This window comes from Rhodamnia argentea, chromosome 8 (assembly GCF_020921035.1).
Source record: "Rhodamnia argentea isolate NSW1041297 chromosome 8, ASM2092103v1, whole genome shotgun sequence".
Taxonomy (NCBI): domain Eukaryota; kingdom Viridiplantae; phylum Streptophyta; class Magnoliopsida; order Myrtales; family Myrtaceae; genus Rhodamnia; species Rhodamnia argentea.
Window position 1 is genome coordinate 26,252,399 of NC_063157.1, and position 72,089 is coordinate 26,324,487.

Consider the following 72,089-nt stretch of genomic DNA (forward strand, 5'->3'; position numbering starts at 1 on the left):
TTTTACAAGCAATCGTTTTTAGGAAAATATTTTCAAATTATTCATTTTCTGTGAAATAAATGAAGCCTAAATTAGGAAAGTTTAGTAGATGTAATGCAACTCATGAATTAGGAAACAACCCGTCGAGATGATTACTCAAAATCACGTTATTTCGGAATGCAACTCATGATACCACGACAGAAAGAAGTCATTTTGTTGGGCTTTTAGGCCTTGTTAATTACCAGCGTACAACTTCCAATATCTTGATAGTTTTATTTCCTTACTCAAGGTTTCAGAGTAGAAACCCTGAACACTTTCAGGCGTTCAGGGAAGGGTTAAATCAAAGAAAATGAGATTCGAGATGCAATACAATTTACTTATTCATCTATTTGGCATGGCATCATCCATATTGCTGGCATATGGCCGAGCGGCAAGGCGAGGCACTGCAAATCCTATTTTCCCAGGTTCAATTCGGGTGTCGCCCAATCAAGAAAAAAACCTCGAAATTTCTAATCCCGTTCGGCTGATATAAAATGCCGGACTTCCTAGCAGAAGCACACAAAGTGAAAGGACTCTTGAGGAAACGATGGCGCAGGTGAAGGAGGATCTTCTTCACCTCGCTTAGCTCCCAACGAGACATCTAAAGGATGAAGACCCATGGCCCGTGTGCTTTCTGGCATTGCCCTTCGTCTGAAACGGGGCACAATGCCCTAATTTCACATTGGATTCCTCATTTACATCGTGGGTTGGATGTGCGTGGTCCGAAAGAACTTTGCGCAAAAATGGTCCCGACATTGCAGTCCTTTCGAAGAAACTTACAAATGGTGTGTCTTGTCGTTTTTGTAGCTCTTCTACATCGTTAGGGACGTCTTTCTTTGGCTCGAAATTGGGGTTCATCTGACCATTGATGAAGCTATTCCGTTTATCTTTTCATTTAAATTTTATTTTTGCTTTTTGGAATTTCCACTGGAAAATGAGATGATGGTGAAGATTCCCCACGTCGCTTTTGAAAAATTTTGGGCTCTTTCGAGACTTTTTCCCGAGCACGCAATTTCTCCGATCAAACATGTGAAAAGTAGAGCGAATCGATGGCAAATGTCCTTTTTTTTCATCGAAACCAAATTAAGTTTAATGCATCCCCACTTGACCTCGCATTCCGAATCAAGCAATGGGACATGTGTCGAAAATTTCGCTGAATATTTTGTTTATTAAGTGATGCGACGGTTCTTTATTTGTGAGTTTGAATAAGCCTTTGAATTTTGCTACATCAAATAGTAAGTGAATTTTAGTATAACTTGAGAGACCCTCTAGCATTTTCCGTTTCGCTTTAACGGAAATTATTGAGATGCATATATGAGTTGTGTTAACAAAAATATTGCATCGAAAAATTGGTATGATGCTGAATAGTTAACATATCCAATTAGCCCATGACTTATTGACTTAAACTTTTGAGTGAAGAAGAGTCTAACCGTATATGTTGACATGCTAGAACTTGGGCTTTCTCTTGGCGATCTCCTCGGGTGAAGGCACTTTTAATAAATGATATTAGAATTGATGGTTGATTGGTGGCCCACAATTTGTTTCGTTGTTTTGCGAATATCTCAAAAAAGAAATTTGATGGCCATTGCAGTGGGCGTTGACGAAGATTCAAGTTAATATATTGGTGCAGAAGGGTACTTGAATTAAGATGGAGCATACCTAACACTGAGCTCACACGTGAGGGAAATGTTATTGAGATGAACAAATGAGTTGTATTAAAAATTATCCCACATCGAATAATTGATGTGGTGTGGAGCGGTTAATATATCAAAGTTAGCTCGAACTTATTAACTTAAGTTTTTAAGTGAATGCGGACTCAACCGGATATTTTGACGGGCTTCGACTTGGGCTTCCTCTTGGCAATATCGTTGGTGAAGCTATCAAACTTCTACTGTGCAATCCCAACATAAATGATGTACAATACCCCTTACCGTCCCTACACCGGATGGACAACGTGTTTTTATCTCGCAGACATGATCCGACGGCCATGAGGTCTCTCCCTACTTCCCCTCTAGTGCTGTTGATAAGCTGACGACGGAGGACAAGGTGCCACCAAGTCGAGATCTGAATTTCGGATTGAGCCCGAGCCTCAGATCAAGGGTCGACCTCGGATCCAGGTCGATCCGAGATCGAGCAGGCTCGACCGTGCAACTTGTACAGGACTCGTTACATCGCACGTTTACATTGCAGATCTCTTGTCCGTCCACCAATTACCACAACCGGGCCACACTCACGTGCCAACACGCGAAATTGAACCCCTATCGCTGCGAAAACCATACGTTTGATGGTCCCCATGCATGCATGAATTGTCCTCCCGAGCATTGTGATGCGACATTTCACTCCGTAAATGCATGAAGGAGTATGTACGTGCAAAGATAAAAGTAGTCCAGACCTCGGCATGGTTTTGATCATTTCTAGACCACACGCATCGACTTTTCTTTAAGCTTTTCGATGAGTTTGCTTATCGTCCGCACGTGGTTTGTCTCATATTGAAAATATCCCAAAACATTTCTAATGCATTCTAGGACCAGAGCTGGTAGAGGTTGAAAATATGCGCTCATTTTTTGTTTGTACTCACAATCCGCACGCAGGATTGAAACGTGATAGAAAGTTTAATTGAAAGGGTCTGCGATGTGTTCTTCTTTCGATTGTGGATTTTCGCTCTCTAATTCTCTTTGGAAGCAGCTAGTATAACCGTCCATTGCTCAATAATAGTGCAACGTTACTATGCCAGCCACAAATCCATAAAGGAGTGGGAAAAAAAAAAGAACTATGAAAATGTTTTTGTCACTTGCAGGACACAATCGCATTATTATTGAGCTGTGGACGGTTATGCAAGCATTTCTCATTATCTTTTTCCTATTTACAGCAAGGATAAAGTTCACCACCATTAAGCTCACACTGATGGAGTATAACTTGATCAGAATTCTTGTGCAACGATTTAAGGTTTAAAAGCATTGTTCTATAGTATTTCATTTTCAACCTTTCAAAATGGTGTGTGCTATAAACTTTGTACAATTCGACGTGAATCTCACAATTTTCTTTGAGTCATACAAGATCTTAGGCTCCATATGGAAGACGTTTTTATTATTGACAAGAATTTGTATGTCTAAATATTTTCATGGACAATGTTAAAAAATTACCAAAAAAGTTCTATGCAATTGTGTCAAGTCAGTCCTAAAATTTTTGTATATGTACCAATTCAGTTTTTCTAGCTAACTTTGGTCGGAATCCATTGATGTGGACACCAGGCGGCCCTCACATGGCCAATTTTTAATAATCACTTATTTTGTATTTTTTTCTCTATTTTTTCCCCTCCCTTCTTCTTCCTCCAACCGGTCGACGTATCAGCAAGCGGCTAGAGGCCAAAGCCGCCGAGCTCGAGGTTGGCCTCGCTGGAGCTAGGTGAGGCCGACCTTGCCATGGCTATACGAGGTCACCACACGACGTTAAGGGTGAGCCCGAGACTCTCCATTGTTGGGTGAGCTCGGCCTCGCCCGCAACATCGATGTCCGGCCTTGCCATGCAACGGCGAGGCTAGCCTCATCCAGATCTGGCGAGGTCAACCTCGTCCTCACCGGCTTTGTCCTTTGGTGGGTTGTCGATCCAGCGATTGGCTAGAGGAAGAAGAAGAAGGAAAGGAGAGAGAGAGAGAGAGAGAGAGAGAGAGAGAGAGAGAGAGAGAGAGAGAGAGAGAGAGAGAGAGAGAGAGAGAGAGAGAGAGAGTAAACAAAAATAAAACCATTCGAGAAAACAATAAGATATTAATAAAAATTGGCTATGTTAATGCATGAGTCTACATTAGCGTTGCCCGGCATCCACGTTAGCTTTGGCCAGCCAAAGTTGATTGGAAGGACTGAATTGGCACAAATGCAAAAGATTTAGGATTGAATTGACGTAATTACAATAGGTTTAAGGCTTTTTTGATAATTTTTCCGCCAATGAAAGAATTTTTCGTTCACTCATATATATAAAGTGAATATAACTGATCGTTTTTGGGAGAAAATTTATGAAATAATTTATTTTCGGCAAACTTGTTTCCTCTCTCTTTCGGAACGCTTTGACTAACTTTTAGGGGCGTTATTACATTTGTCGATCCGTATTTGTATGTTTCGTGGAATGTAGACCATGTCAATCGAGCTATCTTAACCTTTGCAAGTGGGCCTCTGATGAATCCTGTGTAATTAAGGAAATGATATGGTCCACAAAGTCTATTAAACCTCTAACTACTTGTCTTATTATGGGAAAAGTGTTAAAAAATCCTAAATCTATTGCATTAGTGTCAATTAAGTCCTAAATCTTTTTTTTGTGTCAATTTAGTCCTAAACCTTTTACATTAGTGCCAATTAAATCCTAAACCTTTTATTAGTGCCAATTCGGTCCTAAAACTTTTGCATTAGTGTCAATTTAGCCATAAATTTTTTGTATTTATGCCAATTGAGTCAAGTCGATCAATTTTGACCGAAAATAGTTGATATGGACGTTGATTGTCCTACGTGGCACGGTTGGTGCTGACGTGGATGTTTTTTTAAAATATTTTAAAATAATATTTTTAAAATATTTTCTGCAATAACCAAAAAATACTTAAAAATTATCTAAAATATTAGAATAATATGAAAAAATGTCCAAGTCGGCGCCGACCACACCATATAGGACAATCGGCGTCCACGTTAGCGATTTTCGGCCAAAATTAGCCGGATTAAAGCAATTGGCATAAATGCAAAAGATTTATGATTAAATTTGCACAAATGAAAAAGGTTTATGACTGAATTGACACCAATAAAAACTTTAGGACTTAATTGACACGAATACAAAAGGTTTAGGACTTAATTGGCACGAGTAAAAAAGGTTTAGGACTTAATTGACACTAATAAAATAGGTTTATGACTTTTTTGACGCTTCTCCTGTCTTATTATCCATGTGCAACTTGCGCATTTATAAAGCCAACCATTTCCCAATGATACTTTTAGGCTTTGTTTATTTGTAAAAAATGAATTATTTAGAAAATATATGTTTTTTGAAACAATCGCTTGTATCGCGTTGTTTCGCATAAAATAATTAATTAATGAACAAATTTTCCTCATCGACAAAAATACATGTCTAAACACTATCTCCGACAGTGGAATTATTTTTATTTATTCATTTTTATGAGTGATCGAAGCAATTTTTTAAAGATAAATATTCATTTTTCGCGAAGCAAACGGAGCTTTAGATTTTAGCTAGCTACTTTTTATCTAAATTTGGCCAGCATTCAATCATTTTAAGGCCAAGACCTCCTCCTTTCAAATTTGTCCCTTTAGTACAAGAATTATCACCTTTCCAACAGAGGAGTTAAAAAAAAAAAAAACAGAGAAGTTTAATCTTCTCTTCAGTGAGGTTCATAACCTTCTTAGGAAGGAAAAAAAAAAAAATAAAAAAATCAAACCAGTAGTTCTCCATTTAATACATGTCGTAAATACATAGAAGAGTAGAAAGAAGTTTCTCACAAATTTATTGTGGTTGGACCCGAAAAATTTACCCTTCTTCGTAATGCATCAATATATTATGTGGTTGTCTCGATACTTAATGATAATGGTTGTTTCGTGTCAATTCGTGTCGGCCTAAAGCATAATGATTTCGATTTTATATGTCAGATAATTAAATTACGATGAAAACACGTCAACTCATATCAGTTCGTGTCAACGTAACTTTGGGCGTACGACGTTTAGTCTTTCCCTTTGTAATTTTGTGTTTTATCATGCGGCATGATCGAATAGTGTCAACAGGTTGTGGCCGATATTCTTAGCCCCGATTGGACCGGAGAGTGCAGGTCCTATCATAATCATATCAAGACAAATTAAAGATAAGATGAGGAGGAAGAAATAAAAGTTGCGCCATGTGTCGATTTTCCATTGGCAGGTCCCCCACAGAGGCTCCATTATGAAGTAAATAGTTCCAAATATCGAAGGTGATTGATTTTCCGTTTGCATTGTTCACATTTGCATCGGAAGCACGTGATTCATAGTCCGAAATTCGAAAATATCCCTGATCTAAAGACGTAAGTTATTAAATGAAATAACTCTACATGAACATAAGTACCCTCAGAATTTGATACTTGAGCGACCGCGATAACTCTCCTTATCATTCTTGCGAGCTACTAATAAAAAAGTCATAAATTTATTACAATTGTGTCATATTCAATCCTAAATATTTTTTTTCTAATTGAATCATAAACTTTTTGCATTTATTCATTTTTAATCGAAAATCACAAACGTGGCTCAACTGATGTGAACATGGATAAGTTTTTAATAATATTTTAATATTTTCAAATTATGCATTTATTTATTTATTATTCTCTTTTTTTTCCTTTCTCTTTCTTGTATTTTCTTCCTTCTACATCCAGCCAGTTCTCGAGCCTAGTTAAAAAAGTATTAAAATATTATAAAAAGTATCGAGGTTAGTGCTGGCCACGTCACTGTTACGATTTTCGACCAAAATTAGCTCGATGGATTGAATTGGCACAAATACAAAATATTTATGATTGCAATTGTATTTATGATTGCAATTGCAAAACATTTAGACTTTTTTGGTAAATTTCCATCTTTCTTACTTATTAAATCGCATTTTTCTTATAACCTTTCTCTATTTTGCGCATTCTAAATGCAATCGTTTGATTTCTTTATCAATCAAAAGAGATTCCATCTGTAATTTCAGTGCGAGAGTGCTTATAAAAGTTCTCGCCCACTTGTCTTTTTGATGGGAAGGTGTGCAGGTCACACGCCGAGACAGTCAATTATTTTGTCCCTCGTACGAGAGCATATAGACGGAAACCCTCATCTTATCTCGACCCAAAGAAGGGGGCAAGGATGGTCTAGATTCAAGCAGCGGCGCTCCAGAAACTCATGGTAAATTTACTTCGGTGAAAACTGAATAATTTTAAAAATATATTTCTAAACTATAAAAAATTTCATCATACGCAAAAATATTTAAAAAATATTTAGACACAAATTATCGTCAATAATGCATCATTTTCATTAACTATTATTTCGAGCGATACAAGTAACTATTTTAGAAGAATATTGTCTTGAGGTGTAGTTTATACTTCCCGTCGACATGAAAGTACAAGGATCCCATTCATCGGTGAGCGGACGAGGTATAGGGGAGCCGTCCCGGCGGGGGTCTCAAGGGAGCATGGATACCAGAGAGTTTTTATAATTTAAGCCCATATTGTAATTGAGTCATGAAACAAGAAGTGTGATGTGCCAATTATGGTAGAGTCCTCTGTTGGATGTAATCCTAATTTAAGGATGAACCAAGATTAAATCTTGTGTCTCGATTTCTCTTTCTTGCTTTTACGCTTTTCTTCGTTGTGATTGTCTCCCGAATCCTAATATTTTTCCAAATCATTTATTTTCTACGAAAGAAAGAGAGCCTTATTTGAAGAAAGACACAATACAACAATTCGTGCGAAAAAAAAAAAAAACCTAGTTTCGGGAGAGTGAGATGACGCGGCAGTTCACAATTTGTAATGCATTATACCACGTTTAATAAGCTTAAGAACACATTGTATCAAGATCACTAGTTGAGGAAGACAATCGAGCAACAATTCAAGAACCAAAGCGTGCCCACATCAAAGATCCACATCTAGCAAAACACAAGCCTGGTCCCCCGTCTTATGTCCTCCCCTCTTCCAATTTCCTACTTCATTTTCACGTTCCATGTACATACATCTAGGGCAAAATAAAGCCCAGAAAAAAAAAAGAATAATAATAATAAAGCACGTGCCATCAAGACAAAAAAAAATGAAATAAAAAATAAAGCACGTGCCATGTTTTCCTTCCTCCTCTCCCTCTATAAAGAACCACTAGACCAACTCTCCAAAACCCCATCATCCCGAAGTCTCGATAACCATTGTGTTCACCGATTGTTGTCTACACCAGAAACGATCATAGCTGCCATCATCATGTTGAAGCCACAGCTTCATCAATCCCAATCTGCCTCCCCAACCCTGTTCTCATTAGCTAAGCCATTTAGCCAAGGCAATGGCGGGATCGCACTTTTACCGGTACGGTCCGCGCCTGCGCTCCAAAAGAGCCGTAGAAGCGGCCGAGTGGGGCTTGCCTCAAGAAAGATCAGAGCGGTAGCAAGCCCGAGCTTTACTGAGAAGTCGCTGTCAGTAAAAGCTGTAGTGTCCGTGAAACCGAGCACCGGTGGGCTGTTCACGGAGATTGGGATAAAGGGAGGGCTCGATGAGATTACTGACTTGGTGGGGAAAACGCTCCTCTTGGAGCTTGTTAGTTCTGAGCTCGACCCCAGTAAGTATTGAGAACAGTCAGTTTTTTAACCTTGAATTTGTTAACACAACTTGTAACAGAATGTAGGGGTAGAAACAGGCTAAATTTGATTGAGATGTTACTCTTTTTACTTTTTAACATGTTTTACGATGTTCATAATCCGACTTTTATCTGAAGTGAGACGTATGATATTTTTTGAAGCACAAAACTTGTCATATTTAGAATCATATATGAATTTATCACAATTTTTCTTAGACTATAATACATCTTTTAGGTTTGGAGAAAAAGTCACAGAAGTACATAAGTTGTTTATAAATTCTCCGTGGACGTAGTTTTTCATGGCCTAATTTCAGCTTCCTAACACCCAATCCCAGCTCTAACATGGTGTGCGAGAGCCGACTATGATTTCGATCCTCTTATGATATTCAAAGAATCAGCCTCTTGTATCCACGATGTCGAACATCTAACACGGTCCTGATTTTCTGAACTCTGATAACAGAGACGGGACAAGAGAAGGGGACAATCAAAGGGTTCGCACACAAGAAGAGCCAGAACAAGGAGGAGGTGACGTACGAGTGCAAGTTCGATGTCGGAGCGGAGTTCGGGGAGGTCGGGGCGATTTTCGTGGAGAATGAGCACCACAAGGAGATGTACCTCAGGGACATCGTCCTCGAAGGGTTCATAAGCGGTCCTGTTAACATCACATGCAACTCGTGGGTTCACTCCAAGTTCGATAACCCACAGAAGAGGGTCTTCTTCACCAGTAAGGTTAGATCACACCCACAGCTACAGAGCTCCCTATCTAGGGTTTTTCTCATTTTTCATGAGGTTATCACATAATAAGAAAAGGTCAAGACCATCTAGGATTGAGACATGAATAGATAGCATAAATATGGGATACTTGAAAATTAGGGTTTTTTTTTTCCCCAAGACTGCTTAGTATTAAGTATGAAATTGTTTTGACGCACTTGAAGGCACTTAAGGAGGAGAGGATTGTCAAAGAAAGAGAGTATTTGGTCGCAGTCAGTTCAAACACATAAAACCATTAAATTAGCTATAACTGCTAAACAATACTGAAGAGGTAATATCAAAGTTATCTCAAGGCATAAGAGGTAAAATTCTTAGGGTGAGCATGGTTCCACTGGTGGAACTTGTCCGATTTCAGGGTATGCAGAATAGATTCCAGATTTTATTTCAACGGGTAGGTTTCATGCTTTAGGTATGTGAAACCTAAAATCTAGAACAATTTTATATGTTTTTCTTGGTCCATGTCTTCGCGTGATCCTATGGTCTTTCATGATATCTGATGATGAGTGCATAATCCGGAACCGCAAATCTAACATTCCGTTTCCGGTGATTTTTATAACTAAAACTTTTGCTTTGTTAATGTTTGTTATTTTTTGTGTGTCTAAATATAGATTGTGATTAATGGATTGCAGCAGCTAATAGTAGTCATTATATGTGATCATTCATTGTATTCGTTCAATTGAGAATACATATAGAACCTAGGTAGACCCTAGATTCGACCTCAGAAACCTACGATATGGTATGTTTCAGATTACAAGGTATGTAGGATAGGTTTTCAAGTTCTAAAAAATAAGAAATCTGTTTTAACGGGTAGATTCTAATTGAAATCTGTACGGAATTTGAAATCGCTTGTCCTCTAAACATCCTAACTCACGCAAGAAAAAAGATGGGGTGCAAATAAAAACCAACATTAATTTTAAGGACAAAAAGCTGGCGTCACTTCTTTCGGTCGAAACCACCTAGTACAACTCTTGGAGGACCTTAGATAATTGAGATGTTGAGATGACCCTGCAGCAAGAAATGGTGAAACTATCGTACTATGCACGTGAATGAAAAGCGTCTACATTCATGAAAGTCTTTTGACTCTCTCAGCCACACAGTGTCCTTTCTAAGAAAAAAGAATCAAGGACAGCTTGTGTGGCAGGTGCCCGCTACCCAAAACTTGACAAAGAAATTCAATCAACTAAGAAAATTAATTAGAGAGAGAGAGAGTCAATGATTACTATCTAAATTATGGGCATTGCTTAGATAGATTCAGCTTGGAGCTTGATGGTTTTCTGAATTATGGGGATTGCTTAGATAGATTCTAACTTGAAGCTTGACGGTTTTCATTTTCAATTGTTGCGCCCGCTTTTGGGGGGCAGTGCTATTTACCGACGGAAACGCCGAGTGGGCTTAGGAGGCTGAGAGAGGAGGAGCTGGTGATCTTGCGAGGGAATGGCCAAGGCGAGAGGAAGTCTTACGAGAGGATATACGATTATGATGTGTACGACGACCTCGGGGATCCGGACAGCAGCGCGGACAAGAAGAGACCGGTGCTCGGAGGCAAAGAGTTTCCGTACCCGAGACGATGCCGGACCGGGCGCCCTCGGTGCAAAACCGGTGAGTCGAGAAATCATTGTTGTCATTTCATAATAATGACCAACCCAGCATAACTTTAGTTTTGAACAAGGTCCATTCGTACGATTTTTTTCGTTTGCGGCCGACAGGCCATATGTATGATTTGAATAAAGTTCTTCTTTTTGGACGGGAAATGCACTCCATAATAATCTGTCCTAAGGTAAAATTCCTTTGTCTCTTCCTACTCCATAAAAATGGAAAATGGAACTTTTGTATTTTTTTCTCTCGAAAAACCATAGTCACCAAAACGTCAGCCATTCGTAATTTCATATCCTTTTTGCGTGCTTCTGGCTATGATCATATCTTTGTCAATGTAATGTAATGAAGGACCTTGCAGTAAATCAGCAATTGATTATAACTAATGTCAAGCAGATCCACAATCGGAATCGAGGAGCGCAAGCATATACGTGCCTCGAGACGAAGAGTTCTCGACAATAAAGGAATTGACATTCTCGGCGAAGACAGTGTACTCGGTGGTGCACGCGCTGGTGCCGTCGCTCGAGACGGCAATAGTCGACACCGACCTGGGGTTCCCCTACTTCACCGCCATTGACGAGCTCTTCAACGAAGGCGTCAACTTGCCCCCGTTGCATAAGCAAGGCTTCTTCAAGGACCTCCTTCCTCGGCTCATCAAGGCTGTCACCGATGCCACGGAAAATGTCTTGCGCTTCGAAACCCCCGAAACCATGAATCGTAAGCTAACTCTTTTCCTCTCCCTCTCTCTTTAGTTAGGTTCTATGTTTGAGAGCGGTCTCACATAAAATTTTATGGTATCTTCCATTCGATGCGCTCAATGAAAGGAACTAACAGGTGGTCCAGTTGATGTAATTCTTTGGAGAAGGTTACATGATAATCAAACCATTCTGTCTTTAGGAGAATACATTATTGGTCAATCATAGACCATAAGTTAAATGAGTTTTTTTTATTATTTATGATAGAGACTATTATATATATATATATTCGAGATTTCTGATGTATAATAATGAGCTCCATTGTTACACCATGTAGGAAACAGTTTCTTTTGGTTTGGTGACGACGAGTTCTCTCGTCAAACCCTAGCAGGAATCAACCCTTACACGATTCAGTTGGTGACGGTAATAATGATATACATCACGTGCACAACTATATAACTTTCTTGCATACAATTAATTTGGTTCCATGTTCCCAGAAAACTAATACATAAGTGGTGTTAAAATGTGTGCTTAGGAGTGGCCCTTAAAGAGCAAGCTTGACCCTAAAATCTATGGCCCGCCTGAATCGGCAATCACGACAAAGACCATTGAAGAGCAAATTAAAGGCTTTATGACCGTCGGTGAGGTACGAGGAAACTACCTCGACGAAGTATCATCTAGTTCGATCCACACTCGAGGATCGAGTTTAAATGTAAATCAAACCAACCCAATTGATGAAGTTCCACCCGAATCGTTATGCAGGCCGTAAAGCAAAAGAAGCTGTTCATGCTGGACTACCATGACCTTTTCCTACCATATGTGAACAAAGTGAGGCAGCTCAAGGGGACGACCCTGTACGGGTCGAGGACCCTCTTCTTCTTGACCCCCGATGGCACGTTGAAGCCCCTCGCCATCGAGCTCACTCGGCCACCGACCGATGATGGGAAGCCGCAATGGAAGCAGGTGTTCACCCCGTCATGGTACTCCACCGGCATGTGGCTCTGGCGGCTCGCCAAGGCCCATGTCCTCGCCCACGACTCTGGATACCACCAGCTCGTCAGCCACTGGTAACAAAACAAGCCGGTCACTATTTGCCTAGGCGCTGATGGTGCGATTGATGTTTCTCTTGTTTCGGTTGTCACAGGCTACGAACTCATTGTGCCACGGAACCCTACATAATAGCGGCTAACCGGCAACTTAGCACGATGCACCCGATCTACAAGTTGTTGCACCCGCACTTCCGGTACACGATGGAGATCAATGCGCTGGCTCGCGGGTATCTCATCAACGGCGACGGCATCATCGAGACCTCCTTCTCTCCCGGCAAGTACTCCATGGAGCTCAGCTCCGTCGCTTATGATAAGCAGTGGCAATTCAACTTACAAAGCTTGCCCAATGACTTGATTAGCAGGTATTGTATATCAATTGATTAGTTGCATACCTCTTATTTAGAATAAATTAGTCACGCTTTTGTAATCATCTCAATTCCTACCAGGGGGTTGGCAGTGGAGGACCGGACGGCACCCCATGGCCTCAAGCTAGCGATCGAGGACTTCCCCTTCGCCAACGACGGCCTCCTCTTGTGGGACACTATCAAGGAGTGGGTCACCGACTATGTCAACCACTACTACCCCGACCCAAGCTGCATAGCGTCAGACAAGGAGCTCCAATCCTGGTGGACCGAGATCCGGACCGTTGGCCATGGCGACAAGAAAGACTCCCCTGGGTGGCCCGACCTCAAGACCCCGTCTGACCTCATCCACATTATCACCACCATTGTCTGGGTCGCCTCCGGCCACCATGCTGCCGTCAACTTCGGCCAGTACACCTATGCCGGCTATTTCCCAAATCGGCCCACTATCGCCCGAACCAAGATGCCTGTCGAGGATCCAACAGAAGAAGAGCTCAAGATCTTCAGGAACAAGCCCGAGGTCTCGCTCCTTATGTGCTATCCTTCACAGATACAGGCGACGAAGGTGATGGCAATCCTTGATGTGTTATCGAACCACTCGCCGGATGAGGAGTACCTAGGACAAGATCCGGAATCGGCGTGGAAGGAGGAGCCGGTGATAAATGCGGCGTTCGAGAGGTTCAACGGGAGGCTGATGGAGCTTGAGGGCATCATCGATGCGAGGAACTCTGACCCAAGGTTTAAGAACCGGAACGGGGCTGGGGTCTTGCCGTATGAGCTGTTGAAGCCGTTCTCCGAGCCTGGCGTGACTGGGAAGGGAGTTCCATACAGCATTTCCATTTGAGAAAACGAGACTCTTGTCCAAGGCAGCCGCGATGGTGGCTGCAGAGAAAATGCTTTTCTATATACTTTGCTAGTATATGCCGACGATAATGTGATCATCCTAGTTTGTGGACAATATTTTCTAATTTCATTGTCCAGTTTGTCATGAGTTACCATTACCTCCGTGATTGTGATTAGATTGAGCTATTATTGCCAGCACCCGGAATATGTGAGTTTAGCTCATATGCTCTACTAGGTAGGATTAGATGAGGCGCACGTTTGCCTCATCCTTGTTTGGTCTAGAGGTACAAGAGGTCTGGTCTTTTTAGGAGATTTAAGTAAGAGGTACAATCGTCACCTGTCCGCGAACGCCCCGACGAATCTTTGCTTCTGTTCCACCTTCACGACATCGCCGGAATGGAAGCTTTCCAGCCCTGCAACAACAACGCTGCTGTGTCGCCAATCTGCCCGACGACGAGTTGGATCTTCACACTTGAGCTTCCCTATGTTGCAGGTTACGTAGGGCTAGGTTCTACCCAAGTCCGGTTGAGCCTTGTGGGTCAACTTGGCCGCTGCCGCACCTCCCTGTTGTCGCCGGTCCTTCCCGTTCGCCAGTCCCGTGTTGGAAACAAATTTTCAGATGATTTGATTATTCCATTGCTAATTTGGATATATCGAAATCTAAATTGATTTCTTTGGAATTGTTAGGCATATACAAGTTAGGAGATTTTCCCGTTTTAAGATGTGCGTATAATTGACAGTTTGATCTTTAGGCATTAAGATCGGGTTGTGGTTTGCACTTGTTTCCTATTTTGATTTGAGTGGAACATTTGATTGTGTGGTTTAGTTATGTTACACATTATAATTTTAGTAAATATACTTATAAAAAATATACAAAAATTGCATTGCATATCAGGATAGATTGCTTTCCTATTTAAAATTGCAAAATGGGGAAAATATGTAGTAATCTAAGAAAATTTCTAATTTTGAAAAGGATTTAACTTTAATTATTTGCTAATTTAAATTATTGTAATCTAACATTTTAGATAGTTTTATATTTTGATTTTAGAAGAACATCACTAAAAAAGATATGAGTATATCGTATAGAATAAGATGCACCTCATGTTGCGTCATCTTGCCACATCATCATTCTTGCCATGTCATTGTATGCCGCTTCATCGTCCCTTGCCATGTCACAATTTCCATGTTATTTAGTGATTGCATGTTAGGTTCACATAGTTTAAATTGAATGTCATGTTAGAATAGTTCATATTAATTTTATTTGTCATTAGAATAGGTTATATAGATCGTATGTTACATCTCATGTTAAAATTGGCATCACGTAGACATGATTTGTAATTAAAATTGCATCTCATGAAGTGCATATTAAGAAGTTGTAGAATATTTGGTAATTAATCTTAGTAAGATTTTGCTTTGCTTGCATGAGGTACATAAGTACTTACCCTAGTCTAGGCATTTACTTATATGCTTTGATTGTCTATATGACTCTGCCACTCCAAATATCACATGTTTTGTCATTACCTTGCCTCTGCCTATTGATCAGGATTATTGTTTGTTAAATTCTTGGTTGCGCACCAACATGGCCCCTCTTGCATGTTAGTGATTTAGGCTTAAAATCGACCAACATTGATTGTGGAATATTTTTGAAAATAAAGAGAAAATGTATCGAGATGATGTTAGATTAATTTAGCATAGTCAAGTCCCCAAATCCATAGAATATTTGGTTTACAGAAGTTAGTCACTCTCCCGTACTTCACTTAGGTGTCTAATCGACCTACCAATAATTGATTACTGGCGATTCCTAATTGAAATAAATTGCACATTTTACTGTTAAACCGAGTACCAAGTTGCGATTGGTAGGGCTTGAGAAAGTCCGCGCTAAGTTTTTGGGCATAACAATCTGCTGGTCTTCCTTTTTGATGGTTCACTTCCGGAAAGGTCGCAACAAGCTTATATGCAATCGTGGGTAAGATTAGGCGAGCATGTCGGTCCACCTCATTGCGAGCCGAGCTCACATGTTCCGAATTCATCTATACTTTTCGACTAGATGGTCAGAAAAGAACAACTTTACATGGGTCAAAAAGCCCAAATCAGTCGGAAGCCTGAGTATGACCGAATTGAAACTGGACCGTCTATTGAGCTGTGACTCATTTCTCACATACCAGCTGCGCGTGGCAGGTTAAATATCAATTCCCGCTCTATAACTTATGATTGTAAACACCATTATTTATCATGTCACGTAGAGGTCAAAGGTCGTTGGCTAGAGTTTGATGACCATGAATAAAAAAAAAAAATTCTCTCGTTTTTCTCGAACCGTTATTCAGTCAAGCATCGGAGGGTCCTCCTGAGAAAATCCCAAGATCAATCTAGTTCGACGCTCATTTTGAACTAGCACAACAACACATATATATTCTTTGTACTTTTACATGAACATTCTTGATTTAAAAAAAAAAAGTTCTTTCCATACGTAGACATGAGTGAAATTAATAAGGCTCCGTTTGTTCGGCCGAATTTTTCTTTTGTTGAAAACCATTTTTGAACGTTTGGACCGCTTAGGAAAATGAGTCAATGGAAGATATTTTCATAGTCGATAAAGCACCTATGTTTAGATTCAAGAAAATATTTTTTTTTGGAGAATTTATTTTCCAAAAATATGACTATACATTGGGGCGCCTGTGTTAGAGACCTTCGAGCTTGGCCAAGGAATCCCCGACTTGAGTTACATATAAAGTAAAATTAACTATAAAGATAGGACATATTTATGTTCATCGGAATCAAGAGAATATTCTCTGATGGCACATTAAGTTTTATGACACATAAAGGAGAGAGAATAGTGACTAACAAACATAGAGGTGAACTTTATTAGAGCAAAGATCGAAAACCTTAATTTGGCAAGTCAGGCCCTATTTATAGAGCTTTCAGCTAGGCCCTCTCATGACAAGCCGGGCTGAACTCCGCTCACATTAGTCAAGCCCATATTAGGCTAGTTAATAATCCTTATATTTTATCTTATTAGATAAACCCCGTAAACGGTAAATTAATCCCGTAAAATAGTCAATTACAAGCTCAATTAATATAAGCCCACATTAGCAAAACTCTAACATTCTCCCACTTGGGCAAATATTAATTAAAACTATATTGTAAGTACGCATCTCTATGTTGATCTAAAGATTATTTTTAAAGCGGCCATGCCCAAGTAGCCTATTCCCACTCCCAAGTCACTACCGCTCATGACTGGGCCAATCAAGGCAGCGCTTGGGCCCTTGGCAGTCACCCCCGAGTACATTAAGGTTGGGCCCAAGTCGGTCGAGGCTGGGCCCAAGATCCCAATGCCTGTGCTAAGGTACTCGACTCTCGCACGCATGTGACCAATGCCAGGGCCCAGTCCATTGAGGCCAAACTCCAGTCTAAAGAAGCTGGGCCTAGGTCTCTTGAGAACAGGCTTGAGACCTTGGTGCCCGGGTCTTCTACGGTCATGTTAGGATATTTGACTTTCGTGACCAAGTCATTAGCACCCGACCCAAGTCCACAAAAGTTGTGCCTAGGTCCCTTTAGGCCAGACCCAAGACTTTGCTACTCATTTTGGCCGTGCCCAAGTACTTGGCTCTCACACCAAAGTCATTAATGCATAGACTCGAGTTTATTGATGCTAGGCATTAGGGGTGATCGGTTTTCGATCCGGTCCGATTCCCCTCAAGTACCGAGAACCGGACTGATGGTCCTAGTTATCAATTTTACGGAATCGAAAACCGGACCATCGGTCCGGTTCGGTTCCCGGATGGTTCCATTGGATTGGACACATGCAAAAAAAAAAAAAAAAGCACCATTCTTGGACGATCCCGGTCCAACAAATATAGAGGTTGGACATAAAAAAAATTTCGAGTTCATTTATCGAAACAGGTCTTTCAAGGAAAGGTTGCGAACTTTTTGCAAGATTATTTCCAAAATGCACATGAGATTCAAGCAGAAACGATCTTCCCTCCGGTAAAAATGGTCTAGAAACCAATTGAGACAAGATCGAGATGGGAATTTTATTTGGGGACTAAAAATGCAAGATCAAGAAATTCCATGCGCATGGAGTTTTCTTGATCAAAATAAAAAAAAAAATTTCGACTGGTCCGGTCTTGGAGGACCATAGAACCGGGAATCGGACTTCTCCCTCTAGAACCGGAAACAGGACCACCAGTCCCGTGACGGAGAGCTTTGGTTATATTTTGAGCCCACAAGTAGTGTTGGTAAGTGTCAATAATCTGTCGGTGCAAAAAAAAGTGAGCAGCGCCTTTTTTACGAACAACACCCTGGTTACATACCAACGCTTCTATGAAATTACCAACTTTTCCTGTAGTTAGTAAATTGGTAATTTTTGTGCTAACTTACCAACATTTTATCGTCTGACTTGCTGACGCTTTTATACTTGTAATTTGTATGAAATTACCAACTTAAAACAGAGTAGTATACCAACTCTTGCCTAACACGTAGTTTGAGGTGACCCGTTTTTTTTTTTTTTTTTTAAGTTACCTGATTATTCTGCTATGTTACCAACTTTCAATTGTCTTTATTAGCAATTCCTTACATTTACTAACCTTTTTCATAGACTCCCAACCTAAATTAGGATACTCCCGCCAAGTTTTCGGCCATTAAATTACCACTTACTACTGGATTAATTACCAACTCTCATTTTAGTTATTTACCTTTATTTACTTATTTATCTATTCAATTGTTTCGATATTTCTTATTGTTTACAAACTTCAATTTTCATCTCTTTACAACGCCTTAAATTTACCAGGTTTTTTTTAACTGATGTACAACATTCAGAAAAAACAAAGGTATATGTGCTGAAAACAAACCGTGGAAGTTAAGAAAGAGAATGAAGTGTAACGAAGTTCTTATAATTAGTTTGCGAGACACCATTCGTCGAATCTCTCCTTTTATAGGCAGTATAATTTGTTTCTAGATTGTAGGAGAAATTTCAAGAGATGATATTGACAATTTGACCTTGACCTGAGAACCTAATTCCCTTAAACAAAAACACCAACATTCTTGTTGTGTGGAATAAGGGATCGAACAATAAACAGAAAGAGCAAGAAAATAAATTGGACATCGGATGTACGTGGTTCGGTCGTAGAGACCTACGTTCATGGAACGAATTCCACTATAGAACGAGCGATACACGGAGATTACAGATCAAAATCGAGTAATTCAAACACTCTCGGTGTTTCCCAGCCCCAATTACATTCAAGAACGCATGCGGTGTTTAGCCCATAATTCCTAGCGAAATAATCTCTCAATCTCGCAAAGGAGATAAATCTAACCTCAAGATTTAATCGGCTTCGACACTTGAATTCTTAATGTAATTCCACGGAATAAACTTTACTCGTCAGATGAACGGTGCGAAAACCCAAGCACAAGCATTCACATAAGTGGCGCTTCTTCAAGACTTGAATATCTCAACAACGGCGTCCTTTTATTTATTTATTTATTTATTTATTAAGCACACCCACGGCCAAGTTCGGGAAGCATATATATATATAGGGAACCCAAGCTTGACCGAAATATTATCTTCAAGTCTACATGGCAATTTTCAAATCTTGATCGTCACCTCCATAGGAACTAGGTATTCTTTCTTTGGCCCAAGCTTTCCTTTTTTTTGTATTCTGCTCAGTAATTAAACTTCAAGAAACGTCCTAGTTGATAACGATCCAAGATAGACTTCGCAAATTTATGCACATCCGAGTATATCCAAGAAAGAATATAACTAATCTTTCAAAATCTTATCCTCTTGCCAAAAGATATCCAAAACACGCATAATATATTTTGCTCGATTTAGTCCGTAAAATATTCGATTTGGAATATTCACAGTTTCACTTCGGGCTCAAACTCGAGACATATTTTAACAATTCTGGCTCGAATTTTTTGTTTCTTGAAAACATCAACTTTATCTCGGGTCTCAATTTTGGCCTAAATTTTTTTCTTTTGTCTCATAAGAAATCCCCAACTTTCTTTTTTCATTCCACGTGTACTCCTCGACGATATACTTAGCGGAAGCAATGAAGATCGTCAAGGAAAAGCCAAAGTTCGAGTTTCTCAATATATCCAATTAACCTCATCTTCACTTAATAGCTTAAGCCAATGAATTATATGAAAACTAAGACATATTAGCTGATCAGAGTCATATCAATCATTTAATGTGGGACTTTTTCTAACTAACTCACACTTGTAATGAGTGTTATGTGCATTCCCCCTTATTTTTGGCGTCTTTTATGTATCAACACATCTAAATTGAATCTCCGTTTTGTTGCCTTGCTAAGACCGCAGCAACAACACCCAAACTAATCCCTGGTCACTTTCTTCATGTCGAACCATGAAGGCTGCCGTCGAAACCGTGGTGGTCACAGATTCATGCATTAAGACATTCATCATCATCGATACGCATTCAAAGAGGGCCGCCAATCAATCATTGGCTCTGCTACCAATTGTTGGTTTATAATATAAAGAGATGTGAACTAGATAATGGATGTTTTAACAAGTCAAGAAGATTGAAATTTCCATTTTGTCTTAGAAACTTCTTATAAGACAAATAAAAATGAAATGATATTAAAACAAAAACATTTCTAACGAATTTCATGAACGCGAATCACGTTCACGTGGGCGATGCCTTTCTCCGCTATGAGTTCCTTCTTATCAAATAAAAGATAACGAGAGAAGGTGAGCATCTTTGAAAGCACCAAGAAATAATCAATTCAGTTTTAATTTATTGTACGAATTTTAACGTAGTTTTTAATTTTTGAGTAAAATTTCAATATAATCATTTTAGCCAATTTTTGCCTAACGTGGAGATCGAATCATCGACGACTGTCTTATTTGGCATGATCTATGACCTGACTTGGACAAACGGAATCGCAACAATGTGGTTTTGCAAAAATTTATAAATTTTCTGATTTTTTTATTTTATTCATTTTCTTCCTTTTTCTTTTCTTTCCCTTGATTCTAATAAGATTTCTCTTTTTCTCATGTAAAAGGGACATCTAAGGGCGCGAATGATAATCATTTCATTTCTCTGTTTTCCTATTTTTTTGTTCTCGGGAATAGGTTTGGAACAGAAATTCATTTGGTAAAATGATTTCATTTTTCTCTTTTCCAGGCAAATTTTTAGCCTATAAATAGGTTTTGAACAGAAATAAGAACGAGAATTTTTCTCCTTTTCTATTTCTAGAATAGAAACAAAAATAAAAGTTTTTCTCATTGCTCAATCCCTCTTTCTCACGTCCCTATCATCGGCCATTGGTATCTGTCTATTGGTATATGTCCGCCAGTCACCCTCCGCCGTTCGCCGGTCGCCGTTTGCCCGCTGGTTGCCGGTTGGCAACTATAGAAATTTTATGATATCAAATGAATTTCTTTTTCGGGAGCAAAAATTTTGTGTTGTTGTCAAACTCGTTTCTCTGCTCATAAACACGTCTAGGGAATGGAAATAAAAAAATTTATTTTTGGCCGGAAATAGCTCCTGGAAATAGAATGATTATCATTCGTTCTTTAAGGCTGCGTATGGTAACGTTCCAGAAAAAATATTTTTATTCTCAAAGTGTTCCCAGAACACTTTAGGAACATAAATGCGTATGGTAAAAAAGCGTTCCCAAAGTGTTCTAGGAACACTTTTGAGAAACAGAAACACTTTTAAAGTAGAAACAAGAAATAAAAAAAAAAACTTGCTTCTGTGTTCCTAGAACACTTTTTAGAAACACATTTGGAACATTTTTCAGAAACAATTGGGAACAATTTTGTTTTTGAACACACTTTTTTCTCTTTTGTTCTTGCATGATGTTAACACTTGATTTTTGATCATTTTATTTTAAAAAATTAATTAAAAATACCAAAAAATTCATAAAATTACAAAATCAACCTTTGGAAGCTTTGACCTAGCCTTAGAAACCAATTTTGAACAAAAAATATTTTTCATAATTTTTGACATTTTGCAGATTTATTTTAATTATAAAAATAGCCAAAAATAAGGAAAAATAGTATTTGTGGTCAGAAAAATGTGAAAAAATAGTCCATATTCTTATTTTAATTCCCTTTTCATTTTGGTCTCTTAAATTTTAAAAAAATCAGTTTGGGACCACATGCCTCTTCATTGACATAATCCTAAATTGACTAAAAAATTTCATTTTAAATTATTTTAGCTAAAATTTGTACTTTTAGAGTCATGACATGAGATTTTGATACCTTGCATCTCATTTCAGTCCTCATATTTGGAAAAATTGCACAATTGGACTAAAAGGACCTAAATGCATAAATATTTTTCATTTTAGTCCCCGATTTCACTCAAAGTGCAATTAATATTTTTCTAGGGTCTCGTTTAAAGGTAATCATATTTTTAACTACTTGGGAACATTTACGTATAACTCATAATTGTAATTTTTCCTATATATAGAAAACATATTTGATGTTCTCGTTGTCTAATTCCAATTCGTCTTCTCTTTCGGTTTTTTTTTTTATAGTTGATCTCGTCCATATCATCATTTGATAAATCGTGCATAAATTACTTATACATATATTGGTCCAATTTGATTTAGTAAATTGAACAAATGCAATTTAATTTGTAGTAAGTTAAAAAAATAAAGACATTTTAATTTTAATATATATAGTCCCCTTAACTAAATGAAAAAAAATTAGCACCATTTTTTTTGCAGTTACTAAACGCGTTTCTTTTCTTCTTCCTTTTTGTTCAAGAACAGAAATTTTATGCGCTTACCAAACGTGTTTCTGTTCTTTTTTTGTTCCATGAACAGATTTTTTTTGTAGTTACCAAACGCGTTTTTGTTCCCAAAAATCGTTCTTTGGGAACAGAAACAAAAAAAAACATTTTTGTTCTAAAAGTTGTTCCGGGAACAGAAACGTTACCATATGCAACCTAAATATCCAGATTATCGAAGAAACTTCAGCCATAGCGGCCAAAACACAAGTTCCTCATATCAGCCTAATTGAAAGCCTCCATTTTGTCTATTGCAAGCCCTGCACTCCCTATACATCAGGAATAAAAGTCTTCAGCTACCTCGAACAACAGCTAAAACACAGACAAATACACCTAAGACAAAAGGAAAAGTCACATACTATCATAACATAGACAAACACTTGATTCAATCTTTCAGACACGTGCTGGTGGCTCCGATGAAAGCGAGCAAGAAGTAGAATCCAACCGGAGGCCGGCTCGGAGTGGACTTTGATTACATGATGACGTACAAGTGAACAGCTGAGACGCGACGCTCTCTGAATCGACAATCAGAGTCGCCGGATCTAGGGTTGAGCTTGACATCGTGATGTAGCTTGAGCCCTCCAAACCTGGGGACTCGAGCTCCACAAAACGAGAGAGGTCAAGCACGCCTGATCTGGGGCTCAAGCTCAATGCAAGGCGGAGCTCGAGGTCGTCTGGCGCAGCATCGAGCTTGGTCGAGATCCGAGTGCCACCGAGCTCGACTATAACATAGCGAGAGGAGGGGGACGTGTGGCGATGATGGTGGATAATAAATACATCCTAGGCATTGAGATCGGAAATTTGAGGAAAAAAAAAATTAAGAAGAAGATTAACAGTAAAGATTGTAAGAAGAAGAAGACGATGAACGATACAGAAAAAAGTAAATAAAAAATAGAAAAAGAAAGAAAAGAATAAACAATCGAGAATACATAAATTACTCAAAACGATGCCATTTTGAGTAAAATCATCTATGTTAGATCATCAATGCATGTCACACAAGATGACCATCAATAACTGGACTGTATCGTTGGTGATTTTAGGCAAAAATTAATTGAAAAGACTGCATTAAAACAATTGAAATGTTTAGCACTGTATTTAAATCTATAGACTATGGGATTGAATTGATAACTTTCCCTTCGAAGTACACACCTATCTAAAGCCAAATAAGACGGTCCATGCAGAGCTAACAACGAGCCATTTAAAGGATGTAGATGGCATCTGTGCACGTATGGCATTGTCCTTCATCTAAAGTGTGACTGCATTGAGTGGGTGGTACAAAAAGAACTTACGCAAATGATCTGAGCAGAAATTTCATACCTTCGTCCGAACGGATCGTTAAGAGAGAGTTCAATTATGAACCCATCAATATATCTGATTGGACTCACATTTACTCAAAAGTTTAATTTATAATATATTAATCGCTTCATCATCTTCACAATAATTATCCGATAAGTAATTTTTCTAGCGTGTGTAACTCAACAAATGTCTCGATCATTTTAATTTTTCTACTTCATCTTTGCAGGTGTTCCTTCTTGGGTCGAAATTAGGGTAAATTTGACCGTTCCATGAAGGCATTCGATTTATCTTTTCATTTATTAGTTTTTTGTTTTTTGGGGATTGTCACTAGAAAACGAGTAGATGGTGGCGAAGGACTAGCACGTCCCATTCAAGAACGAGAAGGGCGTGGGTCTGAATTAGAAACATCGTACGGAGAAGATTTCATGAACAGTGCTGTGAATTGATGGTCATTGTCTTTCCTCAGCGTTCGTGCATGCACACGAAGCATCGTATTTCGCATCGAGCAATGCCGCGTGAATTGAAAATTCCCCTAAAGAGAAAAACGCGTACCACTTCCCAAGTGCTTCCCATGTTTTCATCGTCTCTGTTTGAAAGTTCAATCTAAAAATTTAAATTATTAGATAGATGAAAACTACATAAATAGAAAAAAATATATAGCACTCGTTGTCGGGTGATGTAGGACAACAACTTCAAAACCCTCTCGCGCATATGAAATTTGACTAATGGAGGGTGAGCCTACATACGCGGACAACATTGGCTTTGATATAATCTTAGAAAGTCCAATCAAAAAACTTAAATTGTTAGGTGAAGGGAGATCACAAGAATATAAATAGTATGTAAGACTCGTTATCGGGCGATGTGGGATAACGACAACTTCAACAGTTTCTAATTATTGACGGTGTTAGGACGTCATACATCTTATCCACACTCATGACATTATCCGCGAAATCGACTAATGTTGTCGCCAGAGCCATACGACAAAGTTTTGGCCTCGTGGTCCATGCAGGCATGAAAGTGTTTGCTTTGTGTTGTGATAATGAATATTACAGGTATATAAAATCCGATAAAATCCGTTACTCAAGTGATGTGAAAATGAACCTTTAATTGGTACGGCATATGCCATTAACTTAAGAGCATACACCTGGAAAACCTTAACGCTATCTACGAGAGCCTCTGCCCAAGACGAGTGTTTCATTAGAGACATGGCGTCTTTAATATCATCTCTTACATGTACACCGAAGTTAAAACATTAATGATCTCGACCCACGTTGATCATCATATAAGGTGCAGTTACGGGGTGGATCTTGACTTATGAATCGTTCAAGAAGACCTCTTTCGCTTTGATGTGGGTTTTTGCGATGTCACAAAACTCCTCCAATTGATGTACAGACAGAAATCATATATATATGATGGACTTGAAATTGAAGAATGGGGAGCATTTTTGCAACTATCATAGGTGAAATTAATGCGGGCCATGGAAACTGTGAAATCCTAACCTAAAATAGGTAAACAATTAAATGAAATGTCACTACATGAACATAAGAACTATTAGCAAATTTGCTACTCAAGCGATTTGGGATAACATTTTGCCAACTAAATGATGTCTCTGAGTCTCTCTCTCTCCATCGCTCGATATGTACATTTATGCATGAATGTATGTATGTACCTACCTAAATATATTTTGGCAACGATTTCTTCAACGATTTTTGCTTTTTACTTTCCTTTTGTCATCTTTGTTATTTCTAAAATCGCATTTTTGAATAACTTCTCACTTTTGTACGCATTTTTAATATCAAAATGTTGTCATGTCAGTAATCTCGCCCGCATGATTAATTATGTTAATTATGTTCATTTTTTATTTAGTATTTTTTATATTATTTTTTCTCTCTTTTCTTTTCTTTTTTATTCCTTTCCATCGTTCCTTAATAAGTACTTATTGAACAATAAGTCTTACTAATATACCTAGAATACTAATATACCTAATATATGAAATAAATATAATATATAACAAATAATATAGAGGAGAAAGAAATTCAAAAATATAAATAATAGTACGAATAAATATAAACAAAAACTATTTTTTTTGTTATTTTGATTTTTCTGTTTTAATAGGATTCAAATATTATTTATCTTTAATTATTATTGTGCTTTTATTAATTTAAGAAGTTTGTTATTCGACCAAAGTAGCTTTTATAACATAGAAATAAGAAATCATATCTATCTTTGTTCCACCTCTCTCGTGAGATATTTTATACAGCATATATCCCGCTTATATCCGATTTATCTTATCTTGGGTCGGAATTAAACACTAGATATGACAATTTTATTTTATTCTGACTACCAAACGTAGCCTAAGTGCTCCTATCAATTTTGATTATTGAGAGAGAGAGAAAAGGAGGGGGGGTTGTAGGTGGCCATGCTGTCATGGCTATAGTTGTGGCAAAAGCATAGTCGCGATGTTAGTGTTGAGCAGCGGTAGAAGAAGTAACAGATGAGATGGAGAAAAAGAGATCCATGACCACGAATGTAGAGATTCGACCATCTGAAGGCTCATGAAATATCTTGCAAACTCTACAAATTAGCTAAGTTCGAGCGTTTGACATCTCTAGGTAGCCCTCATCTAGAGTAGTTTGCTCGCATTAATTGGAGTCTAATGGATGACTTTTAGACGCGGAGAAAATAAAAACAGCCCCAAATATCCAAAAATTGCGTCAATTACAAGTTGCTAAGGCTTGTGCAAATTGGGATTAGGGTTATAATCTTTTTACCGTGTGTGATAAGATAACCCTTGACTAAGCCCAACGCCAATCCAACTTGTATAGGACTCGTTTTATTGAGTTCATACTGTTCGAATCATGTCTTATACGTGTACCACTTTCCTCCATGTTTTCATCGTTTCTAATTATGGATAATGCTAGGACGTCATACTTCTTAACCCCAGCTCACGTTTCGATGTTATCTATAAAATCGACCAATACGACTTTTCTTCTTTTTCTTTTCGTTACTTGGTAAATCGTAGCTTTGGACAACATTTCTCTTTTGTACACATTTTTAATATAAACAAGTTGTCATGTCAGTAATCACGCGTGCATGATTAATTATGTTAATGATGAGGTTACACGATTCCACAAAATCAGAAAGCTAAAGGACATGATTGCACAGATTAGTTTGAGTTGCTTAAGTCGGAAAAGTCTTCAACTTCCTTCAAAGATTGTCCACTTCGATATTGCAAGTGGCTGCGTACTGCGATCAATTTCGTGCGACCTTTCGATTCCTTTCTCTATCAAAAGAGAATTCATCTGAGGTTTCATCGTGAGACCGCTTCTAAAATTCTCAACCACTAGTCTTGTTAATTGGAAGGCTTGCAGGTCACGTGCAGAGCCGGTCAACTATTTGGACTTTTCTATATGAGTCCTTAGATGGAAACCCTATCAATATCGTGACCCGAAAATTGCGCAAAAGCGGTCCAGATTCAGAAACTTAGTCGAAGAAAGACGATAAAGAGATATTTGTGCGGAAAAACCTAACTTATCTGTGTGAGACGGCAAAACCAAAGTGAAAATTCGTAAAATATAACGTGTCTGTGAAAATTATACCGAGCAACCCAAAAAGCAACAGACCCTCTCTAACTTGGCCCCTAGTCCGGCAATGAATGATTGACACGTCTATATGAGCTTATGAACCTAATAGTCTGAAGACTATCAAGCGATAATTCAAGATCCTAATAGCTCTCACGGTCAAAGATCCACAACTTGCGAAACACGAGGTACGACCTCCACTAAGATGATATTCCAAACGTAAGGACAAGACATATGCCTCGAATGATTTTGAGTGGTGGAAAAGCACGCGGGTGGTAAGGGTCGGGTTATAAATTTTCCAAGGCGGGTCCTAAAACAAACTCCCGTCACATTCGTTCTTGAATTTTCCCGAGCCTTTGAAATATCTTTGCAGGCAGATCGATACGGCCATGCAAAGTCAAATTCGATGAGAGTTTGCTTAGTAAGGTACACGAGGACAAGTCTAATCCACCGTCTTCGTTGCTCCTCTCTTCGCTATTTCCTACTTCATTTTCACGTGCCATGCACGTGCACTTAGGGCAAAATAAAGCCCAGGAAAAGAATAATAATGATAAAGCACGTGCCATACTTTCCTTCTTCGTCTCACTCTATAAAAACCACTAGACCAACTCTCCAAAACCCAATCATACCTATGTCTCAATAACCATTGTTTTCAGCAATTGTTGTCTACCCCATTCTCTCTTTCAAGAGCACACCAGAAACGATCATCACCACCATCACCATGTTGAAGCCACAGCTTCATCAATCCCAATCTGCCTCCCCAACCTTGTTCCCATTAAGCAAGCCATTTAGTCAAGGCAATGACGGGATCGTGGTTTTCCCGGTACAGTCCACGCCTGCTCTTCGAAAGAGCCATAGAAGCGCTCAAGTAGGGCTTGCCTCGAGAAAGATCAAAGCGATGGCGAGCCCCAGCACTACCGAGACGTTGTTGTCGGTCAAAGCGGTAGTGACCGTGAAACAGAGCGCCAGTGGATTGTTCTCGGAAATCGGGATAAAGGGAGGGCTCGATAAGATCATTGATCTGGTGGTGAGGAAAACGTTCCTCTTGGAGCTTGTTAGTGCAGAGCTTGACCCTAGTAAGTATTGAGCATTCGATTTTAGCCTTGAACTTGTTGACACAACTTGTAACAGAAAGTTGGGGCAGAAATAGGATGAATTTGATTGAAACGTGCTCTTTATCTTTTTAACATACTTTACAATACATTTTTTAGGTCTGGAGAAAAAATCATAGAAGTACAAAATTGTTTATAACTTGCAGCAGACAAGAATGTTTGATAGTTTAATGAACAATGATTCCACTAATATATTCTCTGTGGACATCCGTTTGCATTAAAAGATCTTATGCATGTTATCCAAAATAATATGATGAGCGGATAAACTACTCGATCAATGGGTTCCGAAGAGGCCACTTCCACTTATCTTCACATTTATGCTAGTGAATCAACTGAAATTGCCTTCAGCTCCGCCCCAGCAACTATAGGATCTGTAAATGGACAAAGGAAAGCTGAAACGAGCAATGGCTTTCCAACTTCTTCTTCACTATGTATAGTTCCAAGCTATGAGAAACTCTTGATCTACCCTTAGTCTATAACTTAAATCCAAGATTCTAAGATGTGACATAGAAAATATGGTATTCAATCGTTATCCTTGCCATGTGAGAGAGAGAGAGAGAGAGAGAGAGAGAGAGATGGTCCTACCCTGCATTGATTAGAGAGCATCTTGGACAAGAAGGGAACAACATTGCCTGGATGTAATTTCGCAAAATCAATCGAATAACATTGTACATGTTCGAAGTAACACCTCTAGAATGGTCCCACAGAGATGAAATAAATCCAAAAACAGCAGCCCAATGTCAATAGTCAAGCCGAAAGCGATTTCTCGAAAGCGAACATCATCTCTTCGAAGTAATATTCAGCTCCAAGCCCCAAATTCGGTGACCTTTTGCTGTATTCGCCCCATTTACTGTCATGGCTTAATTTCAGCTTCCTAACACGAAACCCTAGCCCTCCCATAGTGGGCGAGAGCCAACTGTAATTTCGTTACAGTTATGATATTAAAACAATCATTCTCTTGAATCCGCTATGCTGAAGATTCAGATACAGTCCTTATCTTTTGAACTACATTGACAGAGACAGGACAAGAGAAGAAGACGATCAAAGGGTATGTGCGCAAGACGAGCCAGAACGAGGAGGACGTGACGTACGAGTGCAAGTTAGAGGTCGGAGAGCAGTTTGGGGAGGTCGGGGCGATTTTCGTGGAGAATGAGCACCACAAGGAGATGTACCTCAAGGACATCGTCCTCGACGGATTCGTGGGCGGTCCTGTTAGCATCACATGCAACTCATGGGTTCACTCCAAGTACGATAACCCACAGAAGAGGGTCTTCTTCACCAATAAGGTTAGGTCATCTCCATAGCAACATAGTTTCCTACCTAGGGTTTTTCTCATACATATATATTTTGGTATTTAGTGGTTCGTTTTCATGAGGTTATTACATATGTATAAATAGATCAAAACCAATTTGGGAACATGGCTTGAATATATAATGTATATTGGTAACCTTAGGGTTTTTGTTTACAAGACTGGGGGGCATATAAAGACCACTATAATACAGCTCTTTGATGATTAGATTCTTGAAATGACACAACATCAATCGGTGAGACAAACGTACAATTCATATGAATCTTTTAACTCTCTCACCCTCACAATGTCATTTTCAATGTTGAGTCCTCCTGTCAAAAGGAAAAGAATCAAAGACAGTATGTGTAACAAGTACCGTATTGATGTAGAACAATTGGCACGTGATTTTTTGGAAAAACGTAATCGTCGGAAATCAGGCAGATTTCACCGATTTGGGGTTGGTGAGCTCGGATTGCGCTCAAATTCGGTCGACTGAAGCAAAATGGCATTTTGATCAATAATCACGGCTTTGCCGTGATATACAATGGATTTTCGCATTTTCAAGTCGTTTAGATAGGTTTTCAGGCAAATTTTAATTTTAGGAAACTTAACGATATAGATAATCACAATATTTGATTTGGATTCCGTTTGATTAGATTAGATTTGATTCGTTTAATGTTATATTTGAGTAATTTTAATTCCTAAAAGAGTCTTATCTATATAATGGATGTACGCCCTATGTAATTTTTACGTTATCATTCTATTAAATTTAGTTTATCCTTTTGAAAGAATTTCCTGTTATCTCTTCCATTGCGTCACGTATCGTCCATGATAATTACTAATGGTGCATTTGCTCACAGAAAGTACATAATGTAAGAAATATTTTTCAAAAAATGATGACTTATACTGTTTAAAACAATTGGTTAATGCATTCTTTTGATTATCAATGGAAATTTATGTCTAAATATTTTTGTAAATGATAAAAATATTTTAATTTCATTCATATTTGTAAGCGATAAAGCAATTATTTTTAGAAAAATATTTTCTAAATCACTCATTTTACGCGAAATAAACACACTCTAACATAATGTTATTCCTTTTGTAGAACATAGTAGATCAAAGCTGGTCACCATCGTATGTGCCCTCATTCAATCGTCTTTGGATCGTTTGTTGTATTTAATAGCACGGGTCTTGATTTTCACCCCAAAAATTGAGAACGAAGATCTGTTTAATCGGAAGATTAATTACAGAGTCAGTTATCACTACCTGAATTTTGAGTATTATTTGGAGCTTTATGGTTATCCTTTTCGATGTCGTGCGCACGCTTGTGGGGGGCAGTGCTATCTACCGGAGGAAACTCCGAGCGGGCTGAGGAGGCTGAGAGAGGGGGAGCTGGCGATCTTGCGAGGGAATGGCCAAGGCCAGAGAAAATCGTACGACAGGATATACGATTACGATGTGTACAACGACCTCGGGAATCCAGACAGCGGCGCTGATAAGAAGAGACCGGTGCTCGGTGGCAAAGAGCTTCCATACCCCAGACGGTGCCGGACCGGGCGCCCTCGGTGCAAGACCGGTGAGTTGAGAGATTATTTGTTCTAATTATGACTAACGAAATATCCTTAAAACTCTTGGTGGTGCAAAACGAGCGTGCTTGTGAAAGAGCATAAAAAGAGGGACCACGAGCGTGAGTGCACAACCCTTTTAGCAATTGGAAAATGAAACTTTTGTATTCTTCTCTCGTAAAATCATAGTCACAGAAACGCCAGCCATTCATAATTTCATGTCCTTTTTGCATGCTTCTGGCTGTCATAATCTCTCTGTTAATGTAATGTGGACATTAAACTTGCCAGTATTACTTTAGCTACAGTTCAATGCAGCAACTCGTTGATTTTTGTTTTTCATCTTGACGAACGAATTGAACTTTCACATGTAATATCAAGCAGATCCACAGTCGGAATCAAGGAGCGGGAGCATATACGTGCCTCGAGACGAACAGTTCTCGACGATAAAGAACTTGACGTTCTCGGCGAAGACGGTGTACTCGGTGGTGCACGCACTGGTGCCATCCCTAGAGACGGCACTGGTCGATGCCGACCTAGGGTTCCCCTACTTCACCGCCATCGACGAGCTCTTCAATGAAGGTGTCAACTTGCCCCCGTTGCAGAAGCAGGGCTTCCTCAAGGACCTCTTCCCTCGGCTCATCAAAACCGTCGCCGATACCTCCGAAGATGTCTTGCGCTTCGAAACCCCTGAAACCATGAACCGTAAGCAAACTCTCTCTCCCTCTCCCTCTCCCACTCTCTTTACTTAGATTCTATGTACTTGTTTAGGTACGCTTGGACAGCTGTCTCACATAACTTTCCACTGGTTTTTTTTGTTTTTTTGGAGAAACTTACGTGATAATCCTTCATTCTCTCTATTGAAAATTACATTATTCCTCAACAATCAAACAAAATTTAATGTATTATTCATCTCCGAGTTCCTCCTGCACAGTAATTAGTTGTATTGTTGCACCCTACAGGAGATAGATTCTTTTGGTTAAGTGATGAAGAGTTTGCTCGTCAAACCCTAGCTGGAATCAACCCATATGCAATCCAGTTGGTCACGGTAAAGATTATATGTGTCTATACACAATTCAACAATATGATTTGCTCACATACAACTAATTAGCTTCCGCGATGATTATTCCCTTAAAAGACTAAAAAAATTTCAGATCACCATGGTGGGTGTTTGCTTTCTATAAACAAGTGGTATTAAAATGTACTCGGGAATGGCCCTTGAAGAGCAAGCTCGACCCTAAGATCTACGGTCTGCCTGAATCAGCCATCACGACAGAGATCATCGAAAGGGAAATCAAAGGCTTCATGACAGTCGATGAGGTATAAGGATACTCTCTTGACTAAGTATTGTTTTGTACAACCTCTTCGCACTCTAGGGTTGAGCATAAACCTAAATCCCACCGCCCCATTTACTGAAATTTGACTTGAACCTGACCTTTCCGGTTCGGTTCAATTTGATTTTGTGCAGGCCATAAAGCAAAAGAAGCTGTTCATGTTGGACTACCACGACCTGCTCCTCCCGTATGTGAACAAAGTGAGGCAGCTCAAGGGGACAACCTTGTATGGGTCGAGGACGCTCTTCTTCTTGACCCCAGATGAGACGTTGAAACCACTTGCCATCGAGCTCACACGGCCGCCGACCGTCGATGGGAAGCCACAATGGAAGCAGGTGTTCACCCCGTCATCCCATTCCACTAGTATGTGGCTCTGGCGGCTCGCCAAGTCCCATGTCCTTGCCCACGACTCTGGATACCACGAGCTCGTTAGCCACTGGTAATAAAATAAGTCAATCATTACTTTCGACAGGCAACAAAACAAAAAAAAATTGTAGATAAAATACATAGAAGTATACTAGTAGCGAAGCAGGCTAATGGCTCCTCGTGAGATTTGAGTACGTAGGTAATGTCGTAATTGTTCCTTACAATAGAATGATTTGCATGTAAAACGTGGTATTATTTCAAGAAGTACCCATTTGCATAAACGCTGATAGGGTGACTGATGTTTCTCCGGCTTTGATCCTTGTAGGTTGCGGACTCATTGTGCCACGGAACCCTACATAATAGCGGCAAACCGGCAACTGAGCGAGATGCACCCGATCTACAAGTTGTTGCAACCCCACTTCAGGTACACAATGGAGATCAATGCGCTGGCTCGCGGGTTTCTCATCAACGGCGACGGCATCATTGAGAGCTCCTTCTCTCCCGGTAAGTATTCCATGGAGCTCAGCGCTGTCGCCTATGACAAGCAGTGGCAATTCGACTTACAAGGCTTGCCCAATGACTTGATTAGCAGGTATTGCACATCAATTAATTAGTTGCGCACCTCTTTTTTCCTTTTACAAAATTAAGGAGAGCAAAAAATATGAAAATGATTGCCACATGGAGTGTTCAGAAAAAATTACTTTGTGAAAATTGCTTTCCTGATCGTGTCAATACTTGCCAGGGGGTTGGCAGTGGAGGACCCGACGGCACCCCATGGCCTCAAGCTAGCGATCGATGACTACCCCTTCGCCAACGACGGCCTCCTCTTGTGGGACACCATCAAGGAGTGGGTCACCGACTACGTCAACCACTACTACCCCGACCCGACCCGTATTGCATCAGACAAGGAACTCCAGTCATGGTGGACCGAGATCCGGACCGTTGGCCATGGCGACAAGAAAGACTCCCCCGGGTGGCCTGACCTCAAGACCCCGTCCGACCTCATCCACATTACCACCACCATGGTCTGGGTCACCTCCGCCCACCATGCTGCCGTCAACTTCGGCCAGTACACCTACGCCGGCTACTTCCCAAACCGGCCCACCATCGCCCGAACCAAGATGCCCGTTGAGGACTCGACTGAAGAAGAGCTCAAGATATTTTGGGACAAGCCCGAGGTCACGCTGCTCACATGCTTCCCATCGCAGATACAGGCAACGAAGGTGATGGCGGTCCTCGATGTGTTGTCGAACCACTCGCCAGATGAGGAGTACCTGGGACAAGATCCGGAACCGGCGTGGCAGGAGGAGCCGGTGATAAAGGCAGCGTTTGAGAGGTTCAACGGGAGGCTGAAGGAGCTAGAGGCCATCATTGATGCGAGGAACAATGACCAAAGGTCTAAGAACCGGAACGGAGCCGGGATTGTACCGTACGAGCTCTTGAAGCCGTTCTCCGAGCCCGGCGTGACAGGGAAGGGAGTTCCATACAGCATTTCCATCTGAGCAAATGACATTCTTGTTCGTGGAGGCGGCCACAGTGGTTGCAGAGAAAAAAACGTACTTTTTCTATTTTGGGGAAGAAGAGGAGTGTGGTATAATGGGATAATCCTAATTTGTGGACAACTTTTTTTTTTTTTAATTTCACGATCTATTTTGTCGTGTTACTAGTATCTAGGGAATTATGATTAAACGATTAATTTTAGTTCTAGTCCTCTATAAATTGCAAAAATAAAAATGAAAATAAAAATAAAAATAAAAAGTGACGATGTGCATAAGACGTTATTTCCACTACATCTATCTTCTTCATAAATACCATATTCCACTACTGTTACATAATAATGCAGAGCCCAAAAAACTTGGGTAAATGGCAAGCTCAATAGATTTGCTAAACATGCTTCTCAGCCACAAGTGAGAGAGAAGGGCATGCACCTGCAAGCAAATTGATGGGGGTAAAAATTAAATGGATTAGATGGAGTTAGAGAAGTGATTAAACAAACTGTAGGTCTTACAATCATCTAAAAACTGTTATGCTAGCAAAGCCCTTGGAGTTATTATTGCCGGCATCATGCAAGTCTAGTTCCTAGCACTCTTATATTGGGCCATGTGACCGACACTAGGGCCCAGGTCTCTTAAGGCCAAGCTCCCGACCCTAGTGCCCATGCCTGGGTTATCGACATCCATGTGACACTCTAAAACGTCATGCGACATGATACTTATTTTTTATTTTGTTTAAACACGTGGAAATACAGTGAAACAATCACATAGATTGGTAATAGGAATTAACAAATTCAAATAATATACATATGTATCTTTTATTTTTAATGTTGTTGCGCGGAACCAAGTGATCGAACGATAAAATAGACAGAACATGAAAATAAATCGGACATCATATGTTCGTGGTTCGATCATAGAGACCTACGTCTATGGTGAGAGCAACATCGAATTTCACTATAGATCAAGCGATACACGGAGATTACAAACCACACTCGAGTTACTCAAACACTCTCAGTATTTCCCAAGCCCCAATTACATCCAACAACGCACATAGTGTTTAGCTTTCAATTCCTAACGAAATAATCTCTCAATCTCGCAAAAGAATTACACAAATCTAACCTCAAGATTTAATCGGTTTCGACACTTGAATTCTTGATGCAATTTTGCGATCAAAACCCATGAAGAAAACCCTTGCCAAGCACTCGATCATAAACCGACGCTTCAAGACTTCGTACAATCAACAACGGCGTACAACTCACGGAGAATTCTCTGCACGGCCAAAATCATCCTCCAACCACGAGCATATATATGTCAATTCTTGGACCACATGAAACTAGAAAAGAAAACTTCAAGTAATATTCGGTCAATCACTTCAAGGCTTCGACTTATCCGTTTCCTTCTTTGACCAAGTCCACACTGGACTTTTCAAAATTGCCCAACTCTCCAACGTAGATTCCCTTTTGTTTTTCCTTTCTTTTTCACGGTCAAACCATGGATTTCAATGTGCAATAGGTTTAGTAGATTTCAAACTTTATCCAATCTTGCCAAAAGATATTCAACACAAGATATTATAGTTTGCTTGATTTTGGATGTTCGTAAAATATTCAATTTGAAATATTCACAGTTTCATGTTGGGCTCAAACTCGAAACATATTTCTAACAAATATCCATCTTTCGAATATTAATGCAAGCACCCAAAATGTAGTAATAGCGCATTAATCCCTAGAAGAAGGTCAAGTCGACTAGCATCGCTATGTTGACACCTAAATTTTGATGGCCTAGTTAGTCATTTATTGTATAGAAAATTAGGGATGACTTAGCTCCTAAACAAAAATAGTAATTAAATAAGATATAAATATTGCGATTATTTGCATTAGTAGTTAATTAAGCCAATATAATTTGCATGTTAATTGGATTGGCGATGAATGGTTCAAGTGAATGGTTTTGAACTTAATTGATAAAATGAATTTAGCCCATGGAAGCATGTAATTTCGGTCAAGCCCCTTTAAAATCTTAATGACCGAAAATTGCACAATAATAAAGCAAAGTTGGAAGAATGAAATTATTAAATGGTAAACTTGGAAGATAATTCAAATATTTTGGATATCCAACTAGAGAAAATAATCAGAACATTGCCTAGGGAAAAGTATAACAAAGTCCTAAACCTATTGCTTTGGTACCAATTCAGTCCTTAACCTTTCAGTTGGACAAATTTAATCCTAAACCATTTTACATTGGTACAAATTTAGTTCATCCAGCCAATTTTGGTCAAACTCACTAACGTGGACACCAACGGTGTCGGGTAGGATGATCGACGTTGACGTGGATATGTTTTAATAATATTTTTTTAAAAAGAATTATTTTTCCTTTTTCCTTTTTTCCTTTTTTTTTCTTTAACGAAGACGCACCATCTCCTTGTCGTTGAGTCATCATCTTCGTCTTCTTTTTCACCTCATTATACCTGACCCGATCTCTCCACCCCCCCCTCTCTCTCTCTCTCTCTCTCTCTCTCTCTCTCTCTCTCGATCACCTCTGTGCATAAAACCGTGTGTGGTCTGGTCTAGTTCAGGCCGGAATGACATCAATTGTCCATCGCGCTGGGGATCGGAGAGGTGGACGACGTGCTGGTCAGCATCTTGGTCCGCCTCCCGCCGAAGACGCTACTAAGGTGCAAGCTCGTGCACGGGCGATGGCACCACCTCATCTCCGACCCTGTCTTCATCTTCGATTACTCTCGATGTCGTGCCTTCCTCCACTCCTCTTAGTTTCTATCTCCAGTATGTTTCATGCAACCCACAAAAGAAAACCCTAATCGGTTCTAGTCCCAACTCTGATATTGACCTTAATAGGGCTAATTTGATCAAAGACAAGAATGGCGTATGTATTAAGCATTCGTGCAATCGCCTGCTCCTTTGAATAGCTAATGTGCGATTGGCGAAGCAGCCTTCACCTAGATCTTGCTAGGCTGGCTGCCCTCGCCGCCGGCCAAAGAGGGCTAGCCGACCCTCTTCGGGGCCGGCGAGGGATGTCGACGACCCCTCACCGGTCAAAACTAACGTTCAAGGAAGAAGACAGACAACTTCTTGAAAAGGAGATTAATGAAAATAAAAAAAGAACAAATAATTAAAAATATTATTAAAATATGTCAATGTCAGCATTGATCATCCTACACGGCACCGTTGGTGTCCACGCCAACGATTTCACGCCAAAATTAGCCGGATGGACTGAATTGGTGTCAATGCAAAATGTTTATGATTAAATTGGTCCAATTGAAATATTTAGGGCTATATTGGTACTAATATAATAGATTTAGAACTTTTATAGTGCTTTTTCCCATTGCCTAAGTTGAATATCAAAAGAACATCGACTAAGTCGAATATCATAATTAGGAAATAAGATATATTGGCTCTTGTAAAATAACCCTAGGGTTAGATCTTATAAATAGCGACTTTAGGGTGAAAAAGAGAAAAGGGAAATCGTGAGAGTCCGGCCACGGTTCAAGAAGAGAGATAGAGGGGCTCACATATCATACATAGTGAGAAGTCAAGCGATCCCGTGTGGTGATTTCCCAGCAAGCGGTTTCCTAGTCTTAACGTCCTTCCCGTTGATAGCGGTCATGCTCACCGAGCCAAATCAGCTTCTTACCAAGCCATCTAGCACCGACGCCACCGCCCTCAATATCTCGATGAGGTCCTTGTAGTCTTGATGAACTCCTTGAGCTCTTGGTCTATTTGTTTTGGAGGTTTTCCTAGTGAACCATGAAAGGGTTTTCACCCTAGCGGATGGGTCCATCAATCATCAATTCTAGTGACACCATCGCACCAGACCAGTACTTGCCGTGAGCTTCCTTGTCTGACATGCGATCACCTCTTTGCTATGCTGATATTGCTTTGCTTTTTTACATGTCGAGCTTGCGGCTGTTTCCAATCCCTACCAAGCAACCCTCCCTACGGCGAGCCCTACGGTCTCATCTAGAGTCTCATCATTTAGAATTCTCTAAATGTACAATGCACGCACAAGCGGAGAGGGAAAAAAGATCAAACTAGGCACTCAATGAATGAATAATAGTGAAGCGGCGAGATTTGTCAACAATAGCATACGATGTTGGGGAATTTGGATAGTTCAAGCTAGTGAGTGGGATTACTTGGTCAAATATCTTACAGTATTTGGATCAAGAAAATGTGAAGGATGTGAAGCTCTCTTGATCTTTGAAATTTTTTATTTTGGATTCTTGTACTCTCTCTTTAGCCTTGAGGTCTCATTTTATACTCATTTACCTTCAAATTAGCCATAGCGAGGTCGCCAAAGGATCACTCTCCAAATTTCCCGTTTGGATGAGATTGTATATAAAGGATTTCATAGCCGTTAAGAATGCCAAAGAAAGAATCTCCCATTTAATCGGATCGTTCATACAAAATTGATCAGGGTTTTTCAAGGCGGAGTTGTTCATATGGTAAGCCATCATCATCTTCCTTAATCCATGCCCTTGGATGATCCTCATGATTGATAATCTTCAAGAATGAATCCATCTTGATTTGCTAGCTATTGTGATAATATAATATAATCTCAAATGTATCTCATGATGGTATGATCATTGCCCATAAAATACTCCCTCAGAGCTTGAGTTTTGCGACAATGTCCGGGCTCCTCAATCAGCGTCAGAGCTCCTTAAAAAAATTCAATCTTGTGTAACTATTCTTTAATAATATAATGTACTTTAGGGTAATCTGCAAAATAATATTTTATTGCATTAACTCAGATTTTAGAGAATAATGATTGTTTTGTCAAGTTCAAAATTGATTAGGGATTTTTGTCAACAATCTCCTCTCTTTTTAATAATGACAAAACTATCTATACAAAAATAATAATTTTGGATAAGAGTTGTAAATAATCACAGTCAATTACTTCTCAATGATATATCATTTAGTATGTTAGCAAAAGAAAGTTTTGAGTTATAGATTAGTAAATTCGAAGTTTGAATTCATTCTCGGAATCTGATTCAGTTTCTCTTTCAAAATATGTAGACCTTGTATAAGAGTTTGAACAAGTTTCGTTTGTTCTTTGCACTAGGTTTGGCTTCGAACTTTAGAACCTGTCGAGTATTTGTTAGACATGAAAAAATTTCATTTAGTCTCATTGGTAGGTTCAGTTCCGAACTTCGAAACCTATATTTTCTAGCCAACTTAAAACCTATACTTCGACAATAGTTTTAAATAGTATTTGAATCTATAAGAAGTGCAAGTTTAGCAATATTAATCTATATGTCTATATATTTCACTCTCTCCTTTTTGTCGCTAGCACAAAAGACATAATCAATCCAGCATATTTATTGAATCGAAATATTTCAATCAAAGTAATTCAATCAAACCATCATTTGTGTAGAACAAACATCTAAACATTCAACTCAAAAACATCTAACTTCAAGAAAGAGAACCAGATTTGATAAAATAAGCGAATGAAAATAGTTCTATTTGGTATGGGTGTCAACGGTTCGGTTCGATTCGGTTTTTCGAAAAAACCGAACCGAGCCGAACCATTCAGATGAGCAGATAAACCGAATTGAATCGCAAACCAAACCAAATACGAATCAAACCGAAAATCTAATTCGGTTTGGTTTGGTTCGGTTCGGTTTTTCGATTTTCCTTTTTTTTTCCCCTTCTTCGTTTCGGATCGGGCGTTGTCACTCGTGGAGGACCAAGTTGCATATGCTAGATTCTTTGAAAAGCCCTTCGTCGGCCCCAAGTCCAATTCATGGCCCATGAGTGGACCACCCGAGCTGAGGAGGGGCCCAAAATTAAAGAAATCTTGATAGTGTGTGAGGGTTGATGAATTTCCTTGTACATGTACATTACTGCCAACCCTAGTCCCGACTCTCTCAATCTTGTTGCCGTTTACGCTTCATCCTCGTCTTCATCAACTCAACTCACACATGCCGAGAAGCTCTACACCATCACCTTCCGATCCGAGTCTCTACCCGGAAGCCATGACATGAGATCCGTTCGCCCAACACTTCCTCGTCGGCTCCCTCCTAAGCTGGTTCATCTACGCCATCTCCAACGCCAAATCTGGGGAGGCGAAGGCCCCAATGCCCTTGCTTCGCTATGGCCGGTGAGAGTTCGGGACGGCCTCGCCGCCTTCGGTGAGGGGCCGCGATCCCTCGTCCATGGCCGGCGAGGGTCACCGGCTGCCGGCCCTTAGCCGGTGTGGCCGGCGGCCCCTAACCATTTGCAGCTTGCAATAAAGAGGGGAAAAAAAGGAAAAATGAAAAAAATGATTATTTCTTCCAAATAGCTAATCTTAACTGTTAAAAAGAAAGAACACATTTCGATTCCCGGCTCGGTTAACCGAACCAACCAAAATAACCCGAATTAAAAAAGAAAGGATGGTTATTTTTCATTATATGTATCAAAAACCGAACCGAACTGAAATGTGCGAGATTTTCGGTTCGGTTCGGTTCGGTTTTTCGGTTCGGTATTGACACCCCTACTATTTGGGAGGGTTTGGAGTTGAAATTGATAGGGATGGAGCTTGAGTTGATGTGGGAGGTTAAATGTTGGAAGGGAGTTGAACTAAAGCTAATTTTGAGAATTGTTCTAACTTCTAATCGAGTTCATCTCTCATCCATTTGTTTCATCTCTAGAAAAGTTAAACTAGCATTAGAGTTCATATCTCTCCTCAGCTTCTAAAATTCGAATGCCATTTGCTCTTTCATCCCATTAGTCTCGACATAAAATGCTTTCCACATGTCTTGAATATTCTTTTTCAATTCAACCTATCTATATAGAGTTTCGTTGAGCAGTTCAAAGTTTGTAGCTTCATGCCATTCTTCATCCCGAGTCCGAGTTCCGGCATGAGATAACTCCTCCCGAGTCTTAGCTTGCTTCTTAATTAAGAACATTGGAGAGCCCTTTAGAGTAGCATTTAAGGCGGTCTTCGGTTGGTTTTTTTGTACATCAACATCATCCATATTCATTTGTTCAAGACGGCCATCCTCAAACCGAGCTTCCTTCTAAGCATCCTTCTTAGCTTCCTTTTGTTGAGTAAGCTTGGGAACATTAGCATATTCACCCGTACCATCTTCCTCGTTCTCATTAATGACAACCTGGTACTTATCTTCCTTGTCTTCATCGAGGGCGATCTGGTATCCTTCCACCTCTTGTGGAATCTCCTATTCTTTCTCTTCTTGCTCAAACCGAGCTACAATAGTGTCTTCAAAAACTATTTTCATAATAGTCTGGATGTCCTGCTCTAGCTCTTTGTCTTCCATCTCCATTCTTTCTTACTCGGCTCTTGCAGTAGCTACCCTTTGTTCATGATATTTCCATTTGAATTTATCATAGCTAAGTTACTCATCATTTGGATTTCTCTATCTCAAATTTATTGAGGATTCTTTCAAGTAACCTATGAGCAAGTAGCCTTCTCCTTTATCCCGAGTTGGTAGATTTGTAGGCTATCTTTTTCAGTCTCCTTTTTCGCATGGACAGAGATGATTGTCCAAGTAAAGTTTCGATGACCTGTTCAGCCTCTACAGTTGCTAATGCGGGAAGATCAACTATCACCACAAAGTTCTTCCTATCTTTCCACTATGCATCCGAGAATTTGTATTCCATCTTGTTCATCATTTTCTCGTTGGTGACAATTTGAGATAGTTGAAGAGTTCTGAGCTTGGCTAGAATATCAATCTTCAAATACTCGAAGATTCTGGTTATCACAAAGCCATAAGGAAGCAAACCTTATTTTTTCTAAAAAATTTGAACGTATGAAGGAATATAATGTGAGGCGGGGAAAAGGATTTGCCATTTAATATGGCCCGGATGATTGTGGCTTCATAACAAGAGATATTTGTTTTGGATGAGCCTTTGGGTCCGAGGCGGTTAATGTCTACCTTGTGCATAGCAATACATTTTAGAAGGAAATGATTGTAAATAACATGAGGTTTATTTGCCATAGTGAAATGAGGATTACCAGATAGAGCTTTGTAGGCATTTTCATCTGATAGAGGGATAGGAGCGAAAGTGTAATTCTTAGAATTTAGAATTTCAACAAGTTCTGAAATACTCGGAATGTAATTTTCATCAAAGAGAGAGAACTAAATAGCATTTGGACTGGGCTTATAAAAGTTTAAAAGAAATATGCAGTCGGTTCGGGATAATAAGGAAAGTTTAAAGTGCAGAGTTCTTGCAAATGCAATTTAGAGAGCAGGGTAGGATATGAAAGCCAACCTTCTTAAAAGACTCAATATCAACCGGTGTGTTATTCAAGACAGTTTTAGCAAGCATGGATTTATAATACTCATGACGACCATTAGATCTGAACAACTTGTCCTTCCGGCCCTATTCAGCCATAAACTTCATCTTCATTTCCTTGAACATAAGGAAAATCTTCTCTCACATTATCAACAAGAGGATCAACCTTTTCTCATTCATATCTTTCCTTTATTTTAACTTCTCGAACCTCCTTAGACATGGCGGGTTCCCCAACCTTTCCTTTTCCTTTTCTAGATGATCTAGATTTTGCCATCTCTGCCTCAGCTTTTTTAGCCAATTCTCTAGCAACCTAATTTCCATCCCAATCAATATTGAGTCAAAACTTTGTAACTCTCCTTCATCCAGGAATCCATTTTGTTTAATCAAGAAACCAATAGTTTCTTCACTACTAACTTTCATTTTCATACTACGAATCGTTTGTGTGATTCTCCTAGTGAACTTAATTTTTCTTCCTAAAGGACCAAGTAGCCTATTTAGCGGTATAGGCACATTATTTGCGAGTTGATCAATCATCTGTGGCATCTTACGAGCCTTGGTCTTAGCAAAGTATGGAGTTGTTGTAGCAAACTCTATTTGAGGAGCGTTGCTGGAATCCTCATATCTTTGTTCTTCCCGACCTTTATCCGATGATCCGGTAAGATTGTAGTGAGAAGGAGCATCGATTGGAGCCTTAAGTCGTTGGAGTAGAATCTAATGCTACAATCGATACTCCTTCTCACCGCGATTTTATTGGATCGTCAGACGAAGGTCGGGAAGAACAAAGACCTAAGGATTCCAGTAATGCTCCACAAATAGAGTGTGCTACTACAACTTTATCCTCTATCTTGACCAAAGCCAAAAAGATACAATAGCTAATTGATCGATTCGTGAGTCAGGTACCTACACCTGTTGAATAGGCTGCTCTTCCTTTAGAAAGAAGAATTTGGTTGGCTAGGAAAATCACAAGAACGATTCGGACTATGAGAATGCAAGGTGGAAGAGAAGAGACTATTAATTTCTCAATTAAACAAAATAGCTTTATAAATGAAAGAGACTTGTAGAGAAGCTAGAAATGCTAAAGGATTGGTCGATAAAGCCGATGCCAAGATGGCTAAGTATGTGACTTCTAGAAAAATAAAAAATAAAAAAAAAGGTAGGGAATCTTCCATGGCTAAGGAAGTTTCAGAAGTTGAAACAAAGGAAAGATCTAAAGGAGAAAATATTGACTCTCATGCTGATAATGTGAGAGAAGATAACGATGAAATTTTTTTGTCTCGGTTCAAGGAAATGAGCATCATGTTGTGGCTGAACAGGGTCAAAAGGACAAGTTGTTCTGATCTAAGGCTCATTATGAGTATTATAAATCTCTGCTTGCTAGAACTGTCATGAATAATAGACCAATTGATCTTGAGTATTTTGAGAAGGCTGGCTTTCAAATTCAAGCGCTGCTTTCTAATATGCATTTGCTTGAATTCTTCACTTTAAACGCCCCTTGTTATCTTGAACCGATCGCATATTTCTATTCAAACTTTTCTATGCTCAGCCCAAATGCTTTTCAGTTATCTCTCTTTGATGATCAAAACAACATTTGAGTGTTTGAGAACTTGCTGAAATTCTAAGTTCTGAAAAGCGCACTTTCACTCATATCCCTATCTTAGATGAAATGCCTATTTTGAGAAGGCTGGCTTTCAAATTCAAGCGCTGCTTTCTAATATGCATTTGCTTGAATTCTTCACTTTAAATGCCCCTTGTTATCTTGAACTGACTGCATATTTCTATTCAAACTTTTCTATGCTCAGCCCAAATGCTTTTCAGTTATCTCTCTTTGATGATCAAAACAACATTTGAGTGTTTGAGAACTTGCTGAAATTCTAAGTTCCGAAAAGCGCACTTTCACTCATATCCCTATCTTAGATGAAATGCCTATTTTGAGAAGGCTGGCTTTCAAATTCAAGCGTTGCTTTCTAATATGCATTTGCTTGAATTCTTCACTTTAAACGCCCCTTGTTATCTTGAACTGACTGCATATTTCTATTCAAACTTTTCTATGCTCAGTCCAAATGCTTTTCGGTTATCTCTCTTTGATGATCAAAACAACACTTGAGTGTTTGAGAACTTGCTGAAATTCTAAGTTCTGAAAAGCGCACTTTCACTCATATCCCTATCTTAGATGAAATGCCTATAAAGCTCTATCGGGTAATCCTCATTTCACCAAAGCAAATAAGCCTCATGTTATTCACAATCATTTCCCTTTGAAATGTATTGTTCTGCACAATGTAGTCATTAAGCGCCTCGGACCCAAAGGCTCATCCGGAACGGATGTCTCTCATTATGAAAGCCAAGATCATCTTGGCCATATTAAATGGCAAACCCTTTTCTTTGCCTCGCATTATAATCCTTCATATGTTTAGAATAGTAAGGAAAAATAAGGGTTAGTTGCCTTATGGTTATGAAATCACTAGAATCTTCAAGTACTTGAAAATTGACATTCCCGCCAAGCTCAGAACTCTTCCAACTACCTCAACTTGTCACTGGTGGGCAAATGATGAACAAGATGGGATACAAATTCTTAGATAGATAGTGGAAAGAAAGGCAAAAATTTGCCGCGCTATTTGATCTTCCTACATTAGCAGCTGCAAATGCTGAACAATCGACTAAACCTTCTCAAGGACATTCATCTCAATCCACAAGAAAGAGAAGACTAAAAATGATTACCCACAAATACACCAAACCAGGACAAAGTAGAAGGCTACTTGCTTAGAGGCTACTTGGAATAATCCTCAATGAGTCCGACATGGACATTTCAAAGAATTCGGGCAAGCACACTAAGAATGATATAGAGTGTGAAGGGAATCTCAGTGTTGAGGAATTTAGATAGAAAATTCATCAAGAAAGGGTTACTACTACAAGGGTTAAGTTAGAAAGGATGATGGTAGCGGATGAAGAGATAGAGCGGGATATCCAAACTTTTGTGAGAATAGTTTCTGAAAAGGCTACCGTAGCTCGGTTTGAACAAGAAGAGAAAGAAATATAAGAGAGGGAAAAGGAAGAAGAGGAGAATCCACAGGAGATTGCCCTCAATGATGACAAGGAAGATAGGTATCGGGCTATCCTTGATGAGAACAAGGAAGATGGTATAGATGAATAGGCTAACGTCCCAAAGCTTACTCACCGGAAGGAAGTTTAGTTTGAGGGGGAGCATACTGAATAAATGAACATGGATACTACTGATGCACAAGATACCTTACTCAAGACCAATTTGGATGCTACTCTAAAGGACACTCCAATGTCCTCAATCAAGAAGCAAGCTAAGACTTAGGGGAAGTCATCTCATGCTGGAACTTAGACTCAAGATGAAGAACGAAATGAAGCTATAGACTCTAAATTGGTCAAATAAATTCTGTATAGATAGGGTGAATTGAAAGAGCATATCCGAGGTATGTGGAAGACAGTTTGTATGGAAATTGATGAGATGAAAGACAACATGGCATTCCAGTTTCAGAAGCTAAGAAAGGAAATGTCTTCCAATGCCAATTTAGTTGTTTTGGAGATGTCTCAAATGGGAAAGAAGATGGATAGAATAGGAGATGCACTCGATCAGAAGTTGGAATAGTTTACAAAATTTGCCTTAGTTCAACTCCCTTCCAACATTGCACCTTCCACATAAACTCAAGTCCATCGACATCAATTGTAGCTCCAAATCCTCCTAAATAGAACTATTTTCAATCGCTTATTTTATGAAATTTGGTTCTATTATTTAAAGTTGGATGTTTTGAGTTCAATGTTTAGATGTTTAGTTGCTTTACTGCACAAGTACTATGGTGGTTTGATTGAACTACTTTGATTGAAGTATTTTGGTTTAATAAATATGTTGGTTTGATCTTTTCTTTTGTGCTGATGACATAAGAGAAGAGTGAAATACTCTCATATACAGACTAATATTGCTAACCTTGCACTTCTTGCAAATTCAAATACTATCTAAGAAGACTATGCAAGTAAAGGTTTTGAGTGTGCTATGAAAATATAGGTTCTAAATGACGTAGAGATTATATAGGTTTTGTAGGTTGAAATTAAACCTACCATTGAGAACAAATGGAATTTGTTCATGCTCTTATAAATACTTGACATGTTTTAAAGTTCATAGTCAAACCTAATGCTAAGAACAAATGAAACTTATTCAACTCCAATACGAGTTCTATAGGCTCTAAAGGAGAAACTGAACTAGATTCTAAGAAGGAATTCAAACCTTGAATTCACCATTCTATAACTCATAACTTTCTCTTGCTAATGTACTAAATGATATATCATTGAGAAGCAATTGACTGTCATTATTTACAACTCTTATCCAAAATATTTATATTTGTGTGGATAGTTTTGTCATCATAAAAAATTGAGAGATTGTTGGAAAAAACCCTAATTGTTTTGAAATTGACAAAACAATCCTATATTCTCTAATGTCTGAGTTAATGCAATGAAATATTATTTTGTAGAATATCCTAAAATATATTCTATTGTTGATAGAATAATTACACGAGATTGAATCTGCTTAAGGAGCTCAAACTCTGTTGTAAAGCTTAAGTTCTGAGAGAATATTTCATGTGCAACGATCATATTATCATACAATACAATTAAGATGATATAATTGAGATATTATACCATCACAACGGCGAGCAAATCAAGCTAGATTCATTCTTGAAGATTATTAATCACGAAGATCATTCAAGGGTGTGGATTAAGGAAGATCGGGATTGCTTACCACGGGAAGAACTCCATCTTGGGAAACTTTGACCACGATTGTATGAGTGATCCGATCAAATAGGGGATTATTTCTTTTAATATTCAACGGCTACGAAATCCTTTGTATACAATTTCATCCAAACGAGAACTCTAGAAACTTTGCAACGGCTAGTTTGAAGGTGAACCATAAAAGAATATCTCAAGGCTGAAGAGGGTACGAGAGTCCAAAATCTTAAATTCCAAAGTTCAAGAGAGTTTCACATCCTTCAATTTTTTATCCAAACATTGTAAAATTTAGAGGATTTCATTCAAGTGTTTCTGTAATAGATGGGAAGTCTATTGACTTGAAAATCATCAAGATGTTATAACCTTTAAGCTATTCACTAGTGGAATCCAAGAGATTGGCTACCAGCGTGAAGAAATGGACGTAAACTTGAACAAAGCTGAACCACTATAAATTTTATGTGCAAATTCTCCATTTCTTGAACTCCTTGTCATTTTAATTTGATAGTTGAATTATGCATGTTACTAACTCTAAAACATCTCAGATCTTGCTCTCACTCGGATTCTAAATTAAACTCTGAGTTTACTTGCTTAAATTTCGTATTGATTTCTAAAGTTCATTGTAATCACCTATTCACTCCCTTCTAGGTGATAAAACTAGCCCCCAACAAAACAAAGCTTGGATATTAACTTAGATACCAAATGAGAAGAACGTGTTGCAGAATAAGTAGGTGTACTAGGTCAAAAAAGAACCTCATGGCTAAAAGAGGTACAAAGCAAGGTTAGTAGTAAAAAATTTTTAGCAAAAGAAAGTGATTGGCTATAGAGAGATTTTCTCTCTAGTTGCGAAATTGACAACTATCAGCCTAGTGTTAAGTATGTTGTTGTTGAGGATTTACATCTGGAGCAATTAGATATTAACCTGCATTCTTCCATGGTAAGTTAGACGAGGCTATCTACATGGTACAACCAAAATTTTTTCCCGTTGTTAGGAAAGAAAATTATGTCTACAAGCTAAAGAAGAGTCTGTATGGCTTGAAATAGGCTCCTAAACAATGATACAAGAAATTTGACACATTTATGTGTGCTAACGAGCTCACCAAAAGTGAAATACATCACTACTGTTACTTCAAGAAATTTGATGACCGTTATATTATTTTACTATTATATATGGATGATACGCTCATTGTAGGATCTAGCATGAGGGATATCAACATATTGAAGCAATAATTGTCAAAAGAGCTTGAGATGAAGGACTTGGGAGTAGCGAATCGGTTTCTTGGGTTGAGGATCACCTACGATAGATCCGAAGGAATTCTAAAGTTACCTCGAGAAAAGTGCATCAAAAAGGTGCTGGAAAGATTCAAAATTCACAATGCAAAAACCATAACTTCTTTAGGAAGTCACTTCAAGCTCTCAAAGAAGTAGTCACCAAAGGCAAATGAAGAGCTGGAGTACATGGCTAAGGTGCCTTATGCATTCGCTATTGGCAGTTTAATATACGCTATGGTATGTACCAAACTAGACATAGCTCATGTGGTAGGAGTTGTGAGTAGATACATGGCTAATCTAGAAAAAAATATTGTGAAGCTATAAAGTGGCTATTAAGATACGTGAGAGGCACTTCAGATATGTTATTATGTTTCATGAAAAAGGGTGTAACTTTATAAGGTTTTGTTGATGCAGATCTTGGTGGTGACTTAGACAACGGGAAAAGCAAATTAGGCTATGTTTTTACCTTAGGTGACACAGCAATAAGTTGGATGTCTAGATTTAGATATGTGTCTCTCTCTCAACCACCGAGATAGAGTATGTTGCAATATATGAAGCAAGTAAGGAGATGATTTGGTTGCAAATTTTTCTAAAGGAGTTAAGCAAAGAGAGGAATAGAAGTGTTCTTTTCAGCGATAGTCAGATTGCTATTTGTGTTGCAAAGAATTCGATATTTCATTCAAAGAAAAAACACATTGAATTAAAGTATCATCATATCTGTCAGCAGATAGATAATAGGACATTGTCATTGAAAAAGATTCTTGGTGTAGAAAATCCAACAGATATGTTAACAAATGTTATCACCACCGAGAAACCGAGGTTGTGCATTGCCTCGGTTGGCCTCCATGGTTAGTGATGAGGGGGACCACGGCACTAGAACAATTTGGGCTATAAAGACGAGCAAAGTATATGATAGATTATTGTTGTTTTGAAGATCGGTCTCCAAGTAGGAGATTAATGGAGCTGTAGAGTCTGATAGAGAAAAGTAATGTTAAACCATAGATCTTTTACTGCTAATATATACTTGTAATTTCCATTATAATTGTGTATGCCCCGGACTCTTGTTATATATTGAGACGACATCTTTTGTAATTGTAATGTTGAGGTTTAAAAAAAAAAACGCTGAAGCTTGTAATGGTGAAGCTTAAAAAAAAAACATTGAAGCTTGTAACTCTAATATTGTTATAGATAGTGAAGAGATTTCCAAGTGCGGCACCGTAATTTTCCCTTTCTAATTTGGAAAATGATTTGTCATGTAAAAATTAGATTGCCTTCTTATTTATTTTTTCTTTTCAAAGATTCGCATTCTTGACACTATGATATCTCTCAATGTGTACATATATGTATATTCATTTATATACCTAAATATATTGTGCAAGTATTTCTTATACAATTTTTTTTGCTTCCGTATTTTCGAATAACTTCTCTCTTTTGTACACATTTTTAATATAAAAAAGTTGTCGTACCAATCACGTCCGCATGATTAATTATGTTGATGAGGAAGTTACATGATTCCACAAAATCAAAAAGCTAAAAGACATGATTGTAGAGATTAGTTTAAATTGCATAAGTTGGAAGTCTTCTAACTCCCTTCAAATTGTCCACTATGAGGTTGGGAGTCGCTGCGTCGTGCGATGAGCATTTAAGCCAATTTTTTAGTTTCTTCCCCAAGCGAAAGAGAATTCATCTGAAGCTTCCGTGCGAGACCGCTTATGTAATTCTCAACCACTAGTCTTGTTAATTGGAACGCATACAGGTCTCACGTAGAGCCGGTCAACTTTTTTGACCGTTATACAAGAGTCCCTTGATGGAAACCCTATCAATATCGTGTGCCACGAAATTGTGCAAAAGTGGTCTAGATTCGTGTACTGGCGCTCAAAAACTCAGTTGAAGGAAGTCGAGATATAGAATTTTGTGCCAAAAAACCTGACTTCGGAAGGGTGAGACTGCAAAAATTTCGTGGAAATTTCGTAAATTACAACGTATGTCTACAGATTATATCGAGCGACCCGAGAGCGACGACTCTTACTAACCTGGCATCAAGTCCAACATTAAATGCATAATGACTTTAATAAGCTTAAGAACACATGTTATGTCAAGATAACTAACGGGCGAAGACAACCAAGCAATAATTCTAGAACCTAATGACTCTCACATCGACAATTCCAGAACCTAATAGCTCTTGACATGGAGATCTAGAAGTTCTTCAAGAATCAGTGATTCAAAAACTAACCGCGGATTGTCATCTCTCACCAAATTCCATATCCAATAACATTCGCTAAATCCTTGCTCGGAGGCAGCAAAATATCCTCTATAACTTGTAATTTTAGGTATTATAGTAATCAGGAAGTCAATAGAAGATATAGCATGAGCCACTCATCAGCGTTGAGTTCTCCTTATGGCAGAAGGACACTCTAAGATTAGGTCTAGTCGTCTGAATTTTTAGTTAAGATAAGATTAAATATGATATGATATGACATATAATCATTTTGTTATATCCTATTCACAATTCGGTGAATCCCAATTATAAAGCCGAATATTTTTATATCCTATTATGTCCACCATTTGGGATGAATGGCATGCCAATGTAAATTAACCTAAAAATGTACAAGAGGAGATTGTAAATATCTCTCACAATTCACTACAAAAAAAAAAAAGCACAAATGCATAAACAGAGACAACCTCCATTAATTAATTGGTGACTATCATACGATTCAAATTTTAAACAGCAAAGAAGCTCCTTACAGTAGTCGAGCAACAAGTTCGAATATGACAAGAAATATCAATGGGCTAGAGCAACATGTCTAATACGTATACATCTCAATATTGTATAAAATTTATTAAAATATGTCTCAAGTTTCAGGCCGAAACGAAAATCCAAATTTTGAATAAAAATATGTCTTGATCATGAAAGATAACACATTATTTCTACATTGAAGAAGCGATCAAGATTTGAACAAACTCTGTTTTGTTATCCACGGATGTTTATCCCTTTGAGCTATTAGAGTCGTCCAAGGAAAAAAAAAAGATTCTGAATGATATCCACTGAACCAAAAGGCGTGAATATCCGTGTATGGGTTTGAGTTGACTTCAACATTTCCTTGTTCAAGTCAGGTTGGTTTCCTTCATGCATATATATAGAGTATATATCAGGAGACATTTCTTACGGAGACTTGGACTAGTGCAACCAACGAAGTCTTGAAGCGCTGTCCTTGAACGAGTGCTTGGCGTGGGTTTATCCGTGAAATTGCATCAATAATTTTGTGTTCTAGTCGAGAAATTCTTGTGGTAAGAATTTATGTTTAACTCATTTGCGAGGTTGAGACATTATTTGGCTAGGAGTTGGGAGCTAAACAACTGTGTGCACTATTGAATGTAATTGGGGCTTGGGAAACACCGAGAGTGCTTGAGCGACGAGAGTGTGGTTTGTAATCTCCGAATTGTATCGCTTGTTTTATAGTGGAATTCAGTTCTTGGTCGCCCATGGACGTAGGTCTCTACGACCAACCCACGTATATCCGGTATCTGATTTATTTTTTTGTTCTGTTTATTTATTGTTCGATCGCTTGGTTCCGCGCAATAAAATTTACATATGAAAAACCAAGAACTAACTTTTTGGTGAAGGATTTTTCACCATTTTGGTAAAATCTCACTTCTTGGTGAAGCAATAGCAAAGACTGTAAGAAGAAGAAAATGAATATTAAAGGTTAAAAAAGAAAGGGAAAGACTTAAACAAAACAAAAAAAAAAAAGCTTCCCCTATGCTTGATGGCCAATAAAGAATCAGAAGATAATGAGGTAGAACCTTCTACACTCATTATGATGAAATGGATGATATGCTGATAGAAATGTCCCATGCGTTAAGGAATTTATGGAGAATCCCCTTCTCCTTGGTTGACTTGAAAATGAAACTGAGCAAACAAAAAAAAAAAAAATCGATCCTTCAATATTACAAATGTTAAATTACTAGTGCATAATCTATTTGTAAGACATGTCATCCATCTAACAGAGATCGAACCGACCCATCAAACGACTCAATCAATCCACTACTCTCATTAGCATTACCTGATGTAATGCGACACTTTTTATTAAGCCGTCTTATAGGTACATGCCATTTACTTTGTATCAAGCGGTTAGAAATAATATTTCCAAAAGTTGGAACAAGGGGATGTCCCACATGTTTTACATGATCAATTGATGAATTTTCTTTCAAACTAAAGATTTTCCCCCACAAAAAGGTCGGTACATTGACAAATTGGTGACTCCAAATGCATGCACCTCATGTTAAATGCCATTGATGGATAATCTTGGACCCGGCACAGCATCTTCCCTAAATCTTAAACCTATTCACAAAGTCACCCAAAACGATGTCATTTCGAGTAACTTCATTCGTCGGATCGGCGGCATGTCACGTAGATGACCGGCGAAAATTGAACTGAACGTTAACAATTTCAAATAAAAATTGAATCATTAAATTAAAATCCATGCAAAAATTTAAAATGTTTTTGGAACAATCAAAAGATTTAGCACTATAAAATTTAAGATTGAATCAGTAATTTTTCCATCAAAGCACACACCTCTATAAAGCCTAGCAAAATGCAAAGCTCTCAATGAAATATTGAAAGGTTGAAGGAGGCATGCGTGTATGGCGTTGTCCTTCAGCAAAAACGTGTCAGCAAACCCTAATTTGACATTGGAATTCTCATTTATGTTGTGCGTTGAGTGGGGGACCCACAAAACTTGCGTAAATGGTCAAGAAAATGATCGATTTATCTTGCGTAAAATAATTAACTTCAGAAATATTTTTTTAAAAAAATTATTGGTTGTATTGCTTATATAAATAAATGAATGAAAAACATTTTCAACGTTCACGAAAATATTTGAATACAAATTATAATATTATTTTCTAACTTAACAACATACCCGCTAAAAAACCCTAACACTACCCATCATAGCCCATTTAATGTCATCTCTTACATGCTCACATGATTAAAAATATTAATGGCTCCTATCCATGTGGATCACCATATAAGATATTCCTTATATTTATGGATGGGTCTTTACTTATAAATCACTCGAGAAAATCTCTTCGATTTGACGTGGGACTTATGATATCACAAAGCTCGCTCATCTAAATTACGAATATGAAATTATATTGAAGAATGTACTTGAAAAGTTGTCAAGTCAGTAATCGTGCGTGCATGATTAAATTATGTTAAAGATGAAGTTTACACGATTCCCCGAAACCGACAGGCGAAAAAACTTGTTCATAAATATTAGAAAGCCGAGGTTAAATTGCAAGAGTTGGTACGGCTTTGAACTTTCTTCGGATATCGTCCACCATGATGTTGCTGGTGGTGGACATTGGAACGGGTCGTCGTCCTATGAACAGCAAAGAGTGGATAATGCACGAGTTCAAAAGAAAAACCCTATCAGAGAAGAGAATTCATTTGAAGTTCTATTGCGAGTCCCACTTCTAAAATTCTCAACCACTAGTCTTATTCTCAAGAACAAGTAGAGCCAGACAATTAGTTGGACCCTTCTATAAGAGTCTATAGTTGGAAACCCTATTCATGTCACTTCTAAAATTCTCAACCACTAGATTCATGTTCAGAAACTTAATTGAAGAAAAACGAGAAAAAAAAAAAACTGTAGTTTCGGGAGGGTGAGGCGACAAAGATTTACGTGAAATATCGTAAATCATAATACATTACTAAAAATTGCACCGAGCAACCTGAGAGCGATAACCCTTGCTAACTTGACCCTCCAATCAGACAATAAACGCACGCCATCTATGACGAGCGTAAGAATGCATGTTGCGTCAAGATAACCAACGGAGGACGAGCAATAATTCAAGAAAGACGCGGTACGACCTCAACAAAGATAATGAGCCGATTAATACTCTGTCAAACATAAGAAAAGGCAATATGCCTCGACGATTTAGCTGGTGGACTAGTAGTTGGCGGGTCGGGTCAAGTACAGCTGGATTTTTCCGGGCGGATCCAATACGAGCTCTTCCTTCACATATGATACTTTGATTTTTTCCAAGCATTTGAAAGATCTTTGCGCCAAAACCGTACAGTCACATAAAGTCAAATTTCAAATGAATACAAGTCTTGTCCACCACCTTGTTTCCTCGTCCCTTCCAATTCCCTGCTTCATCTTCACATGCCATGTCCATGCATTTAGGGCACAATAAGGCAAGTGCCCCTACTTTTCTTCTTCCTCTCCCTCTATAAATACTACTAGGACAACTCTCCAAAACCCCATCATACCAAAGTCCCGATAAGCATTGTTTTTAAGCACTTGTTGTCTGCACCATTCTCTCTTTCAAGAGCAAACCAGAAACGATCGCCACCACCATCATCATGTTGAAGCCACAGCTTCCTCAATCCCCACCTGCCTCCCCAACCTTGGTCCCATTAGCCAAGCCATCTAGCCAAGGCAATGGCGGTGAGATCAAAGAGGTTGCCAGCCCGGCCGCTATCGAGAAGTCGCTGTCCGTCAAAGCGGTAGTGACCGTGAAATCCAGCGCCGGTGGGTTGTTCTCGGAAATCGGGATACTCGGAGGGGTCAATATGATTACTGATCTGGTGGGAAGAACACTCTTGTTGGAGCTTGTTAGTGCAGAGGTTGACCCCAGTAAGTATTGAGCATTCAGTTTTACCTTGAAATAGTTAACCCAAACTTGCAATAGAAAGCGGGGGCAGAAATTGGCTGAATTTGATTGAAACGTAGTCTTTTACTTTTTGGAGATTTTTACCACGTTCACAATTTGACTTTTATTTGAGTGGAACATTTGAAGTTTTTCAAAGTACCAAAACAGCGATATTTAGAATTATATACGTATTTTTACCAATATTTACAAACTCAAATACCTATTTTTAGGCTTGGAGAAGAAGTCACAATTTGCAACAAACAAGGATGTTAGATTAAGGTTTGTTTTAAAAGATATGATGCATGTTAATCTACTTAGTACTATATGTGAGAGGTACAATTTTCTTGTCTTGTTCTTAAGCCCCACAGCTAGACTATATATCTATATATCTGCGCGTGTGGGCATGCTCTTGTGTAGTCTAGAAATTTATCTACGACTAATATATGACTTGGAGAAGCTCTTCTATAATTATCAAGCCAAGTTGGTATATACATCTTCAATATATGATGTAACGTGATGTTTTCTTGGGGAATAGGCTTAGAATTGGTCATTGACGTTTCGATCGTTCATCAATTGAGCTCTTGACTTTTTATTTTGGTTAATGAAATTCTTAACGTTTTTAAAAAGGCGCTATCAAGATAATATGTACATATCAAGTTCTTGACATATTATAGACCATATGGATTCTACTTTTTACCCTTGCTATACTCGACCTTCCACTTAAGGTGAGAGAGAGAGGGAGAGAGAGAGACTATCTCTTGGAAGAAATATGCCATGGTGTGCGAGAGCCGACTGTAGTTTCGTTCCTGCTATGATATACAGAGGATTGATCTCTTGTATCCACGATGTTGAAGATTTAAACACAGTCCTGAACTTTATTTGCAGAGACGGGACAAGAGAAGGGCACAATCAAAGGGTACGCGCACAAGAAGAGCCAAAGCACGGAGGAGGCGACATACGAGCACGAGTTCGAGGTCGGAGAGGAGTTCGGGGAGGTCGGGGCGATTCTCGTGGAGAATGAGCACCACAAGGAGATGTACCTCAAGGACATCGTCCTCGAAGGGTTCGTAGGCGGTCCAGTTAACATCACATGCAACTCATGGGTTCATTCCAAGTTCGACAACCCACAGAAGAGGGTCTTCTTCACCAATAAGGTCAGATCATACCCATAGCTACATAAGAGGCTCTTCTTCACTTATGGAGTTTTTTCCTCATTTTACACTAGGCTTCTTACACATATCAAAAGATCCAGATCATTTAGGATATATGACTTACATAGATAGTATGTAAATATGTGTTACGCGAAAATTAGGGTTTTGATGCACGTATATATTTGTGTTGACGCACTTGAAGGGCGCTTTACGAGGAGAGGATTATTAAAAACAAGATTGGTTGTGCCGAGAGCGAGCGAATCAATTAGCTTATGTTTCACGAAATGCAAGTTTGAATCTCGATTAATTAGCTATAATCTCCAAAGAGTATCACACACTCCACAATTGTTTAATTGTTACTTCCTTTGGTTTATGATTCTCGAATTGAACCGAAAGCTGACTGGTGAAACTAAGGTACAATGCATGCGCATGAAAAGCGTCTATGTTCATATAAATATTTTGGCTCTCTAGCCCTCACAGTGTCCTTTTCAATGTTGACGCAAAAGGAATCAAAAGAATAATAATAATACAAAAAAAACAGCTTGCCCTATCTTTGACCTATTCACACCAAAACTTGAAAAAAAAATCAATTCAAATCAGACAATTAATTAGAGAGAAAGTCGATTATCACCGTAATGTATTACTTAGGTTGATTTTATCCGGAGCCTGATGGCTTTTATTGGTGGCTATTGTGGGGCAGTGCTATTTACCGACGGAAACGCCGAGCGGGCTAAGGAGACTGAGAGAGGAAGAGCTGGTGATCCTGCGTGGGGACGGCCAAGGCGAGAGAAAGTCGTACGAGAGGATATACGATTACGATGTGTACAACGACCTCGGAGATCCGGACAGCGGCGTGGATAAGAAGAGACCGGTGCTTGGTGGCCAAGAGCTTCCGTACCCTAGAAGGTGCCGGACCGGGCGCCCTCGGTGCAAGACCGGTGAGTCGAGAAATGTTTCTTTATTTTTATTTTTTATCAATAATGACTAACACAACGATACTTTAGATTATACCTTATCCCAAAAAAAAAAAACAATACTTTAGATTATTGAATAAAGTTCTTTACGGGCGGGAAGTGCCGTCCAAAAATAGCAAGTCCTTAAACATGCACATATATTATCAAGCGGATCCACAATCGGAATCGAAGAGCAGTAGCATATACGTGCCTCGAGATGAAGAGTTCTCTACAATAAAGGAATTGACGTTCTCGGCGAAGACGGTGTATTCGGTGGTGCATGCGGTGTTGCCGTCGCTAGAGACGGCAATAGTCGACACCGACCTGGGGTTCCCCAACTTCACCGCCATCGATGAGCTCTTCAATGAAGTTGGCGACGTGCCCATGTTGACGAAGCAAGGCTTCCTCAAGGACCTCTTCCCTCGGCTGGTCAAGACCGTCGCCGATGCCACCGAAGATGTCTTGCGCTTCGAAACCCCTGAAACCATGAAGCGTAAGCAAACTCTCTCTCCCTCTCCCTCTCTCTTTAGTAAGATTTTATGTCCCTATCCAAGTCTGTTTGGATAGCTGTCTCACATAAGGTAACATGATCATCGCTCATTCTCTCTTTAGGAAAATACATTATTAGTCAATCACAAGACAAAAGTCAATGTAGTAGTTATCATATATGGAAGAGATAACTATATGTCTCCAAGATTTCTCATGTATAGTAATTATCCGTGTTGTTTCACCCTGCAGGAGACAAATTCTTTTGGTTTAGTGATGAAGAGTTCGCTCGTCAAACCCTAGCAGGAATTAACCCTTACACAATCCAGTTGGTCACGGTAATAATTATATGTATATGCACACAGTTCAAGTATATAGTTTGCTCTGATTCAACTAATTTTAGTCCATTGATAATTAATCTCTTAGAAGATTAAAATTATTTGATATCACCATGTTGGGCATATACTTTCTATTCATAAGTGGTAGTACAATGTGTACTCGGGAATGGCCCTTGAGAAGCGAGCTCGACCCTAAGATCTACGGTCCGCCCGAATCGGTCATCACGACAGAAATCATCGAAAGGGAAATCAAAGGCTTCATGACAGTTGACGAGGTAGGAAGATACTCCCTCGACAAAGTATCACCCGATAGAACCTCCTCGCACTCTAGGGTTGAGCATAAACCCAAATCCTAAACCCCCCCTAATTTTTTGAAATTTTGACCTGAACCCGACTTTTTCGGTTCGGTTCAATTTGATTCCGTGCAGGCCATAAAGCAAAAGAAGATGTTCATGCTAGACTACCACGACCTGCTCCTACCGTACGTGAACAAAGTGAGGCAGCTCAAGGGGACAACCCTCTATGGGTCGAGGACACTCTTCTTCTTGACCCCGGATGAGACGTTGAAGCCACTCGCCATCGAGCTCACACGGCCGCCCACCGTCGACGGGAAGCCGCAATGGAAGCAGGTGTTCACCCCATCATGCCACTCCACCGGCATGTGGCTTTGGCGGCTCGCCAAGGCCCATGTCCTCGCCCACGACTCTGGATACCATCAGCTCGTCAGCCACTGGTAACAAACTAAGCCAAGCATTACTTTTTGACGAGCAAAAAGCTAAATCATAGATTTATTACATCGAAATATACTGTGAAAAGTTGTAACGAAGAATATATTTGTTAAAAATTGATGTTTCCACGGTTTCGATCGTCGCAGGTTACGGACTCATTGTGCTACGGAACCCTACATAATAGCGACAAACCGGCAATTGAGCGAGATGCACCCGATCTACAAGTTGTTGCAACCGCACTTCCGGTACACGATGGAGATCAATGCTCTGGCTCGTGGGAATCTCATCAACGGCGACGGCATTATTGAGACCACCTTCTCTCCCGGCAAGTATTCCATGGAGCTCAGCGCTGTCGCCTACGACAAGCAGTGGCAATTCGACTTACAAGGCTTGCCCAATGACTTGATCAGCAGGTATTGCACATCAATTGCATCTTTATGGTAACTGAAATCGTCACGTGTGCCATTCCTTTTCTGATCGTGTCAATTCTTGCCAGGGGGTTGGCGATGGAGGACCCGACGGAACCTCACGGCCTCAAGCTAGCGATCGAAGACTACCCCTTCGCTAACGACGGCCTCCTCTTGTGGGACATTATCAATGAGTGGGTCACCGGCTACGTCAACCACTACTACCCCGACTCGACCCGTATCGTGTCGGACATGGAGCTCCAATCTTGGTGGACCGAGATCCGGACCGTTGGCCACGGTGACAAGAAAGACTCCCTCGGGTGGCCCGACCTCAAGAGCCCATCTGACCTCATCCACATTATCACCACCATCGTTTGGGTCGCCTCCGGCCATCATGCTGCCGTCAACTTCGGCCAGTACACCTATGCCGGCTACTTCCCGAACCGCCCCACCATTGCCCGAACCAAGATGCCCGTCGAGGACCCGACGGAAGAAGAGCTCAAGATCTTCTGGGATAAGCCTGAGGACACGCTCCTCCATTGCTTCCCATCGCAGATACAGGCGACAAAGGTGATGGCAGTCCTCGACGTTCTGTCGAACCATTCACCGGATGAGGAGTACCTGGGACAATATCCAGAACTGGCATGGACGGAGGAGCCGGCGATAAACGTGGCATTCGAGAGGTTCAATGAGAGGCTGAAGGAGTTTGACGGCATCATCGATGCGAGGAACACTGACCAAAGTTTTAAGAATCGGAACGGAGCTGGGATCGTGCCATATGAGCTCTTGAAGCCGTTCTCTGAGCCTGGTGTGACCGGGAAGGGAGTTCCATACAGCATTTCCATTTGAGGATAGGACATTTCGTGGCGACGGCAATGGTGGTCGCAGATAAATAAATAAATAACGGTTCTTTTTATTTTGTAGAATAAGAGGGGTGTTGGGATATGCCGATGGTAGTGTGATCATCCTAATTTGTGGACAACCTTAATTCTTTTTATGATCTAATTTGTCATTTGACACCGACATGTAAGTAATTATGATCAAAAGATTAATTTTAGTTCTAGTTTTTGGTCGAAAAATCTAATGTTGACTTCATCTATCTTCTTCATAAATACCATCTTCCACTACCGTTGCATACTAATGCAGAATGTAAAAACTTGGGTAAATGGTTAGTTCGATAGATTTGCTAAACATGCTACTAACCCACAAGTGAGACACTAAAGCATACACTTCCTGCTAAGAAGAATTATCGAAAAAGTCCTCAATCTATTGTACTTTTGCTAGTTCAGTCATAAACCTTTTAATTTTATGCCAAGTTAATTCTAAACTTTTTTTTTTTTTGTGTCAATTTCAGTCCTAAACCTTTTGCATTTTTGTCAATTCAGTCCATCCGATAAATTTTGGCTGTCTGGCGCTAACATGACGATTTTTAATGATATTTTAATTTTTTTAAATTTTTTCTCTTTTCTTTATTTTTCTTTTTTGTTTTGGATCTTCTCCTTCCTTCAGCCATGGCTGAAGTTGCGGACCAATGGAGGAGATAACTGGTAGGCCACAGGCCACTGGCGCCTGTGCCGCATGCGCTAGGTGAGGCCAATGCCGGTGCCACTAGGCGAGGCCAAGCCATGCCAAAGCTGGGTGAGGTCTAGCCTCGCCATCACCCAGCCATGGCGTTGCCGTTCTAATTCCTTCCTCCTACTCGAACCCTTCAAATCTCAACTTGTTCCCAATCTAGCCACCATTTCTCTCTCTCTCTCTCTCTCTCTCTCTCTCTCTCTCTCTCTCTCTCTCTCTCTCTCTCTCTCTCGTATGTGTCATCATGGCTAATCGATGGCGAGGCCGAGCTCGCACAGCCATGGTGTTGCAACAACAGCAATGGCGACATCATGGCCGGGTGAGCTTGACCTTGCCTAGCGCCGGCGTCGCCGGCTCTAATGGCCCATCGGCTATATCCTCCACTAGTCTGCAAGTTCAGCTATAGCTAAAGGAAGGAAAAGACCCAAAACAATAATAATAATAATAATAATAAAGAAAAGAGAAAAAATAAAAATAACAAAATTGAATAAAATATTATTAAAAATCACCACGCCATCAACACGTCAAGGCCAGCCCGGTCGAGTTTGCTGAATGGAATAAATTGGCATAAATAAAAAAAAAGGTTTATGGCTAATGTGGCACAAAAAAAGGTTTAGGACTGAAATTGTATAAATTAAAAGGTTTAGAATTGAATTATCAAAAATTAAATGGTTGAGAACTGAATTGGGAAAAGTATATAATAGGTTTAGGATTTTTTTTGACAATTTCCCCCTTCCTGCCATCAAATCAACGAGGGCATAAAAATAAATAGATTACATGGGAGTCATTATCGCTAGCATCGCGAGTGCGTAAATCTTTAGTCTCTGCTTTCTGGAGATTTAAGGAAAGGGCAAACTTGATCTGAACTTAGGAGGAACTTCATAAATTTAACCTGAGAATTGCTTGTTCCGAAGTCGATGCTCCGAGCTCCGATGTTCATATTCAGAAGATCGAGTACCACCACACTGAAACTAGATCTTCCATTCAGCTATGACTTATTTCTCACGTACAAATTGCAAGTGACGGGTAATATACCACTTCCAAATTAATTGCTTGTAGCTGTACGTAAAGTACGTTACGTCTCGTGGAGGTCAAAGGCGGTCAGACTAGAGTTTGACAACTATGAATATAAATTCGATGCCTCTAATGAGGGGAAAATTACCAAAAAGTTTTTAAACTTATTGTACTTGTACTAATTCAGTTCTAAATATTTTAATTTTGCCAGTTTAGTCCAAACATTTTGATAATTTGCCAATTTAGCCTTTTAACAATTTACCAATTTAATTCTTCTAACTAATTTTGACTGAAAATAGTTAACGTGGCGGTCTAGTCAGCGTCGGCCATCTTATGCGGCCAAGTCGACATTGACGTAGACAATTTTACAATCCCGACGATGGCCCGTGGAGGGAAAAAGGAAAAAAACAAGTAAAAAGAAAAAAGAAGAATTCAGAAATCACAAAAATTGTCCACGTCAACATTGGTCATGCCAAGTAGAACGAACAACATTGACTAGATGGTCACGTCAACTTTTACCGGTCAAAATTAGTCAGGGGGAATAAATTGACAAATCGTTAAAAAGTTTAAGGCTAAATTGGTAAATCTTCAAAAGATTTAAGGCCAAATTTGCACAGTTGAAAATTTTAAGATTAAATTGACAAATCGTAAAAATATGCAGGACTAGATTGGCTAAACTGAGAGGTTTATGATTAAATCGGCACAAGTGCAATAGATTTAGGACTTTTTTTAATAATTTCCCCCTCAAATCAGACAAGTCAATACATAACTAAACCCCACATTTTTACACCTAAAATTCTCCAGCCTAGACATTTCTTCTCTCTTCTTTGTCAAACCCTTAGTCACTTAAGTACTGGAAGGTGCTATTGAGTAAAATCCTATGAGACTGCCTTGTTTCTGGTGCGCAAAGATCCCATCCAAAGGGAGATCAATCTAGTTTGAAGGCGACATATGCATCTAAAAAAACGAACGAACTCTTATATGATTCATTAAACACTCTGACGCTTTGAATGAACAAACGAACGAACTCTTATATGAAAATTTTCGCCTAATTAGAATGACTTACCAACTTTAATCTAGTTCAATTACCAACTATTTTTTGTTACCAACTCCGAAAGTTTAATTATCTTTTCAGTTACCAACTTTTCTATTGAGTTACCAACTTTCATTGGCAACTCATTTCACTTGCTCACTATTTTCATTGATTACCAACTTAAAATAACATACTCACCAACTTTTTTCACGAAATTACCATCCAGTATTAGGATAATTGTCGACTATCCTTTGTGTTATTTACAGATATGTATTTTTTTGTTTTGTTTTATGATATCCAACCTTGCTTATTATTTGCAAACTTCTATTTTCATTTGTCAGCGATGCTCTAACTTACCAACTCCATTTAAAAATTGCCAAAATATTGATCAGCTTATCAATCGTTCTTCGATTAAGTTGTCAACTGGTTTTTCATAACCAACTTCAATTACTAGGTTGAATTTAAGTGATACATCAAGTAATTCTAAGTAATCAACTCTCAGTTGAATTAACTACCGCCATCTATGTGGTTTTTCCAAATTTAGCAAATTTTAGACACTCGGCGAGATGGAAGAAAAAACAATCATTTTTTTGGAAACAGGGGAGTGGAATTGAGAGAGAGAGAGAGAGAGAGAGAGAGAGACGCACTTGATTGCTCTTAAAACATAGGAAAGATGATGATAATAATCTATTCTCATGTTGTCAACTAGTTGTTGCTCGAGCGGCAGCGTCTCGTTGTTCAACTCATCAATGCCTGCACGCATGCATGTGAAAAGATCTGAATAAGAATTTTACAGGACTAAGGAGACATGCACGATGAATCAAAAAAATTCACAATACATTCCCCTTTTATTACGAGGAATCCATGTTACTTGTTTGAAGGGCGTATGCAGTACACACTTTTGTGCAAGACACCGGTGAGTACGAAAATATTTGAAACTAGCAACCTATACAGATCTATTACATTAGAAACAAGATTATATCTGTGTGGTATTCGTGGGGTGGCTATTTCCACAACCTTTCTCGATGAAACATATTAAATAAATCCTAAAGTTGGGTTTCTAACTTAATGCGCATTATATGGTCTTCTTTTTCTCTGTCTTTTCCTCTTTCTTGGTTTTGAGGGAAGAAGTAAATTATTCTCTTCAACAGGAATTGAGTATACCGAGATAGAAACTGGCTATTAATGGATGATTGTCACCTAAAAAAAATTGTATTGTTAGATATCGAAACATGCCATTGGCCATGCTTAACTAAAGTTGAAGGCTAATTTGGTCAATCAACTTAAAAGCGTGTCTGTTTAGTCAAAATAGTTTCGAAATAGCCACACCACCTCTCTTTTTATCTTGTTTGTGAAAATTAATCTTTGTCTATGTAACAAAATAGCAAAGGTTTTTTACCGTTTTCCGTGATGTAAATGAGAGGGTCGTTGTATTTCTTCTTCGCGTACAACGGAAGAAGTCGTATTCCTTTAGGATACACGTACAACCAATCCGACGCAGCCTGTACATTTCATTGAAATAAATATCAGATTTATTCACCACTACTTTGAAGTACATGGATTTCATCAACATGAAGATTAAAAAAAAAAAAGCAAAATTGAGCGCTAATGTAGTTTGCAAGTTACACAGGGCCTAGGCATAGTGTATGATCTATGTTCAAGCAACTAGTGTAATTTTTTTCCATGTTTTTTTCTTTTTTTTTTTCTTGCTTTTTCTAGCGTTTCATTTTTCGTGTCATGAAGTAAATAGCAAAATCGGGAAATTCCTACCATAACGGACAATCACCTTTGGACCAATTGGGATGCCATTCCTCTCAGCTACAACAAATAAGAGTAACCTATACGGTGAGAAAGAAGAAATTGTTCATTAAACTTAGTCAATGACCGAAAATGAAACTCGTTGAAATCAATTGCAATAGTAATCTTACTCAAAAGATTGGTACGGGCATCTGTTAAGCAGCTCGGACTCGGGCCCATCATGTGTGGAGAGTAGGCAGTATAGTTTGTCGTGTAATAGTTCAATCTGAGAAAGTCGATCGAGCCTTTCAACATGGTCGATTGCTCTTGCGAGAACTTGGGAAGTCTCTCTCCAACAAGAGAGCGCATCAAATGCGGATGATCTCCATGAGATAATGGATCCACGTACCTGATGAACTAATTAACAAAGAGTTATTATCTATGTTACACGTACTGCCTATATATGTAACGAATCTCTGTAATTATGCCATGAATATAATTTACAACTTTTGGAAAGAAAATTTTCTTAGCTCAGTCCATTTACTAAACATGTGGTGGTTGATTACGAAGTAGGCTAGGCTTAACTAGTAATGTGGATTAAGTGGCACGTGCAAATTCATCTTACTAGTTAGATTTTTTTAGGATGAAGCCAAACCTAGTGCTAAGAACAAATGAAACTTGTTCAACTCCAATACAGGTTCTACAAGCTCTGAAGGAGAAATTGAACTAGATTCCGAGAACGAATTCAAACTTTGAATTCACCATTCTATAACTCAGAACTTTCTCTTGCTAATGTACTAAATGATATATCATTGAGAAGCAATTGACTATGATTATTTATAACTCTTATCCAAAATATTTATATTTGTGTGGATAGTTTTGTCATTATAAAAAATTGAGAGATTGTCGAAAAAAAAACCCCTAATTGTTTTGAACTTGACAAAACAATCCTATATTCTCTAATGTCTGAGTTAATGCAATAAAATATTATTTTGTAGAATATCCTAAAGTATATTCTATTGTTAATAGAATAGTTACACGAGATTGAATCTGCTTAAGGAGCTCAAACATTGTTTTGAGGAGCTCAAACTTTGTTGCAAAGCTCAAGCTCTAAGAGAATATTTCATATGCAACAATCGGATTATCATGCGATACAATTAAGATGATGTAATTGAGATATTATATCATCACAACGGCTAGCAAATCAAGCTGGATTCATTCTTGAAGATTATTAATCACGAAGATCATTCAAAGGTGTAGATTAAGGAAGATCGGGATTGCTTACCATAGGAAGAACTCCATCTTGGGAAACTTTGATCACGATTGTATGAGTGATCTGATCAAATAGGGGATTATTTCTTTTAATATTCAATGGCTATGAAATCATTTGTATACAATTTCATCCAAACGAGAAGTCTAAAGACTTTGCAACGGCTAGTTTGAAGGTGAACCATAAAAGAAGATCTCAAGGCTGAAGAGGGTATAAGAGTCCAAAATCTTAAATTCCAAAGTTCAAGAGAGTTTCACATCCTTCAATTTTTTATCCAAACACTGTAAAATTTAGAGGATTTCATTCAAGTGTGTGAGTAATAGACGGGAAGTCTATTGACTTGAAAATCATCACGAAGTTATAACCTTTAAGCTATTCACTAATGGAATCCAGTAGATTGGCTACCGGCGTGAAGAAGTGGACGTAGGTTTAAACAAAGCTGAACCATTATAAATTTATGTGCAAATTCTCTATTCCTTGAACTCCTTGTCATTTTAGTTTGACAGTTGAATTATGCATGTTACTAACTCCGAAAACATCTCGGATCTTGCTCTCACCGAGACTCTGAATTAAACTCCGAGTTTACTTGCTTAAATTTCGCATTGATTTCTAAAGTTCATTGTAATCACCTATTCACTCCCTTCTAGGTGATAAAACTAGCCCCCAACAAAACAAAGCTTGGGTATTAACTTAGATACCAAATGAGAAGAAGGTGTTGCAGAATAAGTGGGTGTACTAGGTCAAAAAAGAACCTCATGGCTAAAAGAAGTACAAAGCAAGGTTAGTAGTAAAAAACTTTTAGCAAAAGAAAGTGATTGACTATAGAGAGATTTTCTCTCTAGTTGTGAAATTGATAACTACCAGCCTAGTGTTAAGTATTGTTGTTGCTGAGGATTTACATCCGGAGCAGTTAGATATTAAGTTGCATTCCTCCATGGTAAGTTAGACGAGGCTATCTACATGGTACAACCAAAATTTTTCCCGTTGTTAGGAAAGAAAATTATGTCTACAAGCTAAAGAAGAGTTTGTATGGCTTGAAATAGGCTCCTAAACAATGGTACAAGAAATTTGACACATTTATGTGTGCTAACAGGCTCACCGGAAGTGAAATACATCACTACTGTTACTTCAGGAAATTTGATGACTGTTATATTATTTTACTGTTATATATGGATGATACGTTCATTGTACGATCTAGCATGAGGGAGATCAACATACTGTAGCGGTAATTGTCAAAAGAGCTTGAGATGAAGGACTTGGGAGTAGCGAATCGGTGTCTTGGGTTGAGGATCACCTAAGATAGATCCGAAGGAATTCTAAAGTTACTTGGAGAAAAGTGCATCGAAAAGGTGCTGGAAAGATTCAAAATTCACAATGCAAAAACTATAAATCTTTAGGAAGTCACTTCAAGCTCTCAAAGAAGTAGTCACCAAAGGCAAATGAAGAGCTGGAGTACATGGCTAAGGTGCCTTATGCATTAGCTGTTGGTAGTTTAATATATGCTATGGTATGTACCAAACTAGACATAGCTCATGCTATGGGAGTTGTGAGTAGATACATGGCTAATCTAGAAAAAAATATTGTGAAGCTATAAAGTGGCTATTACGATACGTGAGAGGCACTTTAGATATGTTATTATGTTTTATTAAAAGGGTGTAACTTTATAAGGTTTTCTTGATGCGGATCTCGATGGTGACTTAGACAACAAGAAGAGCAAATTGGGCTATGTTTTTACCTTAGGTGACACAGCAATAAGTTGGATGTCTAGATTTAGATATGTGTCTCTCTCTCTCAACCACTGAGATAGAGTACGTTGCAATATCTGAAGCAAGTAAGGAGATGAATTGGTTGCAAATTTTTCTAAAGGAGTTAAGCAAAGAGAGGAATAGAAGTGTTCTTTTCGGTGATAGTCGGACTGCTATTTGTGTTGCAAAGAATTCGATATTTCATTCAAAGACAAAACACCATCATATATGTCAGCAGATAGATAATAGGATATTGTCATTGAAAAAGATTCTTGGTGTAGAAAATCCAACATATATGTTAACAAATGTTATCACCACTAAGAAACCGAGGTTGTGCACTGCCTTAGTTGGCCTCCATGGTTAGTGATGAGGGGGACCATAGCACTGGGACAATTTGGGCTATAAAGACAAGCAAAGTATATGATAGATTTTTGTTGTTTTGAAGATCAGTCTCCAAGTAGGAGATTAATGGAGCTGTAGAGTCTGATAGAGAAAAGTAATGTTAAACCATAGATCTTTTACTGCTAATATATACTTGTAATTTCCATTATAATTGTGTATGCCCTAGACTCTTGCTATATATTGAGATGACATCTTTTGTAATTGTAATGTTGAGGTTTAAAAAAAAAAATGCTGAAGTTTGTAAAGGTGAAGCTTAAAAAAAAAACACTGAAGCTTGTAACTCTAATATTGTTACAGATAGTGAAGAGATTTCCAAGTGCGGCACCGTAGTTTTTCTTTTCTAATTTGGAAGATGATTTTTCATGTAAAAATTAGATTGTCTTCTTATTTATTTTTTCTTTTCAAAGATTCGCGTTCCTAACACTATGATATCTCTCAATGTGTACATATAAATGTATATTCATGTATATACCTACATATATTGTGCAACTATTTCTTATACAATTTTTTTTCTTCTGTTTTTTCTAAAATAACTTCTCTCTCTTGTACACATTTTTAATATAAAAAAGTTGTCGTACCAATCACGCCCGCATGATTAATTATGTTGATGAGGAAGTTACACGATTCCACAAAATCAAAAAGCTAAAAGACATGATTGTAGAGATTAGTTTAAATTGCATAAGTTGGAAAAGTCTTCAACTTCCTTCAAATTGTTCACTATGAGGTTGTAAGTCGCTGCGTCGTACGATGAGCATTTAAGCCAATTTTTTTGTTTCTTCCCCAAGTGAAAGGGAATTCATCTGAAGCTTCCATGCGAGACCGCTTATGAAATTCTCAACCACTAGTCTTGTTAATTGGAACGCATGCAGGTCTCGCGTAGAGCCGGTCAACTTTTTTGACCGTTATACAAGAGTCCCTTGATGGAAACCCTATCAATATCGTGTCCCACAAAATTGTGCAAAATTGGTCTAGATTCGTGTACTGCCGCTCAAAAACTCAGTTGAAGAAAGTCGAGATATAGAATTTTGTGCCAAAAAACCTGACTTCGGAGGGTGAGATTGCAAAACTTTCATGGAAATTTCGTAAATTACAACGTATGTCTACAGATTATATCAAGCAACCCGAGAGTGACGACTCTTACTAACCTGGCACCAAGTCCGATATTGAATGCATAACGACTTTAATAAGCTTAAGAACACATGTTATGTCAAGATAAATAACCGGCAAAGACAACCAAGCAATAATTCAAGAACCTAATAACTCTCACATTGACAATTGAAGAACCTAATTGCTCTTGACATGGAGATCTAGAAGTTTTTCAAGAATCAGTCATTCAAAAACTAACCGCGGATTGTCATCTCTCACCAAATTCCATATCCAATAACATTCGCTAAATCCTTGCTCGGAGGCAGCAAAATATCCTCTATAACTTGTAATTTTGGGTATTATAGCAACCGGGAATTCAATAGAAGATATAGCATAAGAAACTCATCGGAGTTGAGTTCTCCTTATGGTAGAAGGACACCCTAAGATTAGGTCTAATCGTATGAATTTCTGGTCATGATAAGATTAAATATGATATATAATCATTTTGTTATATCCTATCCACAATTCGGTGAATCCCAATCATAAAGCCGAATATTTTTATATCCTATTACGTCCACCGTTTGGAATAAATGGCATGCCAATGTAAATGAACCTAAAAAAGTACAAGAGGAGATTGTAAATATCTCTCACAATTCACTGCCAAAAAAAAAAAAAAAGCACAAATGCATAAATAGAGACAACCTCCATTAATTAATTGGTGACTATCATATGATTCAAATTTTAAACACAGAGGAACTCCTTACAGTAGTCGAGCAACAAGTTCGAATATGACAAGAAATATCAATGGGCTAGAGCAACATGTCTAATACGTATACATCTCAATATTGTATAAAATTTATTAAAATATGTCTCGAGTTTGAGCCCAAAGCGAAAATCCAAATTTCGAATATAAAAATATCTTGATCATGAAAGATAACAGATTATTTCAACGTTGAAGAAGCGATCAAGATTTGAACAAAATCTGTTTTGTTGTCCACGGATATTTATCCCTTTGAGCTATTAGAGTCGTCCAAGGGAAAAAAAAAGATTCTGAATGATATCCACTGAACCAAAAGGCGTGAATATCCGTGTACGGGTTTGAGTTGACTTCAACGTTTCCTTGTTCAAGTCCAGTTGGTTTCCTTCATGCATATATATAGAGTATATATCAGGGGACATTTCTTACGGAGACTTGGACTAGTGCAACCAACGAAGTCTTGAACCTCGTCCTTAAACGAGTGTTTGGCGTGGGTTTATTCTTTGCGAGATTGAGAGATTATTTGGTTAGGAGTTGGGAGCTAAACACTGTGTGCGTTATTGAATATAATTTGGGCTTGAAAAACACTGAGAGTGTTTGAGTGACGAGAGTGTGGTTTGTAATCGCCGAATTGTATCGCTTGTTTTATAGTGGAATTCGTTATTGGTCTGCCCGTGAATGTAGATCTCTACGACCGAACCACGTATATCCGGTATCCGATTTATTTTCTTGTTCTGTTTATTTATTATTCGATCGCTTGGTTCCGCCCAACAAAATTTACGTATGAAAAGCCAAGAACTAACTTTTTGGTGAAGGATTTTTCACCATTTTGGTAAAATCTCACTTCTTAGTGAAGCAATAGTAAAGACTGTAAGAAGAAGAAAATGAATATTAAAGGTAAAAAAAGAAAGGGAAAGATTTTTTTTTTTTTTTTAAAAGCTTCCCCTATGCTTGATGGCTGATAACGAATCAGAAGATGATGAGGTAGAACCTTGTAAACTCATTATGATGAAATGGATGATATGCTGATAGAAATGTCCCATGCATTTAGGAATTTATGGAGAATCCTCTTCTCCTTGCTTGACATGAAAATGAAACTGAGCAAAAAAAAAATCGATCCTTCAATATTACAAATGTTAAATTACTAGTGCATAATCTATTTGCAAGACATGTCATCCATCTAACAGCGATCGAACCGACCTATCGAACGACTCGATCAATTCACTACTCTCATTAGCATTACCTGATGTATTGCGACACTTTTTATTAAGTCGTCTTATAGGTACATGCCATTTACTTTGTATAAAGCGGTTAGAAATAATATTTCCAAAAGTTGGAACAAGGGGATGTCCCACACGTTTTACATGATCAATTGATGAATTTTCTTTCAAACTAAAGATTTGCCCCCACAAAAGTTCGGTACATTGTCCTTACCAAAAAAAAAAAAGTTCCGTACATTGTCAAATTGGTGACTCCAAATGCATGCACCTCATGTTAAATGCCATTGATGGATAATCTTGGACTCGGCACAACATTTTCCCTAAATCTTAAACCTATTCACAAAATCACCCAAAATGATGTCATTTTGAGTAACTTCATTCGTCGGATCAGCGGCACGTCACGTAGATAACTGGGGAAAATTGAACCAAACGTTAACAATTTCAAACAAAAATTAATAGGAATGACTACATTAAAATCCATACAAAAATTTAAAATGTTAGCGGAACAATCGAAAGATTTAGCACTATAAAATTTACGATTGAATCAGTAATTTTTCCATCAAAGCACACACCTCTATAAAGCCTAGCAAAATGCAAAGCTCTCAATGAAATATTGAAAGGTTGAAGGAGGCATGCGTGTATGGCGTTGTCCTTCGTCTAAAACGTGTCAGCAAACCCTAATTTGACATTGGAATTCTCATTTATGTCGTGCGTTGAGTGGGGGACCCACAAAACTTGCGTAAATGGTCATGAAAATGACCGATTTATCTTGCGTAAAATAATTAACTTCAGAAATATATATATTTTTAAATTATTGGTTGTATCGCTTATATAAATAAATGAAT

General features: G+C 38.7%; 1 protein-coding gene and 1 long non-coding RNA gene across 6 annotated transcripts; one reads left to right on the forward strand and one right to left on the reverse strand.

Annotated features, from left to right (window-relative positions):
* Window positions 1-7,809: 7,809 nt before the first annotated feature.
* Window positions 7,810-60,295, forward strand: LOC115738228 (linoleate 13S-lipoxygenase 2-1, chloroplastic-like). Of its 5 annotated transcripts, none has more exons than XM_048284632.1 (9): window positions 7,810-8,312; window positions 56,228-56,496; window positions 57,194-57,431; window positions 57,619-57,939; window positions 58,185-58,270; window positions 58,435-58,545; window positions 58,699-59,003; window positions 59,145-59,411; window positions 59,495-60,295. In XM_048284632.1, the coding sequence occupies exons 1-9, from the start codon at window positions 7,826-7,828 to the stop codon at window positions 60,252-60,254; spliced, it is 2,844 nt and encodes a 947-aa protein (XP_048140589.1). In that variant the 5' UTR covers window positions 7,810-7,825; the 3' UTR covers window positions 60,255-60,295. The 5 variants fall into 5 exon arrangements, with proteins under 5 accessions (XP_048140589.1, XP_030526652.2, XP_048140590.1 ...); XM_030670792.2 differs by lacking the exons at window positions 56,228-56,496; window positions 57,194-57,431; window positions 57,619-57,939; ... (3 more) ...; window positions 59,145-59,411; window positions 59,495-60,295 and adding exons at window positions 8,791-9,059; window positions 10,463-10,700; window positions 11,091-11,411; ... (3 more) ...; window positions 12,534-12,800; window positions 12,885-13,798; XM_048284633.1 differs by lacking the exon at window positions 7,810-8,312 and adding an exon at window positions 27,881-28,348.
* LOC115738236 lies at window positions 9,927-23,414 on the reverse strand. Its single transcript, XR_004015107.2, has 3 exons — window positions 23,401-23,414; window positions 19,968-19,972; window positions 9,927-10,106 (listed from the first exon to the last, which is right to left on the reverse strand). It is a non-coding gene; the product is annotated as an uncharacterized LOC115738236 (long non-coding RNA).
* Window positions 60,296-72,089: the final 11,794 nt, after the last annotated feature.

Excerpts from the sequence above, each read along its gene's own strand:
- LOC115738228 (XM_048284632.1), top strand. The coding sequence starts at position 7,826 with ATGTTTTCCTTCCTCCTCTCCCTCTATAAAGAACCACTAGACCAACTC. Across the intron at positions 56,497-57,193 it reads GGGTCTTCTTCACCAATAAG|TGCTATTTACCGACGGAAAC; the intron begins GTCAGATCATAC and ends ATTGTGGGGCAG. Across the intron at positions 58,271-58,434 it reads ACACAATCCAGTTGGTCACG|GAATGGCCCTTGAGAAGCGA; the intron begins GTAATAATTATA and ends ATGTGTACTCGG.